The 72,089-nt window shown below is 41.8% G+C and overlaps 1 long non-coding RNA gene across 1 annotated transcript; it reads left to right on the top strand.

Annotated features, from left to right (window-relative positions):
* The first annotated feature begins 17,805 nt into the window (after positions 1-17,805).
* LOC116438633 lies at positions 17,806-51,387 on the top strand. The gene is made up of 7 exons (XR_004237856.1): positions 17,806-17,872; positions 18,033-18,088; positions 34,546-34,590; positions 36,311-36,431; positions 37,199-37,274; positions 37,817-37,887; positions 51,280-51,387. It is a non-coding gene; the product is annotated as an uncharacterized LOC116438633 (long non-coding RNA).
* Positions 51,388-72,089: the final 20,702 nt, after the last annotated feature.

The following is a 72,089-nucleotide window of genomic DNA, read 5'->3' as shown; positions in this document are numbered from 1 at the left end:
ATCTGCAAAAAGGGCTTTCTTGCCACAGAAAAGGAATGACTGTCCCAGAACAAATACAGTTGAAATAACAAAACGATTGCTTGAAAAGCCCCGAGGATAAGGTCTCAATATATATTGCAAATGAAACTATTCCACACAAAAAGTACTGAGCCTACACCAGCTAGGGATTGGTTTGGAGTTCATGTCCTATCCTTGTTTGTAAAGGCAGTATAAACAGAACCAGTTTAAGGTAGAAGAAGGGAAGTAGTAAAAGCAGCTTTTCCCATGGGCCATCAATTTTATGGTACACCTCTGTTCTTTTAATCCATTTTTGCTCCCTGAGAAGACCATACTCCTCTGGCATTTATTTATCTCTCATGGATTCCCTCAGAGCAATGAAGCAGAGTAGAAGGGTGCTGGGTTCAGCACTGAGAAAGAGCCAAGCACCCTCTGATACGTGCACAAGATCCTCAGGGGACCCATATAGCAGAAACAAATGAGACAGAAGCTGGGAATCAGAAGGTAGAAAATGTGAGATGTTAGGCATAGAATAAGCCTTACCCACTCCTCGATCATTCACTTTATTCAACTGAAGGGTTCATGGAATCAGATTAGTTCCTGCGATTACTTTTGTTGTTACAATTGAATTTATCACATACCTAGACCCCTGGCAGCACCAGCATGAGTCAGTCCTCACAGGTGCCTAACAACAAGGAACATGGGTAATTTTTCTTTGATCTATTATATCTTTCTTGTCTGGCTAACTTGTTTTGATGCCATTCCCTAATGGACCATAGCTGGTAAATCAGAAGTCCCTGCCTATAGCAAACCTTTTCTCACCTAAAAGACATGAAAAAACAAAACACTGTGGTTTTATTAGTATTTTCCTTTCTGATTCCAGCACACCTGAGCTATCCAGCCAAGTAGGGGACGTTGAACTTCTCATAACTGAAGTTATGAGCAGGCATGTGCTTTGTTTCTTGGAGAAATTTGGAAGTAGTTCACACCAGAGAGCCAAGTTAGTGGACTGGAGAATTCTGAAAAATGCAGACAGGGCATGCTGTGCCAACAGACTTAGTTACCCACTTTCCTCCATCTTCTTTCTTATAATTTCCAGCTGTTGAGGATGCTGAGTCTGACCGAAATTCTTCTATATCCATGGCTGTCTCTTTTCCTAGAGATAAACAAGTCAATGCTGCACTGATGGGTTTACATCTGCATTCTGCCATGGCTTGTTCCCTACCAAGACATCTGGGGAGTGTAGGAAGGCTGGCACTGCACCAATGCAATACGAACAGAAGTGGTGATTTATTACTTCTCCATATAAGGGTAATCAGAGAAGCTGGCAGATTGACACTGGTCTTTGGGAAAGGCACAGAAGTGGAGCGGGTAGTGGGAGGAAGCCTGCCCTATTATCCAGTCACTCTCCTGAGATCCTGTGACAGAAGAGCACTCATCCACTGTGAGCAGCTCAGCCCAAAACAGAGACCTCATGATAACCACAAGACTACTCTCCACACTCCTCTAAATGCAGAAGTTGTTCCTCCCACAGAGAAGTCCTCTTCTCTGTATTTGTCAGCCATGGACCTTGAAACCTATTCAGGCCTGGAAATTTGCCTCAGCTTTTGCAGCTAACCGGGCAGCTTCACAGACAGACGGTGTGGGTTAGAAGTGGTTGTAGTACGGTTGCTGTACTCTGCACTCTCCCCAGTCCTCCCCCTGCTCTCCCAGGCAATCTCTTATGTTAAACCCACAGGACAAAGTTTTCTGTTTTCTGAGGCCAATGCACAAAGAGGAGAATTCCAGTTTCTCCTCTCAGCCTGAAGAACTGATGTAGCACACGCAGTGCCAGGACTGGAAAAGACCCTAATCCAGCTCTCTGGAGCATCCTTAGCATGTTTCTCAGAGAAGGAAGTGCCAGGCCATGCTAAGAAAGGAGCTCTGGTGAAACTGAAAATCATTGTACCTGAAGACAACCACTGCTGGTTTCTGCCAAGTTTCATTCTGGCAAAAGAGGCTGTAGGTCTTCCCTCATCTTGGTCAGCCCACTGCATTTAGAGAAATGTGTGAACAGATTTAAACTAAGAGTTCCCCCTAGAGGAGTGAAGCAATAATGTACACATCATTCCACGTTCTGCTGAGTCCAGGTTCCATTTTCTTTACAGATACCGGCTGACAGTGGGATAAATCTGCTTATGAATTCCACTGTCCAAACATATGCAATAAAAACAAAACAGTATCAGCTACACAGAAAAAAGCTAGCAGGGCCTTTTGAGGACTATCAATGGCAACAGAGGACAAAACCCTAAAGTTTCAAGTTTAACCCAGCCGCAATTTACACAATTCTGCCACTAGAAAGGAAGAAAACATCATTATTGCAAAAACTGAGAATTTCATAGAGTGATCCTGACCCTGCTGTGCTTAGATGTTGTGCATCCCTCCACTGCAAGGCTCAGCAGCTAAACATGAGCGATAAAATGAAATCAAGGCACAGAAAAGGGATTAGGCTGCGGTCAAAGTCAAAGACAAGGGCAATCACATGTACAGAATTTATTTGTATGGAGTTATTGTGTCCCCAAGTCTTGTTACTCACTATTTATTCATTAATATTGATTTAGAGGAACTTAGTTTTGGAAAATAGTTTGTTTCATATTCATATTGCAGGATGCTTTCTTTCTTAAGCAGTATTCAGCACTATGGAAATGCTGCACACCTTATATATGAGATATAACTTTATTTGCTACTTTTACTTGAGAATCTGATCACAGTAGGAACACCGTGAAGACCAGCTGTGAAGAATTAAGGTTTCTTGTCTTAGCAATATCTGTCCAGAAATCTCAATGGGAAAAGCCATGGGATTAAGTTGTCTGATTTCCAAACCAAACACATGTGAAGGTAGAAGTGACCAGCTAACTTGCACAGAGAAAGAAGACAGCAAATGCCTAGCTGGGAGGAATAGAAATATTCTTGGAAGGATTTTGTATTACAGCAGACTGATTTAGATAGAACCTTTTAGGCTGGGCTCTTCAAAAGAGACCAGAGGAGACAGGGCTACAGCTTCCACTTGGAGTCACCTGAAACTTCTGCTGCAATTAAAACATGTTGTGCCTTGGCCTTCTCCATGGATAGGTTTAAGCATAATGCCTTCAGAAAGATATGTGAAGAATCGTTGAGTCATTTTACACATGAGGATGGAGAGACAATACCAAATTATGGTATATCTGTCAGACATGCATATACACATACATAGAGATATATTTAAATTACCTTCCCACATTTTTAAAAATGCAATTATTTGTAGAGGTAAGTGGTCCAAGGAAGTTAAAAATAGCTAGCGAACAGAAGATGCAGAGGTTTGCATTGTCTAAATGACCTTTCCAACTATTTGTGAAACAACATATACGTGTTTTTTCAAGGCAACTGAAACAATAATAAATATGAGAGCCACAACAGTCTGTCTGCATTCTAGTTGCTTTGTTAAACACAAAGGCCCAAAATGTCAATGTGGATTTAGTGTCTCTCATTCGTTTTGGCTTTGAAAGTTAAGTTGTGATGAATAATCTGCAAGTTAAGATGTTAGAGCAGCGACAGATCCTGCCCCAGCTAGACCAGTTTTGTGACACAGTTTCATGAAACGATTCATTGCAAGAAAGTAGAACATGAAGGATGTGGAAAAAAGAGGATTCAGAAGCAACCTAGGAACCAGCGCAGTGTTTCAGGAGACTGAACATCAGTTTCATAGACTGCCTCTGTGACCCTGGATAAATCACTTGAATAGTCTTTGCCTTCATACCTAGAGATAAAAGATAAGGTTTTAAATACTCATCCCGCCTGACTGCTTTGTGTGCTTCTCAGATTCAAAGTTGAGGCCATGTAAATCCAAACTGTAAAAAACAAAAATCCAGAAATTATAGATATTAGGAAAAGTGCATTGTAAATTATAACATTGAGCAGTGTCCTACAGTTTATGTAGTTCTATGCATCAACACAGTTTTATCTACATTAACCAAGAAACAAGATTGTGATTATCTTTACATCTGCTGCTCCATACAACAGTGTTACTCCTGTATAAGGTATTTCAAAAGTAGTGTCATGGATAGGATGGATGAAGTGCACACTCTCATTACTCCTCTATAATTGGAAAAGCAGTTTGGGTGTTTGCTGCCTCTGTGAAACAGTAGCTAAGAACACTACAAAGCAGGTAGAAGCAGTTACCTGTACTTCACTTTTCCTGCAGGAGGGAAGGAACAGAGCTCTCAGCAGGCAAGAGGAGCAGGGTGCTGAATGCGGTGGCTCTGGCCATGAGAACTTGGTCCCAGGTGTCCCTGCAGGTCCTCCATAGCCAAATGTCCCCCAGAGCAGTTGCCCTTCTCCCTCTTGGGAGGAGGTGGGATGAGGGACCTCTTCCAGCTGTTGGCATTTTCTTGGCCCATGGACCTCTCTGAGATACTGTTCAATGATGAGTGTAGTGAGTCATGGAGTAAATATTCTAGAACCAGTTTAGATGTGCTTTTTCTGCCAATAGCTATGGGGTTTTTTCGTAAGACCTGCCTAATTGTGCTTTATCTAAGCAGTGGTACCTCCCTAACAACTACCTAGCAACACGATGAAGGTCAGACTATGGGCCTCTGACAATGGTCTAACCATTTGAGCAACGCCAGCTCTACAGGCTAGAACACTAAACAACGCTTGCTTTACAGCTCCATAATCTCACTTGTCTAATGATACACATTGGGAAGTTACTTGCATCACAAATAACATTCTCTGGAACACTCTGCAGGTCTTTGTGTGCTGGACTATAACAATAAAGTGCTCCTATTTCACTACAACTTTCGAAGTTTTCATGTACACTTTTAAACTCACAACTTTTTCAACTTCTGACTGCTTAAGACTAGTAGCACTTAACAGGTTTTCCCTTTGTTTCCAACTTTTAACCTTCTTGATACTTTTTTTTTGCATTCTTTCTGTTATTTACAGAGTAATGTTACTGAAACTAATTTTTATCACCAATTGCCTCTTTTCAAGTTGTTCTACAAAGGCTCAGTCTGTAAAATAAAGTATAAATATCTGTCAAAGCTATTAAGTTATTACAGTTTGGCTTAAATTGTGACTGTTCAGGCAGTTTTTTTAACTATTACTCAAGGTTACATCCATTTATTTATTAAGTTGGAACTGCTTGTTTACATTATTATATATTATATTATTATATATGATATTATATGTGTAATATAAATAATATATTATATATCTTTACATAATTATTTTTCTTTATGAGCAGAGTTTTTGTTACATCCTAGGAAATTTTAATTTAATATAAAATTGTTGGTGATTAAAGATGTTGCTTTAGTGTCTTTGAGACTTGGAGATAAGAGAGGATTTGTTACACCAGCCGAAGTCCATGTTTTAGTTGTCCATAGCTTCATTGTTTTGTTTCTTAAACGAGAGCTACCATTAGACTGAATTATTTCATATGTCCTATGTCCGTAAGCTTTTTTTTTTTAGATTTACCATTGTACTTCTAGTAGTGGCATAGGTTACTGGGTAAATTTCCAGCTAGCATGTAGCCGTTCTTACTATGTTTAGGGCATAGTGATGCACCCTAGTGTTACTACACAGAAGTCCAATGTGTTCTGCTTGCTTTGCATCTCCAAATTCTGAGATCACATATCATCCTTCTGTCCTTCCTGTTTGACTTCCTCTTTCATTAATGCACAGATTTCTCTTGCGAAATGGTATCTGCACTCTATCGAAGCAGTGTAACATTCCTAACAACTACCTAGCTATGTGCTGAAGGTCAGCCATGGGCCTGTAATATCAGTCTAACCACTCCACCAGCTCTGTAGCTCCATAAGCCAAGACACTGGGCAAAGGTAATGTAAAATCAGAACCAGCTTTGTAAATGATATGTGGCAAAAGGCCAAAAATCTCTTTCTTACACGTTTTTCTAATGCCGAATTCATCATACTGTTATTGTACACCTGAAGGAATTTACTCTGGTAATGAAAATATACACTGTAATTACAACATCAAGATATTGCTAGCAAACTTTCTATTACTTACTATCACTATTGTCTTGACAGTGTTAAGACAAGTCTGTTTAACTATGTGAAATAAGCAATACCAGTGAGGCCAGAAAATAACCATTGCTTGTTTAGTAAGGCAAATCTGGAAAAATGCAGAATGTTTATCATTTATCTCTATTGCAAGGAAGACTTTAGTTTCTTTTATGCACCTGCTTAGTTGCATGAAAATAAATCTCCAAAATTATTCATAAATTTGTACCTTTGATCTTTTAAATGCAGACTTTGCATGGTCATCAGTATTTTCTGTAACCAAACCTCCATCTCTTTTTTGTTCAGCTTTTGTATTATTGCTAATAAAACCCCAAATGTTCTCTATCTGCAGCAGGAACACTGATTGCACTTGCAGAACTCTACTTTATTAATTACACCCTCGGCTATAACTTTCTCTATCAAAATTAACAAAGACAAAGCAGGAAGTCTGCCCTTGACTGCAGATTTGCTCAGACATTAAAAAAGCCAGTTTGACTTCCTGTGCTTATTCAAGCATTTCCATTCATTACTGGTAATATTACAGCTTTTATACTTTTTGATATCAAAGCATGCCTTTGTGAGGAATTCAGAAGTCTTAAAAATCAAAACTCAATCATGCTTCTGGAGAAAAGCCAGAAATTGGAAAATAGCCACAATAGTTTGAAGAAGCTTTTCAGAAGAAAACAGAGACTTTAGCCTCATAACACGAGAAGAGTTCACTAGAACATTTTCTAGTGGCAATCTTCACCACAAATGTAAGACTCTCTCTGACTCAGCAGGGCAGGGTGGGCACACCATGCCACATACAAAACCAGTAACAGAAAACGGGCAAACAACCGCAAGTCAACCCACCAACCAAAACAATTCTGAGCCCATTATTAACTGGCTCCAACTCTACAGAGAACTGTGAATATCTTGATTCCTTTCCACAGACTGTCAAGAGACAATGTTAGATTGTTGAGTGTTTTGTCCAGATTAGAAAAATTTAATTTGTATGTTTCAATTCTTCTCAAGGGACTTTAAATCACCCGTGTCACATGCATCTGCTTCTTTCTTGCACTTTTGTCTCCAGGGTAGAAAGCACAATTAAAATGACCTAAAAAATCCACTGGGGTCTGGGTTGAAAGCCTGGGAGAAGTCTGCCTTGCCTGACTTCCAACAGCAGGGAGGCTTGGCCACCATCAGGGTCTTGTCTCCACAGACACCGTCATCCATGCTACAAAACACTTGCAACTCAGGTTTGGCCTCCTTATCCTTATCCATATTTGGTCATGTGAACTTTCCACAGGTCTTGGCGATTTGTAATACTTTCCTACAGCACTCTCTGACTGCTCCAGCTACTTCTGAAGTTGTGGCCTGACTTAAGGGACCGTTTGTCCCTTGGTGGCTGTTGTTGTGGTTCTCAGTCCACCCAGAGCAAAATGATCCTTTTGCCTCACCATGAATCCCTGCCTGGGGCTGTGTCCACATGGATAAGAAACAGAACTTCAAAACCAGTGGAAGCCCACAGCCTGCAGAATATCCTTGCTACCTTGTTTGTGATGAACAGGAGTGGATCTTAGGACACTTCCTTACCTGCTGCCATGTCTCTCCTTGCAAACAGCAGGACTCATCTCTGCTGTTGGACAAGGGAGGAGAAAGCAGGGTGTGCTGCCCCTGCCTAGCTGTGCCTGCTGACCCCTCTTTAGCTGCAAGCAGATGTGCTCTGGCAGCACCTGGGAATAGTGGTTCAGAGCACTAGCCAAGCTCAGAGGAAAGGATAAGGGAAGGGGAGGGGAGAGTTTGCTTAGAAATATTTACCCAGAGTCTCACAGGGATATAAGTGCTGGATGATGGAAGAGTGAGACAGGAAGTAGATCCATTGCACATTTACGGTTATTAGCTACCTGCCTTTAGCATGTCATCAATAGACAGATGTGCGTGTGCATGTGTGTAGTTTTTTGAGACCCTTTATCCACATTTCCACACCCCATTTGATATCAAGGTTCTCAGGCCCGAAGAGAATCAGACCTACCACATTTGAAATTCAGACCTGCTATTATAGAGTTGCTGGATTTTGTGGTTAAGAACCTTGCCTATGTTGTTGCTGTGCAGTTGTCTATGGACAGTCCAAAATAAAGCATCCTGCTCCAGAAGGCATCCAGTTTAAATGTTAAGCCCAAGGGACAGAGAGACAAGTCAGAAGATGACACAAAACAAGGAGACAACATTCATTAGTGTGGCAAATATTGCTGTGTTATCCCTGCAGCTCAGCTTGGGAAGCATCTCAGCAAAACGGAGTTTGAGATCAGTGTGGTAGTTATGTACATGTTAATGACTGTAGGCGGGACGAATGTCCTCATCTGACTAGTCTCAGTCTTAATAATCCTTAGAAATCCTGCTACAATGAGTTTTTTAAGGGTCCTGAGAAGCTGCTACAGCTCCTGAGGTACTCCATGAGGTAAAGGTTAGGGCATGAGCAGGCTTTGAGAGGTGTCCAAAAGCAAAGCCAGGCAGCTTATATTTAGCTTTACAAAGAGATGGGAGCCCACAGTGGAAGGTGAAGAGAAAGGTAGACTATTTTCAGTGACAGTAATGTGCATGTTCTTTCAACAATGCTAGCAAAGAGCTCTATTTTCCACAAACCACTGTGCTGTCCATGACTGGGTTTCCCACAGCTTTTCTGACAAGGGCATTATAGCAGAATATCCTCAGCCTTTTACAGAATCACTGGCAAAGCAGCATAATGTGAAGGCAGCCATTATAAAAAGCACCTCTTTTACTTATGTTACCTGTCACCCTAGTTGGAACGCTTTCAGGTGAGAAAAACAGGCAAAAGCTTATAGAAGGAAAACCCTCTGATGTTGAACTGGCGCTATCCCTCTGTCCATGGCTACATTTAGCTCATGCTGTGAGTCTGTATTTCAGCTTCCTCACATCTCACCCTACATCCTGAAGAGTAATTTTTCTCCAGGTGGGCTGTTTACTTAAGGTACAGAGGCAGACTGGATTTTGGCATTACCTTGGTTCTTACGTTATAGACTGTACTTTCAGGGACCAAACCTTCCAGCTTTGTTTCCTCTGTTTGAAATGATGTTTATACTTTGGCCATAAAATACACTTTCAGGAAGGGAAGTGCGTTCATTAAGGAATTTGGAGAATGCCTTTTCATCTGGGAAATAGATTTATTTTTCCAGTTTGCAGCTATGTAATCTGAAATGGCAAGACTTTCAGAAATGGGACAAACTATTCTTCTTTTAGCTATATAGATAATAATGCTATCTCAGGAATTCGGGTTTGACAATCTTGGCTTCAAAAGGAGCCTACAAAAACTAGGTGCTCCAACTCTCGTCTTCTTATCATACCACAAGTTCTCCAGGGTGAAAGAAATATATGTTTGCAGGCCTAATTTAGATAGTGTCTGACCACTGTAGACACTGTTCAGATAAAAGGAAACACAACCAAAAATTTACTTTTTTAATACCTTTTTTGTCTCTTTTCTAGGGTACACACCAACCATCACTACAGGAAGATGTGCTGTGGATTTAAGTCACTGTTTTGTAAAATTCTTAAGAGAAGTTGCATGGTGGAGCAGACTGAAATACCATGGTGCTGCCTGTCCTGCCACTGTTTCCTCTTAGATTGCTTTAACAAGCCTGCCAGGACAACGAAATTTTCTCTTTCTCCCAGAAAAAACCTATTAACTGCATTGGTTGCTGGCTAGGCCAAAGCCCTTCTTGGAGATGAGGTCTCTAGCACAGTGCAGTGCATCTCTGTCTTGATTTGATTCTAATGAAATTCATTATAATGCTAGCCAGAACTCTTTTCCTTTTTCTCTTAAATTGCAACTCTCTGGAATTTGAAAGAACACGTTTTCCTTGTGGTTAATTAAATTTCATCAGATTGGGAGTCCTTTTTTTTCAGTGAGGAAAACCATCAAAATAAAAAACCAAGAAAGTTACACAAAACCACTTTTGATTCCCTATTATTTGTGGAATACAATTAAAGGAAGTCATTCTTTGGTAACTGTGGTACTGGCTGTTACTAAATCCCCTCACCTACTTTTACGTTACATTCTCAGTTCTTTGTGTACAGACTTTTTTGGATTTCAGCTACTGCACTACTGAAAGGAGGTCACAGTTTGAAAATGGGTACTGTTTGGCCTCATGCAGGACACAGGAAAACTTCATCTGGACTACCGAATGTAGATTGTCAAGTTAATAGTCCGTTTGGTAAAAATGGGTATTATTTCCTGTCAGAAAAAAAAAGAATGACACTATCAGATGAGGGTGGAAGACAGTCTGCTCTATTATCTTAATTTATTATCTCTAGTTTGATGAGACTAGAGAGTGTTAATATGTTCCTCATCATCTTGGTTTGAAAATTCACACTGCAAGTTTCCTGCAGGTGGTTCAAGGAATTATCTGCCTCCTCTGTACCTGGCAATTCCAGGAAAACTGTGATGATTCAGTTCACTGGCTTTCGATTCTAAGGAAGATGATAGACATAGTCCTCTTACAAAGACATGACATCTATTTCCAAAGTACTCAAAAACTGACAGGGCAGGAAATGGTTAAAAAATAAAACCACCAGTAACCCAGAACTGAAGTGATTTGGGCCAGGCCAAACACAAGATGGTGAGAGGGATAGAGATAAAAAAGTTTGCACCCACTGGACAAATAAATGTTTTATCCAAGCATCACGGCAAACATTTGGTAAGTGGTACCTTAGTCCTGACCACCTAAGTTTACTCTAAATTAACTTCCCATTGTCCTTGTCAGATTACATTGCTAACTCCCATTAAATTTTTTGCAGGCAAATTTAGATGTATCCTGGCTGTATCTGTGCAGGTCTGGACTCTTCTCAGGATGAAAATTGCATTTGGATAGTTTCTTTCACCAAAGAAAAATGACACTTATTTGAGAGGCATAGCCAGAGAGTTTAGAAAAGTTTATTTTAAAGTGAGAATGATATCAGCTCGAAGTCCGGTATTGTACAAGAAGCCAAAATTTGATTGGTGTTTGTAGCCAAATTCTTAGTTAATACCAGGAGTTTAAGCCATTTTCTGCAAAGTGAGTGATGTTTACCCTAGAGATCCTGCCTTTTGTTCAGTACATCTGCCAAAAGTAGATATTTTCTGGTGTTTCTTATCTATGCTGAAGTCTTTGCTGCACCAAATCAGAGGGCAGATTTCCAGGCAAGAGGAAATGCATGCTCATGTAATATGAGTGCTGATGTAAACAGGCCTTGTGAGTTCACCCAGCAGTTCCTGTATCACTTGTGCATGTTCTAATGAAATGAAAAAATTGCTATTAGAAACATTATATCATGTCATGTCATGTCATGTCATGTCATCCCTGTTCCAGTGGCTAACAGTTTCCCTTTAAGAACTTGTAACATATATAACATGAGCTTTTTCAATTTACAGAGTTTGGAGCAGTTCAGGTGCAGCAGATGTAGAAGACTTCACATAGCAGAAATACTGGAGATGCTAATAAAGTTTAATTGAAACACTTCTTCACTTTTCCTTTTTTCATCTTAGGAATTTGAGTTATTTGAAGTGTTGGTCTTGTACAAAGAAAATGTTGAACGATTGGGAAACAGATTTTCTGTTCTTCCAGGTAATAGGGACTATTCTCAGTTTGTAAAAATCTAACTGGAAAATGAAGGTTATTATCCTTTCAAAGATCAAAAACTCGTAGTGCACAGAGATTCACGTTGACTTCATAGTATGCTTAGCTATAGTTAGAGCATGCCAGTTTCTCACAGTGAAATTACACTCCAGATAGGGGTCCTATATAGGGGTGGCTATTTGTAGTTTCCTCTTCAAACAGACAGGGGATAACGTGTTCACGTGGACTGAAGCCAGAAGTTTTTAGCTGTGAACATCTTACAGGCATCATCTAATACCAAGATTTAAAGCGACAAGTAGTAAGAGTAATGATGACATTATTCTCTGCTTGTAAGGCCAATTATTGCCTCTAATTCATGATGTTCTAGTTACAGATGAGGCAGTTTTCCATTACAATCTTCTTCTCTGTGTCACTTGGAGCTGACATTTCTCACAGTAGCTGTCAGTCCAGTCATAAGAGGATTTTATGATTAATGAGATTCACTTTTTGCTGTTTCCAAGGTGCTTCAAATCCCACATAGTATACTAGAGGGAAAAGTGGGACACTTAAGGCTGACGCGTTCAGCCTAGAACAGTGTCAGCTTTTCTATTGAATCTTAGCTGTACATAGGTGATTTTTTGTCACAATGACCAAAGGTTTTGGTGAAGCAGAAGACCATTAATGTCTTCTCCGATGTGCAGCCATGCCCACACAGTTCTCTGAAAGTAAGTCTTTTGAAATGCAAATGGAAACTGTGTGATCTTTGCCTTGCACTGAAGGGACGGTTGTAGAAATGCATGCTTTTCATATTTTTTGCTTCCTTCAGTTATTTGTAATACTACTTTAATGATGTTAGATTTTATTTTGTCAGATTTCCTTTTGATTTTTGTCAATTTTTCTACCTGTTGTATTTGTGCTATGGTAGCTTTTAGAGTCTACAACTGGTGTTAGGGCCCTGTGGTTCTTCGCATGTATGTAACACTGGGATTTTGATGGTGTGGAACAAAGCAGGATTGTTTAAGCAGAGAGACGACTGACAGGAATACAGTTGAGGTCTACCCTGAGAGATATGGAGAAAGTAAATAAGGAAATTAAAGTTTTTCATACTAAAAGAATTAGGGGATGTCAAATTAGACCAAGGGGTAGCATATTCATAACAAAGGAAAGGACATGGCTCTTCACATAATATGTAGGTGAGCCATGGGCCTCCTTCCTGCAAAAATATTGCAGGTTTAATTTTGCCTGGATTCAGAAGGAGACAGGACAAATTCACGGAAAACAATTCATCCTGTTCCACCTGGAGGGTGGTTAATTCATAGAGAAATGCTTGTGGCTTATGATGTTTCCAGAGCCACAAAACTGTTAACAACTGTGAAAATATTCTGGAGTAGCATAATTGCAGCTCTATCCTGACCTTACATAGATTCTTAAGTATCTGGTTTTGTATGTTGATGGGATTCAGGACCACATGGGCCTTTGGTGTGATCCAGCTTGATTCTTCTTACGTGCTTTATATTGCAGTCTTTGAATTGTTTTTTTCAAGAAGAACAAATGAGCTCTGGGGGAGGATATCCATATAAAAGTGGTTGTTGATCTCAGCATAAGTCTGATGGCATTCAAACAAAGTCAGCTACTCATAGCAGAACTAAAGAAAACCTTAACAAATGTTGACAACTGAAGGTGCTGGAAATGTAATTATTTCCCCACAAGTGTACACAAGGGCAGCTCAGGATAGCTCATTTGAATGGATCCAAAAATATTGAAAATGGAAGGGCAATATTTGGACATGTCTGTTTCATAATGGGAAAAAAAAAATCCCTTGAAAATAAGAGCGAGCTTCCCCTGAGTTGACCCAGTCTTCAGACTGCTTCAAGAAAGCCCTCTGGACTTAGTGAATTACTGAGAAAAAGAAAACATATATGTAATGATGTCTAAGGCTGTCATTGATTTGCAGATTTCTGTCATGAGCAGTTGAGATGGTCAAGCCTTTATACAAGGAAGTTACTTTCTGATGATCTCAAGCTGTCTGCTCTCAGTGGCTGGAGATATTTTAAAGTGGATGAAACCTTGGTATTTTCCACCAGCTGTGAAGAGTGCAGACGCTGTGCATTGAACAGAATAGTTACACTGTGAAGTCCAGAAAATAACCCTGCAACGTCCAGTGTGCTTACATCCCTGTGACAAAGCATAGACCTGTAGGTTTTATACAAAATGTGTGCCAGCAATGAAAAGTGAAGAATGGTTCACAGATGCATTTACAGATAAACTCTATTTTCTCTATATTCCATAAGCTAGAGCCTTTTGCCACTTTGTAATGTTTTCTGACTGTATCAAACACTTCTTCTAACAAGAAACTGAAGGTAACACTATATTGGTAAGTGGATTGGGAGCTGTTTCATTCTGATGGGTCAGGGAACTGCAGAGGTCTGCTCTGGGATTCATTGATAGATAAAGCTTTCTGGAAAGGCTAAACTGGACAGGTACTCCAGCAAAGAGTGAAGCTGAGGTTTAGGGGGCTTGAAGAATGAGAAGCTCAAGAAGTACATGTGATCACTTTCTCCTGCACTTAAAAGCTGGGTGGGACCCAAAGGGAAAACTGTGAATGAGAATTTATTTAAAAGAAGGATTTTACTAAATGCAGGGACTGTATTATCTGTACTCACCTTTGGAGTGAGTACATTAATCCATCTCTATCCAAAAAGCACTTCATGAACTTTTCATTGAGAGCCCATACAGACCACATTGCCAGCAACAACTGCTCACATGCACTGTTGAGTAAGGAAACTTGGAACCATAAATTTTTGCTTAAGGATTTGGGGGAATGAGCTTGCAAAGTCATGTTAGTATGTTACAGGAAAGAGCCAGACTCTGCAATTACCCAAAGAAGAAGGGAAGATTTACAGTAGAATTTCTTTCCCTTAGGCAGGCACATCCCAGCTGCCTTATTCTGATACTTTTTTGACAGGCAGCAGTGCAGAATGATTGTATACTTATAAAAATCTGTTTTCAGGAGGGATAGGGGCAAATTTTCTTAATTATGCTAACTTGTCCAGTAAGATTTTATGCATAACAGCTCTTCCTTGTTGCATGTTTACTTCTTTGCTGCACTTCATTGTTTATCTTAAAAACCCTCAGAAATCTGGCATCCAGATTCTTAAGCCACAAACAAGGATCACAGTCATAGAGACAAGAAACTGGAATTTGTGTTACCCAGTTTTGTGTTCTGTTGTAATATTGCCCAACTGCCAAGGACTCAATTTTGATCTTGCTTTGTTCTGTTGTAAAGCTCACTAGAGGGTAGAGAATGGAAAAGAAAAGGGAAGTGGTTTTCTGAAGAACTTAGCTTACATTTAGGAATCTCAGGGGCATGGTCTGATTTTCAAGGTTATATATATTAAGAAGATATTTTCTTTTCTGTGTGTTGCTTTCCCTAAAAAACCCCTGGTGGTTTTCTGTCACTTTAAAATTTTGTATGCCTGCACTGGTGATCAAAAGGAAAGTCCCACCCCAGTATTCCAGTTCCCACTCTTCTGCTTCTGCTGGCATAAACATTTATGCAACAGAACAGTCAGCCAGGTCTAAGAACATATCAGCTGAAATATATCATTAAAAAAACATACTTAAAATCCGTCAGACTCGAGCTATTGTAAACCTGCATGTATCCTTCACTCAGCACAAGGAAAGTCTACTGAATTGCTGTAGGCTGCAGCATGAGATGTGGCTGCCTCTCTTAGTGGTGATAAGGATTTTCATGGGATTGAGCTCATACACTTCATCTTTGCAGCAGCAGAGAGCACCAATGTCCTCATCCTGCATTTTCGGGGTGAGTCTTCCATCTGTGATAGTAGTGTGTCCTAGTGTTTCCAAGGGGATAGCTGACTTGGTGAATTAAAAGTGCCGTCTCTCTTTATCTTGCCCCAGAGAGATGTGTATTAGTCAGGAAAGCCTGTTCCTTAACGGGGCATGGGTCTAGTAGTTTACTGTTGGGCTGTTGTGTTGTAACCACAGCATTCAGATCTCCAGATTATTGCAAGGAATTGGTATAACTGCTGGAAAGATTTGTCATCTTCCCCTTGTTATTCTAGGAGCAAAACATTCATGCACAGATTGACATAAACTAGGCCAGACTCTGTTCTTGTTCATAGTTATTCCCATGGGACTTGAGTGTTTCCTTGGCAATACATATGCTATACAGAGTAAGACACTTGCATCGGGGTCGTCTTCTATATTTTCAGAGCTGTGCTGGCACCAAAGGACCAGGTTGCATTCTTGAACCCTGTTTTCTGGCTCCTGTCAACCTTTGGCACATTAGAGAGACAAAGAAGAGAAGACTAAGAGGGAGATGATGCTGTCCATGTCAATGCATGCAGACTCAAAGAGCAAAAAAGAGATGACTGACAATCCCAGTGAACTTAGAACTTGAAATACTTTCTGTTTCCTGGAAAATGAAATGGAGCTATTTTGTATTCCTTGTCAAGTTTTAAATCTCTTTTCATAACCACGGGAAAAATGTTTTCTATATAGTGCTATTAATAAAGTGATGGATTTAAAAAAATGAACAGATGGGATTCTTTTTGGGTTTGTTATTCACCAAAAGACACATTTCTGCCCTGCAAAAATAATAGGTGCAGTGTCCATCACTGTCCACAGGGAGGGGAACAAATCCTAGCTCCTAGGATGCACTGGGCTTTTTGAAGAGAGAAGGCAGCTCATCCACACTTGAACAAAGTGAAAAGAATCTGATTCTATTTTACTAAACAGACCAAATGTCCTGGCCAAGACTGCAGGGTAATTTTACATTACATTCAAGAGACGTTTTGTTTAATCACTTCCTCTTACACTCTCCAAATAAAGCACTGCTTTCCACTTTTTTTCTACACAGATCTGATGCTAGCAATTCTGCTCTTCATGACAGATTAGTCTGTGCTTTGGTCAAACCATTTTGGCACAGGATGGAATAAAAACTGACCAACTTGATCTGATGGAAGGTGTCCCTGCCCCTGGCAGGAGGTGTTGGAACTAGATGATCTTTAAGGTCCCTTCAAATCCAAATCACTCTGCGATTCTATGATCCTATCTCCTACAAAGAGTATTTAAGGGTGAAAATGCGGTCACTTAACCTGTTCCATACTTCTTGATGTGAGGGGTGATCCCTTGGCAGGGGCATACCTCCAGAGTACACCAAGACTGTGCTTCCGCATCACGCCGTCTCTTCAAGGAGGATAAACAGTGCAGAGGCACTAACTCACAACCCTGTAATTCTGCAAACAGCAGAGCCATGTGAGAGTGCGACCATGATGACACTGGCATGGCTAGATATCTGCCTGGGTGCTTTTGTACTGTGGTCCACTCATGGGGCTTTAAGGGATTTGAGAAAAACCATAAAAGAAACATGGCCCTCTAATCATGTCCCTTAGCAAGGAAGTCCAGAGCCTTCACTCTTAGTTTAATGTTGATGCCTATTTTTCAGGTGTTTGAATGCAGCCACAGTGCTCAGGATGCTGGTCAGTCTGAACTGAGTCTAGTACAAAGAATCTCCTCCCATGAATATTACTGGACCAACAATGGCAATGGGGAAATCCAATTTAAGCTTATCCACATAAACTAATTATACTGACCTGTCAAGCTCTTATGTCATTCTCTCTATAGTTCTGCAAAACTCCATGAAAAGGCCAATTTAGAGAATGATAAAGACCAGGTTATAACTTAAAAAAGGACCGGCACTTTCTAGTTAAAAGCATTCAAAATTTCGGGAGAATTCAGAACAAAAGTGAGAAAATATTCTGATGTTGACAGCCACTGTAGCAAAATAATGTAACTTGTTTTTACATCTTGAGTGGGAAAAATGTCAGCTGAAAACACTACCTGCAAAATCAGCCTGTTTCATTGAGATAAAAAGGATTCCTAACATATAATGTGTATCCGTGCTGGAAGTTTTGCTAGAATGTGTTTTGCTCAGCTTTCACATGAAAGTGTGACATACCCTTTCTTCATGGTTTTCCCTAACACATGCAGAGAGATCCTTGTTCAGATTTGTTTAGATCATGTTTGTTTTCCTGTGTTTCTTCTAAAGGAGTTTTGGTTCTGAGTGGGAGACACTTTTGAGTCATAATGACGTGTGTGTGACTGATAATGCAACTGATGAAACACTGAAGAGCGGGCAAAACCTAAATAATTTCTGGCTGGTCTGTAGTGCAGAGCTTAAATTGGGGATAGTGCTCTTGACAATGCAAGCATCTGGAGCTCTTTGTAAGTAAACACATGTGATTCAGACATAACCTGGTACTGCCTGAGACTGGAGTGTGGAACTCAATTGCTGCAGGGATGAATAGTGCTGGAAGTAATAATAGGCTATACTTTTCTGAAAGCACAGATGAGAGGAAGAATAATATTGTTATTTTTCACGCAGTTATCAAGTCAGAGATTGAAGACTGCTTGTAGGAAGACATAACTACTTAGCTGCAGGTAAGTAGAGTTTAATCAAGCCATATTCTGTTACACAGAGATTTGTTTCTATCCATGGGTAAGGCACACTGGGGTAGCCCTTCCTGTGAGCAGTAGCAAAAATTCAGGGAGGTGATACAAAAAAGATTTTCTTCTCAGACAAAGCCTATAATTAAGTTTATCAGGCAAAGTTTTCTGCCATATTTTTTCTGTAACTAGTGTTACAGTGAGGTAAAATCTATCAGTAAGAGTTTTCATTTCCAGGTTAAAAATATTCCACGAGATATCTGTGCTCTTGAGAATATCTGAAAATAAACTTGTGAATATCCCCATTTGGCTACCTGCTTAGAGAAACTAATATAATAATAATAATAATAGCAATAATATTAATAGTAATAATCTGAAGGAGTGCAATTCAGAAATCAGTTAAACTGTCCAATAGATTTTCCTGGCCCAGATTTCCAGATAGCCTGGTGTTGCTACATCTTCTTTGTGTAACTTAAAAAAAGAAAAAAAAAAAAAGGAAAAATAAAATGGATCTTTGTTTTCCTTTGAAGGAAAAAAAAAATTGAGAATTGCTACACCATGATGCTCAAGAACTCAGCTAAAATACATGCACGTTTGAAGTTAAATTGCCAAGTTTCAGTCCTGAAAATGCGTATGCACAACTTAGGTTTACATTTGTGGTATGTTCTATGGGCTTCAGTGCTAAAGAAAGATGTAAGAGCTTGCATGACGTTTGACAGGACTGCAAGGAAACAGGGCTGTTTACAGTTTGGCTACTGTGTTTCTGTCTCTGGCAGGACTGCGAAATATTACAGCAGTCTGAATTTAAATACTTTGATTCATTGCTCTACTGCGTAGACAAAATATCTGTAACTCAGAAGCTGAAATTATTCTTGTATAGGAGCTGTCTTTGGATTTTAACAGAAGTGTCAGAAAGAAGCTGCTGTAATGTACAGGAGTAGAATTCCAATTGAACCTTGAAAGAAAAACTTGATTGTCTAAAAATATTAAGCTGTTTGAAATGGTTATGTATTTTTTCTTTCCCACTTATGAGGAACATATAAAGCAGTGGGGTTTGCAAATGCCTGCTTTCAGATTGTGTAGCTGCTGCAGACGTATAGTGCTTTGTGTAACATTGCCCAGCAGACATAGATACTATGTGCAGGTTTTTTTACTCTGGAATGCAATTTGGGATTGTCGAAGCCCTTAGTCAACTGTAGTTTGGGGACAGGAATCAACAACTCCCCATGCACTAATTCATTTTGAACTCATGAGGTTTTGGCTACGGTTGTGTGAGCAGGCTGTGTATTCCTCTCACAAGTGTAGCATGTCCTTCTAGCCCAGTTTCTCACTTGCCAGCCAGAAAGCTTCCACCTTGCAAGTGGTGGCTTATCATGCTAGAGACTAAAATGAAAATTTATAATCAAGGACTAGGCATGGGTTCAGATCTCCCTTCCATGCAAATCCAAAGTGAACCAACTTGGTAAGCAGCTGTTAGTAGCAATTAGTTATTGTTATTAATTATAATTGTAAGAACTATAAATCATCAGACATACCACCACCACCACCAATATGTTGATAGGTTAATTTCACTAAGGTAGGTACGGTGGCACTATCTGAATGTCATTTTCTCCAGGAAAGAGAAGTATTTCACAACAGTGAATGGCAAAAGAAGGACATAGCTTGTGACCTGAATATCTATACAGATCAAGGCATGAGAAATCCTTTGGAGCAGTATAGAGCTGGACAGGAATAGAAATGTGCAGTACAAAAGCAGCTACCAAACAATTCCAAATGTTTCTTATGAGTTTTTTCTAATTTGGTATCAAACCAAGAAAATGTCTCTGAATGAAGGCTTTGTCAAAACTACATAGGTTTTCATGGAGTGGGGAGAAGTGAAGAGTGGAGACATGTTGACTTCAGCAAGGCTTTTGACACTGTTTCCCCTACATGCTCATAGGTATCTCAGGAAGTGTGGGTTAGCTGAGAGGACAGTGAGGTGAATTGAGAACTGGCTGAATGACAGAGTTCAGAGGGCTGTGACCAGTGGCACAGGGGGTAGCTGGAGGCTTGTAGCTGGTGGCATTCCTCAGGGGTCAGTGCTGGGTTCAGTCTTGTTCAACTTACTCATCAATGACCTGGAGGCAGGAACAGAGTGTACCCTCAGTGAGTTCCCTGACAACACAAAGCCGGGAGGAGTGACCAACACCCCAGAGGGCTGTGCTGCCATTCGGTGAGACCTGGACAGGCTGGAGAGTTGGGCAGAGAAGAAACACCTGAAATTCAACAGAGGCAAGCGCAGGGTCCTGCACCTGGGGAGGAATAACCCCAGGCACCAGCACAGGCTGGGGGCTGACCTGCTGGAAAGCAGCTCTGGGGAGAAGGACCTGGGGGTCCTGGTGGACAACAAGCTGTCTGTGAGCCAGCAGGCCAAGAAGGGGGCCAAGAAGGCCGATGGGATCCTGGTGTACATGGGGAAGAGCATTGCTAGGAGGCTGAGTGAGGGGATCCTGACCCTCTACTCAGCCCTGGTGAGGCACATCTGGAGTGCTGTGTCCAGGTCTGGGCTCTTCAGTAGAAGACACACGTGAGTTCCTGGAGCACGGCCAGTGGAGGGCAAAAAAGATGATGAGGTGACTGGAGCATCTCTCTAAAGAGGAAAGGCTGAGGGAGCTGGGCCTGTTCAGCCTCAAGAGGAGACGGCTGAGAAGAGACCTTATCAATGCATGCAAGTATCTGAAGAGGATGGAGCCAGGCTCTTTCCACTGGTGCCAACTGACAGAACAAGGGACAATGAACACAAACTTCCACACAAAGTTCCACCTTTATGAGGGAGAACGTCTTCACTTTGAAGGTGACAGAGCACTGGAAGAAGTTGTCCAGAGAGGTTTGGAGTCTCCTCCTCTAGACATGTTCAAGACTTGTCTGGACATGATCCTGTGGAACCCATTCTAGATGAGCTCCAGAGGTCCCCAACCCTAGTGAATCTATGACCTAAAGATATTTATGGAATATAAGGAAAACTGGTAAAATCTAATCTAATCTGAAGACTATAAAGACTTTGTGATCCAATCTCCAATCAAAAATCACGCATGAAATCTACATAAGATCAAAGAAAAATTAGATAAATTAGATGTGTTCATGGGTATGACTAGCATGAAGGCAATTAAGATTGTGTTGTGCAAAATGGTGATAGGTATCTTGTTTTCTTTTAAGCAGTGGACCTCTGGAATCTGCACTGGCAAGAAGTACTGGCCTTGCTTTTTCATCCTCAGCAGTAACCCAAAGATAGTACAAACCCAGTTTTGCCTTACGGATCTTTACTACCACATGAAAGGTTGCCCAAATGTAGCACGCAGATTTATGCTCATGCAAATTTGCTTCTTAGTGTTAGGTACTTTCTTGTCTCCCTTTCCACAGCTCAGGGACACTGCAGAAAAAGGGACAGGGACACGAGTCCTGCCAGCTGCAGGGAGTGAGTTGAACATGCAGCTGCTGCTGCGTGTTTAGGTGTGTTGGAGAAGAAAGGGAAGGGGAGGCATTTCAGACCTATATAAAGGGTACCAGAAGATCTCAGGGCTGCTTCTGAGATCCTCCCAGTTGGACTGGGCCAGCAGCTCTACCTCACCTGGTTGTGTTCAACTTATCCCAAGAAAAATAAGTGAGGAAAAACAAAATGGCCACCTTGACCTATTTGTCTAATCTTCCTTTCCAGATAGAAACAGGGCACAATTCCTCTGACCAACTTAGCTTTTCTGCAATATGACATTCCAGACTAGCAGGAGACTGTATTTCCTTGGGTGATCCCACATCTTTCTATAGTTCTCTTGCAATTGGGCTGAAATGAAATGCATCCTCCCATCTATCATTCTGCTTTCCAGAATAAGAAGGAAATCTCTACAATTTGTCCAGGGATAAGAACTTGCATAGCAATTGCCTAAACTGTCGTTGGTCTGTCTGAACTCCATGTTGTAGAATTACTGACTGAATTTGCCAGCTATTGCAGTGTATCACCTTTTCATTTTTCCTGCTGTCCTCAACCTCTTTTTTTTTTGGTGACACAGATGATCGTCAATTTAGTTGCCCGAATGGGACTATGGGTAAGAATGCTTAGTTTAGAGTAATACACTCATGTGCTTACCAAGCAGAATTAGCACCAGCAGGGGCCAGGTGGACAGTAAGCTGGACATGAGCCTGCTGTGTGCCCTTGCAACAAGGAGACCTAACTGTGCCTAGGCTGCCTCAAAAGAGAATAGCTAGCATATTAAGGGAAGCATCTTTTCCACAATCTTCTCGTTCTAAAGAAGAAAACATTCATCCCTATCTTATGCTTGAGTTGTTTATCAATGTATCACAGGAAAACTTTATTCCCCTGTTAGACAGAGCTAATTGAAAAGAAGCTGTTCTGAAACCTGAAGCCCTGAAATCATGTTTTGGCTGAACCATGTGCTTTTTACTTCATGATTGAAATGGCTCATGACTGCAGTCATATATTGATACGTTACCTCAAACTGCAAAAGGCAAAGAAAATATATGTTGGCTGACTCAGTTCAACAACATCTCAGCTGAGAAGATAAAACTGTGCAGGTGTTAATATCAGTAGGTAACCAAAACTGATTTAATGTTAGGTTTGTAATCGTATTAATTATTCTTGTTTATTTAGTAAACAAAGTTCAGCTAATTGACAGCCTCTGCAAGCACAATAAGAACTGGTACAGATATAGCAAGATCAAACTTACTCAGTTAAATGACTTCAGTTTTTCATGTAGACACTGAGCCTAAGATCCTTATTTTAGGGCTTCATATATCTTTTAAGGAAACATTATGATACCATTCTCTTCTTCTATAAGATTTAAGGTGACTATCATAAAAAAAAAAAAAACAACTACTGCCCTAATGCTGACTTGAGCTGACTATGCTTGATTGTTTTTTTAGGGAAGAATGTTTAGCCTTGAGGAAAATGTGAGCAGTACTTTTACTTTTTAGAATTTTTGTACTGGAGGATAAATTCAGTGAAACAGATGAAGATCAGACTGAATTGCTGGTATTAATATTATTTTTAGCCGAAATTTTCATGTCTGACTGTGACTAGAGATGTTGCTTCAGCTAAAAGTGCAAGAAACCTCACAGTAAACAATGACCAAATATGAAAAGAAATTTCTGTCTCCAACTTAGAATGTCAGTTTATATTCCAAGGCAGATGTGGTTTTATTCTTCTCATAAGTAGTCTTTGTCGTCTCTCATGTAATTACATGTGGTTGTTCGTGGATTTTTTTAAAATTATATGTAGAAATATTTCAGATTTTTTATGGTATTTAATCTGTCTTTCTGGTCAGCCTCAGGGAGATGTTTCAGCAGCTAATTCCACAGGTTAACAAAGTGCAGTATGGGGAGACACTTCTTTTCCTATCACTTTTAGACCAGTTGCCTTTCTATCCTCTTCAAAGCATTCCAGCTCCTTTCTGTTGAAAGAGAGCAAACAGGAGAATATCATAACTTGTCTTCTTTCAGCCAGAAATCTACTGCTTACTGCTACCCTCTCCCTTCTCTTGTCAGCTTTTGCTTGCAATTAGCCCTTTGACTCAGAGTAGTTCTTTCTGTACTGACAGCATATGAAATAGTGTGTGAGAGACTGGTTCAGTGCCAAAATATGACTGCATTTCCTGGCAGTTTTGCTGTTGTATTAAATTAAGGAATTATGACCACTGAAATCTGCAATATTAATTTTGGTCTTCAATCCAGTGATTTTCATTCCTTTACCTGTGCAAGGGCTTTCCCTTGCGTGGTTTGACTGGCTTGTTTTTGTTTTTCTGGTTGTTTCTAAGCTCAGATGGTCTCTTACATATATATTTCATACTGACAGGGGCACAGATTCCAGAAGTATCTCTACTTATCTCAGGTTATCTGGTGCTATCCTGTACCTGGGAAAGTAATGTGCATCCAGAAGAAATGTCGGGAGCACTTCCCAAAAGCTCACAGATAAATTCTTCTGAAGGCAGCTGTGTTCCTAAGTGCTAAAGTCTATCATGGTGCAGCTGTAGATGACAATGGTGCAACAGGCACTAGGCCATGATTAGTGACGGGGTAAGCATGCCCTCTGAAAACTTGATATAATTTGGTTTATTTTAACCCCCTCTTGTGCACGCCAGAAATGCACACAGTTCCTTTTCAACTGTCCAGGTAGCATATAATTTGTTGAACAGCAGCAGTACAGCTTTGTCGGAATCCCAGGCCCTCTGCTTATCAACTGTATCTCTTTTTCCATTAACAAGCTTCACAGATCCTTGCTGGACTTGTTATACTTGGATATCAAGGCACATCATTCCTTCATGGCTAGGCAGGACCCCTCCTGGATCATGAGCAGGGCATGCTACCAGCACGCCAGCTACCAAATCCTTATGGCACAGCTGGTGAACTTCGTCCAGTCCATCCTGCCAGCCTCCAGAAAAGCTGCCAGAATGAGAATGGTGTTGCTGATGCCATTAGAGGAGCAGTCCTGGCTTCATCTGTTCACCATGTCTTTGCTTAACTTCCCCTTTTCAGGTGTCTGTGTTCAAATGGTAATCATGGACCATCAGGTTCTTTTCCAGGTGGGAAGGAATGGTGAATTTGGGTCCCCACAGAATACAAACAGACACTGTGCTCCTTCTGAGAGAGGTCAGTACCTTCGCACTTTAAGAAATGGTTGTCCAGTCTCCTGGAGAGAATAAGGAAAGTTGCTGTATTACCATATTTGCCTTGTCCAAAGGGGTGATGGTTATGTATTTCCTAGGGCTTGCTGAGATGCATAGGAAGTGGGCTGATGATGCTAAGCTGCTGCCAGAAAATGGCTGTAGTTAGATCTTTCTCCTATACACTATAGGGAAGACAAGCTGCCACCTTCAGGGACTGCAAAAATGATGTCTAACCAGTCCCATGCTTCACACAGATGTTCTTTGTTTTATAGGTATTGAATGGAACCTGAAATTTGTCAGAGGAACTGTAATTAGTTTTAAAATTGATAAAACAAGCCCTGTAAGCCCCTGGAGAACATGATTTACAAAAACGCAGCCATCTCTCTGTGACTGAACACTTAGAACAACATATTACAATGGAGGCTCGTGCTCCAGGTTCAGATGTCCAAAGATATTTAAATATATAGTTCCCATTCAGATTAATGAGATCCTGGGTAAAACAGTGTAATACTTATGTGCTTTATTATCGAACATTGTCAAATCTTTATGACAAAACCATATGGAGTGGTTATTGGATTCAGGTCCAATTCCAGTAAGGTACCTTACCTGAAAAAGCAAGTGATTTCAAAGAGAACTGGGAATTCATCTTATTGCTGAACTCCTGCCAGCTGCTGAGTTACGTAAGTAGAAACTGTGCCACAAACCCTTTTGTTCTAAACACAAATATCCTTAGGCCCTGTTGTTTATATTTTTGAACTCTTTCTTTTGGAAAGACAAATGCTCACATACATGCACACAGCCCTGAGGAGACAAACACAAGAATTGCACAAAGGAAAATAACACCAATCTCCAGTTAAGTGTCTTTAACATTTGCAAATCTCTTTTTAATGATACTGGACTAAAAGTTTGAGCACGCTTTTATATTAATTGGAGAAATGTTGCTCGGATAAAAGCCCCTCTTTCTGTCAGTAAATAGACCATTGTTTCCTTGAAAGTGTTTGAGTCAGTGTCAAAAACTGTAAATAGAATTAAATGCCGCCTCTAATTAAAAAACATAATTTTTTTTTTTTTTTTGGTCTTCATTGCATAATGAAGAAACTTGTGTAAAATACCAACAGGAGAAGCTGAGTTTCCCAAGACTAAGATTCAGAACTGGACTGTGAATTACTTTCTTCATAAAGAAAAGTGATCCAGTGTCTTGGATAAGGCAAAAAAGGAAGGAGTATGCCCAGTGGAAGCAAGTTCAGGTGACATGGGAAGAAGATAGATATGCTGCTCACTGCTGTAGGGAGAAAATTTGTGCGGCCAAAACACAACCAGAGGGTGGTTGGGCATTGGAACAGGCTACCCAGGGAAGCAGTCACAGTGCCAAGCCCGACAGAGTTCAAGAAGCGTTTGGACAGTACTCTTGGGCACATGATGTGAATCTTGGGGATGGTGCTCTGCAGAGCCAGGAGTTGATGATCCTTGAGGGCCCCTTCCAACTCAGCCTATTCTGTGATTCTGTGATGAAATATTTTAAAAGAGGAGAGTCCTTTACAAAAATATTTTTGTGTTTGTTTAGACTCATTCTGTTTCTATCCTCTTGTTGTCTCCTCTGTTCTCACCATCTGAAATCGTAGCTCCAGCATGGAAACCATAAGGAGATGGTAGAACTTTCCTCCTGAGCTATGGCATCTTCAACAAGGATTCACATACTTCTCACTTGCTTCCCTTCCCCCTTTCTACTCCAGCAAGATAGAGAAGAGAATTGGAGGTAAAAAGGTGAAGGTAACAGGTTTAAGTAAGAACAATTTACTGGAAACAGCAATGAGACGAGAAAGCAAAAAATAACAGCAATAAAAGTAATAAAAAGAGCCTACAAAAGAGAAGGTGATTCACATGCAAAAATGCCTACCAGGGATCCCGAGACAATGAAACAAAGAAGGCTTCCCTCAGCCTACCAAGTTTGTTCAACTGAAACCCACACACTTCTTCTCAGAAGTCCAGAGAGTCCCTTTCCTCTGCCCCAGCAATGACCCGAGGAGGTGTAGAATAACCTCCAACTCCTGGCCAAAATTAGGACAATGGGGGAGCAGGCTATACCCACAGCTGAAGAGCATGGCTTTGTACTTGAGCCAAGCTCACCTAACAATGAGCTCCTGCTGGAAGAGGTGCTAGTAATTCACTGCAGCTCAGCTCCTTGGTCTGTCAAACCAAGTGATCATCTGCCTGCTGAGCTAGAGAATGAAGCAGAAATCTTCATTTCTCTTAAATCACAGGCTTGATTTCCCACATATTGGCTAATGTAAGTGACTCCCATATAGGTGTACAGACCTAACTGTGGTGTCCATTTAAAGCTGATGCCATCAAGAGAGATTGACCAATATTACAGCTGGTGAGGGGGGTCAGCGGCTCTGACCCAGGAAGAGATGACCGGTCCGGGGAGATGGTCCCGAAAGGAATCGCCTTCCCGAGGCCCGGTGTCTTCCCTCAGCTGCTGGCAGGAGGGCCCTTGCAGAGGCTGTCAGCTCTTTAGTGATATCAGCTCGTGATTCCAGCTCAGCTCTGCAGGGCAGCCTCCAGGCCAGACCAGAGAGAGAGACGAGAGGCTCGTGTGGTTGGTTCCGCACGAAGGGAGCTTTATTGTGGGTCCCCTCCAGCAAAGGGGAAAGCCAGGGACGAGAACCCTCTCCCTCCAGGGCCCCAGAGAGCTTGCTTTTATAGGGATACAGTGGATGGGTGAGGACCAATGGGTTACAGAGGATCTGAGATGGGTAAAGACCAATGGGCTACGAAGGATCTGCATAGGGTCTCCCAAAGGATTGTGGGTCTGTCTTTTCTCACCGTGACCACAGAAGTGGTTGCCTTTCCAGGGAGTCCTGCTGGGCGAGTGAAAAATCTCTTATCTCAGCAGAGATCCCTCCAGGGCAGGGGCTGGGCATACCCCACAGAGCAACTCTAAAAATTCTGTACACCAGGAATAATTTGTGTGATAACAGCAGCAGGACTCCTTTCACAACCTGGGTCTCATCAGGGAAATGTAAAGCACAGGAGAAAAATCATTGTTCTTAATGTTATATTGAAGTTGGTAGTATATCAGTACGTATGATAATCCTAGGCACACTTAGTGTGTTTCCCCTAGCTTGTTTTTTTTGCATGTCTGTGGGTATTATTCCCTACTGAAGAGGGCTCTCATATCTGTTCTGTCTGCTTGCAGATGTACCTTCAGTGTGCTAGGCCACAGGGAATGGCAACTGTAAGCCTTGAGGTCTGTATCCTCCCTTCCAGCCATGCATGATCACTTCTTGAATAATAAGGTAGCAGCTGCAAATGAAAAAAGGATAAGTATTGTAGCAGGTAATATCTTCCCTACTGTGATTTGTCACCTCTTGCCTATCATGGTTCAATATGATGTAGTCCTTAAAATGCAGAGCAAAGCCTCAGAAGTAGGGGTGGTCAGAATCTTGACAACTCAGTTCAAACCTTTCACAACTTCTTTGACTGTTAAAAAAATGAGTGGAGAATAGCAGGATAATACTTTCCTCTCAATTAGCTGTGTAATAATCTGAAATGCAACTCATTTGGAAGAAAAGAATTTGTGCATTAAAGTGTAACTTTGAAATTTGATGGTTAAACTTGCATTTCCCTCTTCGAAAGTTTTGTTTCTGTATTTTGATGTTTTTGCATTGCATCTACTCATGTTAGCCCCTTGTATCCTCTCATGTCAGAGCAGCTCACTTGCTTCTGGATGAATTACCTGATGATCTTTTAGGAAATGCCTGTAGGTTGAGAAAATAGAGTTATTCCTTGCCTGACAAGCCTTACTGTGGTCTGTGTATTTCAACAAGGTGATACTAACAAGACCCAGTGACAGAAACCTTCATCCAACTTATTAAACCAAGTTATTACATATAAGGGGCCAAGAAGGAAAAGAAGTCACCAGAATCAAACTTGATATTTAAACTTTTTAATGAGGCAAACCAGAATGACATTGTTCTTGAGGCAGTTCCATCTTGCCATCTTAAGATCCTCACCTGATCAGTTAAATTACAAGTTGCTAATGATCACCACGGTATACTCAGAGAGGTTGACAATAATGCTGTTTTGAAGATATCCCAGTCTTAACAGATGGTACTTGTGTAAAGTGGGATGCTGGATTTACCCTTAATTTCCTTGCAGCACTTACTTACTGTGGTGTGCTGGTTTTAACAACCAGCAGGGAACTAAACTCCAAACATTCCCCTCTCTTTTACCTCACCCATTCCAATAACGGAGGAACAATGAGGAGAAAATACAAATTGGAATAAAAACTTACTAAATTCATGATAGCCAGTGCAGTATTAATGGAAAAAAAGTATATAAAAGAGAGAGGGACCCACAAAAAGTTATTCACCACTCGTAACAAAAAAAAAAAAAAAGACTTCCCAAAAGCAGCATTGCCCACGTGGTCTGCAGAAAAAGGCAATATGGCGAGAAGAGCTCACATGGCTTAACATCCTTCCTCGACCCCAAGTCTGAAAAAACCCCAAAACAAACCATGAAGAAACGGAACAAAGCAACTCCCTTGGGAGCCAGATTATCTGTGTTGTGCTGCCTGCTATTTTTCTGGACCGGTGTGCTCGGCTGTGTTCAGCCATGTTCACCCAGCTTGACTCAGTCCTGGGAGCACACACTTTGATGGGCTTGAAGGAATGGAGGGAGGAGTGGTGCCAAAGAGGGAGCTGGGGCTGCCAGCTGATCCCAGCACCTTCTCTCTGGAGAGAGCCAGGCAAGATGGTGAATTTCTGGCACTTGGCTCTTCCTGATGAAACCTTGTCCCCACCGACGATATAGGTGGTATGGAATTAAACAGCTCTAAAAGCTCCACCGCCTTTTCTCTGTAACCAGCACATACAGTTGCAGTTTTTGTATCAATATCAGCTCTGGCTTCCATTACTGGAAGCCTCTGTTCCATAGAGCTGCCATGGTATATTCATCAAGGAGTGCAAGTTTCTTCTAGCATTCCCACTCGCTTCAATGGCAGCTCAGCAGGGCCAGCAGGCCTCTCAAAACAGCAAATATGCAAGATGGGAACTCCTGATTACCACAAAAAGCAAAATAAACAAAAAATATCCACTCTGGCTGACTCTAATGTCACATTCTTAGGAAAACAGATTTTGCTGTTGAAAAAAGTCCCAGGATATTTTAAACTGGTTTTATTCAGAAGGCAAATACAATGAATAACATGCAAGCATATTCACTTAGGCCATGATTCATGAATTGCCCAAATGAAAGCTGTGATAATATTCATCAAGAACTGTGAATAGATAAGGACATGACAAACTGTTTTGCTTTATTTTTGTCCTGGCTATATTTGTACAAAACTAGCTTCATTAAGAAACCTTTCAGACAAAGCTTTTCTTAAATAAACTGTCCTTTTGTCTCCTTCCATCAAGACAAATATTTTCTCCTTGTTCTTAAGGCAAACTTTCCCTCTCACTGAGACTCTTGCAATGTGACAAGCCTGCATAATCCACTGTATGAGAAGATCTCCAATATTATTTGCATGATGCTGAGCAGCAGAAAATGACATTTCAGGCAGAGGAGTTTGAAAAATTCTGAAGAGTAGATTTTATTTTCAACCAGAGGAGGCTTGCAATGAGCCAAAACCAGACAAGACCACTAACATTAAGGTGAATAGTGGTGGTGATGGTAATGACAAGGGTAAGGCATGAAAGGAATGAACAATTATGATAATTTTGTTTGTTTCTCAAAAGATGAGATAATGTGGATGACAGAATACAAACATGCTTCTGCAAGTAGTTATTCCCCTATTTTCAAATAACATATTATTTATCATATGTGCATATTTATAAAAAAGGTCTGAGGATTTGAAGTACTAATTTGAATTCTGTATTCTTATGTGTTTGCAATAACACATGAATTAAAAAACCACATAGATTAAAAAAATAAAACCTTTCTCTGTAGATGTCCTAGCTTTTCATTCTAATAGTGCTTACCAGAACAGGTAATGACACTTAGTTGCTGCTGTAGCTGATGGTAGACGCTACTGAAAACAGGCCACGATGCAAAATAGCATCTTGTGTCTTGACAGAGTCATGTACATAATGTCTTTAGGTATTCAGGAAAAAAAAAAACCAAAACCCCCAAACAGTTCTGTCTTTTACACAGCAGACCTTAAGAAGGGAAACACTTTGATAAAAATCTATCCATGTTTTTAAGGACTTTAACCATGATCTAGATGGTTGAAAGCTCCTACTTGACCTCAAGCTTCCTCTGACAACTTGACCAGGACACTTACTGTCACTTCAATTTCCTTTGAAAACAGAGATAATCTCTTGTCTTCATATTTTTATATTGCAGGCTGGGGGATAAATAGATTGAGAGCAACCCTGTGAGAAGGACTTTGGAGGTGCTGGTGGGTGAGAGGCTGGACATGACCCAGCCATGGGCACTCACAGCCCAGAGAGCCAAACATGTCCTGGGCTGCATCCAAAGCAGCGTGGGCAGCAGGGGAGGGAGGGGATTCTGCCCCTCTGCTCTGCTCTGCCCTGGTGAGACCCCACCTGGAACACTGCATCCAGCTCTGGGGTCCCAGCACAGGAAGGACAGGGACCTGCTGGAGCAAGTCCAGAGGAGGCCACCAGGACGAATGACCAGAATGCTGGAGCACCTCTTCTCTCCCACAATGACAGGCTGAGAGTGGTGGGGCTGTTCAGCCTGCTGAACAGAAGGCTCCAGGGGCACTTTAGAGCAGCCTTCCAGTACCTGAAGTGGGCTGACAGGAAAACAGGAGAAGGATTTTTTACAAGGGAGAATGGTTTTAAACTGAAAGAGTGTAGGTTTAGATTAGATATTAGGAAAAAATCCTTTACTGTGGGGGAGGTGAGGCACTGTAACAGGTTGCCCAGGAATCTGTGGATGCCCCATCTCTGGCAGTGTTCAAGGCCAGGGGTTTTGAGAAACCTGGTGTAGTGGAAGATGTCCCTACTTGTGGCAGTGGAGTTGAAACTAGGTGATCTTTAAGCTCTCTTCCAACTCAAATAATTTTATGGTTCTATGATTCTATAATATTTGGGTGACAAAGCTGCTGACACGAGAAGCAAACTCCATGTTCTCAAATGAAGAGTCCCATATGAATGTGTTTTCTAGGGAGGTCCACCAGGTCATATAACAGCTTATCCCCAGGGTACAGCTGAATAACAGAAGTTTTCAGTAAAAGTCAAGTGGAGTCTGTTGTCAAAATACACGGCAGCAGTAATCATTATTAAGCATTGTTGAAAACTAACATTGGGAAGGTAAGTAGCCCATGTATGGAGATCTGATGTTGAGGAAAGAATGCCTGCTCTGCCACAGAGATCTAGCAATGCCGTTGCAAATCATTTAGCCGTCCTAAAATGAACTGACACCACTAGTAGGTAAGCATCCTGATACAAAGCCCAGGCTTCATACCTAAGCTTGTCTTTTAAACCTAAGCTCCAAATCTAAGCTTGACTTTTGCCCATCATCATGGTGGAGGGATTCTCTTTCACACAGACAGTACTGAGGCAGTGACCACTCCACATTGCTTATTTGAAAAGTGGCAACAATTTTCCAGGTACTTTGAAGAGCATGTTGCAGCACTGGATTTGATAGTAAAGGTTATGAATGGAACAGACTTGCTGCCAGGGCACTGTGAGAAATGCAAGAGGTGGTATTAGCATCACCTCAGGCGAAGCAGGTCAGATTACTTTCCTTATCTATCATTTTTCATTCTGTGACAAAATTGGTATCATGATAGCAGCAGAAAGATAATATTTTTTTACACAGTTTAATAACTATTGTATCTTTTCCTTGCAGTATACACAATGCCCATTTATCCTACACCATTGCCATCCCATCAGAAGCCACTTTGACCCCATCAGCTTAGGCTGCAAGCACAAAACCCATTGCTGCTGCCCAAGAAAGCCCCAGCCCAGTGCATTGAAGCACAGCTACCATACCTACAGGGGCAGCACCAAGAACTTTCAAAAGTCTGGCAACAGCTGCCAGCTGCCAAAAGTAAACAACAGGCAATTTTCATTTATGCAGGTCCACTGAAATGGGTCTTTTCTTGTGGCTCTACAGGTCTCTGGACAGCTTGTGTGCTACAGATATTTTGCCAGACCCATTCCTGCACTTTGACTCACTGAAACAAGACAGTGTTTATTTCTATCAGGAATGGTAGTGGCCAAATTCTTACCACAGCTGGACATGGTAGGGTGGTCTCGTTGTTTATCTCTGCATCTTTACCCTTCATGGTTCAGTTCAGTCTGGAGAAAGTGTAATGAATATCAATGGAAGTAATGGCATTCTTTTGCCAGAGGTCATCATCATGCAAGTCAGGACAGAATATATCCTCTGAGATTTTCAACTAGAGTAGCTTGTGCTCATTTGACTTATAAATTTGGCTCTGCAAGAAGAGCATGGATAGATTTCAGGCTGTCTTATTTAACAGAAACCCACTGACAACTTTGAAGGCTGTGCAGGTTTTGTTCTTTTCCAGTGTAAGACCAGACCTATATTCTACAGATAAAGGTTGAGCTGCAAAACTCCCATCCCTGTGAAGTCCGAGATTTTTGTCTACAGAGGGTAGTACTTCAGACAAAATGTCACAGCATAATTTTATCTATCTCTGTGCTATCAGCCTTGAAATAAACTCTGTTACCATATAGGTTTATTTCAGGAAATATAATAATGCAAATGTTGAAAAAGTCCTAGTGTGCTTGAAAGCTTATGTATTTTTCCAACTTTATCAGTTGCTCTAGTAACAGATATTATCATTCTTTTCCCCCCACAAACCATGCCTTGTTTTTTTCCTTACTTTCTTTGCCACTGAAAATGTACAAAGAGCAGGAGATGGTTTGATGGGACATTAGGTAGCTAAAATGCTCCCTTCATATAAATACATTTTTTAGCTAGGCCAAATGCATTCCACAGATGAAGTACGCCATTTAACATTTCTTGCTCTTGCTGTCTCTTAGTTGATTCTCTTTCTGCTCAGCAAGTCTTAGTCTTGTTCAAGTATGTACACTAACTGGTTTTTTCTAAACAAATGTATCTATTATCACCACAATACTCAGGGCATTTGAGTTCCAAGTAGAACACAGATTTATTGCATAGCTTTGGTAGGTACTGCAACATAATTCTGTTTGTACCAAATTTTTGTGGCTACTCTTGAGTGGACTAAATTATCATATTCTCTGTCAGAACCAAGAGTTGGCTGAGGAGACTTAATTTGTGGCAGAAACAGTCAGAAAAAGTAAAAAAATCCATCTGTGTAAAAAAATCTATTTGTAAAACCAAGCCATAAATTCTCTTCAAGGGCCTCAATGCTGTTTTCAGCTGCACCTACACAAATGGTGTAGGCAGATACATCTTTGCTATGTCTGCCCTTGCTAATGGCAAGACGCAAACCAGCTCTTTTCCAGGAACTGAATAGTCTCATTCAGCGTATGTACAGCTCTGAGCTAATGCATTTAAATGGTTCTGGCCTGCTGCCAGCAGTAGGCACACAAGTCAAGCAGACGTGACCGTCTGTACCTGTCTGTGCCTCCAAAAGCAGAGTCCTTGTCATTGTTTCCAGTATTCATGGTATTGAATACTTGCTAAAACCATCAAAATATTCTCTTTGCTCTTGATGTACCCAGCTGCATGTCAATTAATCCAGCAAAGGAAAGCACAACAACCCCTGCAGCAACCAACTATTTATTTCCCATGTCTTACTCTCCAATTTTTTCTGCTTTTACTCAGCTGCATCAGCTTAATTCACTGATTATTCTTTTTTGTTTTATCTAGGTTTACCCTCAGCTGTTTCCTCTATCATATGCAGGATGCTAAAGGGTAAGTTTATTTCAATTTTGCTCACCCTCAGACAACTGTCCTTTCAGTGGACATTGCTGCAGGTGAAATTGAGCTTGAGTTGAGAGGCCGTTGTATTCAATGCCATGGTTCAGACACTTATGTTACCCTCTTGTTCAGTAATGTCCACTGGGTTTCTCTGTCTAGCAGAATTTGTTTTAAAATTTGCTTCAAGATTTTTGCCAGATTACATTTTTCATTCAGTTTTCCCCCCAAACCATAATTTCATTCAGTGGCATGAGACTTGTCTTGCATGGCTCATGCCCTACTGTCTGTATGTCAGGAAGTCCCTGCAACACTTGACATAGGGAGCTCTGAAGAAATGCAGTTGAGTCATATTAGAAGGGACATCTGGTTCTAGGAGATCATAAAACAAGACAAAACCTGGACTTTTTGAATCAGTGACACTGTTCTGGGTATTCACAGTCTTCTTTCATTCACAACCAAAGGCTGGCTTCATCATCTTTTTTTCTAAACAAATGGTGAAATACACCTTTTTTTGTAGATGTTGCTAATACACATTATGTTAGATCACAAATGTTGTTCTTGCTGTAAGACTTTTGTACCCTATGTAAGCAGGATGCAGGGGACAAATGTGAATAAGAATTGAAGTCTTGTGGCCTGGTCATGGAAGAAGCAGGTGCGATAAATGAAAAACTTCTTCTCTTTCCAAATGGATACTTAGGTCTTGGAAAATGATCAGAAAGGATTCATAATCATTACCTTTAAAAATCACATCAGATGGTAATTTTTTCCTTCAAGTCTGATGTCCCTATTTCAGGGCCATTTTCCATTTCAAGAACCAAGTGTTCACTGATTGCAGGAGAGGGCAGGCACTGATGGTGTATCTGACATGGCCACAGGACACACTCTCTGACTGGTCTGTGCCAAGCAGCTCTATACATCCAGCAGGATGAAGCAGAGAGATTCTTGAGGAAACATGCACCACTGCCAGGGCAGAAGGAATTCAATTTCCCCCTTGGAGCCTTGTACCTTTCATTTTTATAGTCCAATGCCTCTGAAAGTCCAAAAATAAGTGACTGTGTATCTTACCTTGTACTCTCACATGATGCAGGTTTAAAAGTTATTTATGTAGAGTGTAAAGGTCTTCTAAGAACCATGAAGAGCCCTGCTTCTGTACCATACAAGTGTTTCCTCTGAATGACGCATTGGCTAAGGAGATCTACTCCAAGACGAGGAACCTGTTAATAATAAAGCAAAAGGGAATAAAGAGAGCAGGGATGGGGAGAGGACACCAAGAAATAACAGAGGCCCAATTTTTCCACCCCAGTCAAACCATTCTCACCTGCAAGCAAGGTTGGAGAAGCTCTCCTCAGCCTGTCTGAAAGCGGCAGAACAAGGCTTTGGTGCATCTGCCCCGGGATAGTGTGTAAAAAGGTAGTGATACATATGTCGAATGCAACCATACTGGCAACTCTGTTAGTGGGAGCTCCTTGGGAGCTCCTTATTGGGTTGTTTCATATGTCTAAAGTTGTTTCATAGGTCTAGGTTGTAGCAAGCAATGGTCATAGTACGCTCCCTGATTACACAAGGGCTTTACACTTCTGCAGCTTTTCATAACACATTTGAACATCACTCAAGCATTTCTAAACCACGTGCATGAGATCAATAAAAAAATATGTAACAATTGTGTAACTTGAGCTTCTCTCCTGAGTATTTCTTCTCATCTAACATTTTTCAGAGCGCTTGGTCAGTCTTACAGCAGTCTGTCTGGTTATCACACCTGCTCATTGTGGGGGAGTTCTTTCATGCTCATAGATGTACAAGTCAAAATTCAAAGAGACTGGATCAAGTGCTGGCAGGTAAGTGATAAGAAGTAAGAAAAATGAAAACAAAAAGGGGTGGGAACTCCAGGTTTTGGGCTATCACTGATCTCTTTGGTCATGTTCTGGAAAGGAGGAATATACTTCCGATATGTAATTATCTTTCTCCACCAACTTCCAGAGAGAGAAAGAGCCACTAGGGGATATTGTAGACGGATTATGGAGGTTCATCATGCTTCTGTTTTTCAGGAGCTCAGTCCTGTAATGTCATCAACATACACCGCTTTTGCAAGTTAAGATTTATTAAAAATACGTGCCTTGTTGGAGCTCTTCTGTGACCAGTAATGTCCAACAAATTTGGGGAAAGAAATGAGGAGTCTGGGATGTTCTTACCGTTTATTGCTCTGAAGGCTTCCCTCAGAGAGGAGCTAAATGATAGCAAGGTCCCGTACACCAGTTCCTTATGGAGAGAGCAGAAAGGATCAAATTCGGCAGAAGAGGAGAACAGCAAAGGATAAAGCTTTTCAGAAGGAATGTCGTGGTAGCAAGGTACACAGAGCTTAAAAAGTATTAAAGAGTGGGTGTAAAAATGAATGTATCATGCAGTTAGTGCTCCTGCAAGTGTGGTATAAAGCCAGACAGCCTATTACAGCAGCTCTAAAGACACAGACAGTACCACTTTGCACAAGTCAGTGCACTAATTTGCTCCTTACTGTCTTCTACTGGATATTCTGTGTTCCACTTCAGCACTGCTCCTTGACTCTATTAATCGTATCCATACTGGTTCTCTCCCTCTTGCCTTTTAGGTTCTGTGTCCTTGTCTGAAGAGCCACACTGCTCCCCTCAAAGACTCATCACCCAAGGAAACATGCAGTACCTAAGGTAAGGCAGTGACTCATCTAACCCCTGCTGGTGCTGGCCTGCTTTGTAAAAGCACTTGTGCTCCTATTATGTGGCATAACACAGAGAGGAGATGCTCCTGCAGAAATCCCCCAGACAGGCCAGCACTCCTGGTCCGAGTCACAGCCTAGGATTTCAGGAGTCATCTCATCCTCCCCATTGTGCAAGACCAGCACTGCACACTTAGTTCACTGCCCCTGGGACCACACTATAATTTTGACTTATTAATTAGAGCTATAGACTCTTTTCAAACTTTATGTCAATACTGCATGTGGCATCTTGGAGGGCAGTGAGGGCCTGAAACCCAGAAACAATATTATTTCTTTTATAAAATCAACAAAAACCCCCAAAAATATCAGAGCTGGTGCCATGAAGATTGATGTGAATCCACAGGAATTAATCCTCCGGCTGTACTCTTTGCCTAAATATGAAAGGTTAAGCCAGCTGCTTCCAGTGGGTCAGAAAGGAGATTTCTTCTAGAACAATATACCAGGGACTTCTGTATTTTTTTTTTTTTTTTTTAGTGCCTTCCAGCAAAGATCATCTGCTAGGACCATCTGGATGTCATGAGTTCAATGAATTTCCTCTGTTAAAGGTAAACTTGGCTGTTTGTAGAGTGGCAGATGCCTTTTCTATTTGTGGCTGACATTGCTTGCTTTTTCCTGTTGACCATAATCTGTGATAAAAATTTTGTTTGGCTTTACCTCGCCTTTCCCATTCTGCCCTTTTTCAGGGAGATTTAAAAAAGCATCATTTGTAGAAGCATTTAGGAAAGGATCGCCCAAGAAGAGCCTTTACTCTCACCCGCTCATTGGTATTATGGAGCACACCCAGCCCCAAAGACAGAATAAAGAAATGATAATATAGTTTTTCTTTAATAATTGGTGCCCTCCTTTCAATGAGACCTCCTGTTTGTGGCACTCTATTGACTGACTTTCATGGCACCTGAACAGCTAACAACTCTCATTGCCCTACAGTACTCCCAAGGGATAGGAAGGGGCATGGAGGGATGTCTGCAGGTTGTTCTTAATAAAAAGTTTGAATGTATCCTCTGCTATCTATGCTGCAGAGGGTTCCCAGAGATTTAGTGATGTTTGAAGCAGCCATTGGAGAAAAACTTGGGCCATATTTGAAAAGCCCACAACCAATGTCTCATTTGCATAGCACATTTACTTTTCTCCTGTGAGGAAGCTGGGATTTGACAGCCATCAGGAGCACAAGATCTGGGTCATTCTGTGTTTGTTAGAATTTAAGCAGTGTGGATGGCACAGGCAACTTTTTTGAGCTCTGTCATTTATCTGGTGTCAGTGGGCCTCTGTAGACTGCTGCTCTCATGGGGATGGGCATGGACTGAGAGAGCTGTGCTAGCAGAAACGTAACTGTGGCTACTTCACAGAGTGTCAGTTTTAGTGTAAGTATGTACAAGAAGCCAATGCAGTTGGCCTTATACTGATGAAAAATACAAGTGTTCATGCAGTGGTATGCATTTTAGCAGCACTACAGCCTAAATGATCCAAGTCAAAGTTTTCCCCACAGAAGTCTGTGACAGGCCAGGGAACTAAAAAGGGCCAATACCCCCACTGCCTGGTGTCCAAAGATGTAACAAGTCTCTGCTGCAAGAAGCACCTGGAGATGCTCAGCATTCCAGACTGAGTCCTTGGCACGTCCTGTACCACTCTGAGACACAATCTATCATTGCTTCAAGTTAAATTCATGGGAGCTATGACCTGAGCCATGTGCGCTACTTTGACTGTAGGAGCAGGAATCCCATTATTTATTCCACCACAAAGGCATTTTTAAAGTATAAATACACAGGTTTTAACACAGACCACAAAACTGGTGTAAGGTGGTCTTTTAGATACTTTTGATCCTGTAGAAGTTTGTCTCCTTGGACTACATGAGATCCTTGAGCTTTGAGCAGAGAGGTCTGCAGAACCATGAGGACAAATTGCCCTGAGTCACCAACTCAAAAAATTAAGCAGGAAGGGAGACAGAGAGGGAGGGCAGGCCCTGCATTTCCTTGTCTGTAAACAAAGACTGTGGAAGCAGGGAAAAAAACCCCACAAAACAAAACAAGAAAAGCCAAAGTCAGATTTAGAATACTTGAAACAAAACCTGATGGTTTTGTCTCAGTCTACTGACCTCGCCGCATATACCCTTTCATCTTCCACTAGTCTTCAGGAGCATTCTGACCTAAGTTCTGTTAGGCATTTAGCTTCCAGCTTAGAAACATGATGGAAGAAGCATACCACAGGAAAGTAGTTTTGCTTCTGTGCTTTTTTCATGCCTACTTTCAAGCTCTGGTTATAGTGTTCTGTAATAATGTGTTGTCATGAAAACAGCAGTCTGCCTCAGTCTCTCTGGTATGCTCCTGGTTGTTCTTTCAGCTATATAACAGCATGTTTCATCTTAAGTTGTTTTGAATGACTGGGGAGGTAAGCTGTTCTAGGATGCTGTATATTTCAATAGTAGGCTATTGCATACAATGCAGAAGTGTTATCTAAATGCTAGCCTTTCTGCTATGTGTGCAAGACAGATACTGGTTTACTATTGGAAAAGCTGCAAAAGGACTCTGTCTCCCTACAACATCTATATTCTGTCCTTCTGTGCTGGGAGCAGAAATGCCTAGGAAATGACTCTTGCCCTAGCACAGTCCTATACCAGGTTTTGGCCCTATCACACACAACCGACCTGTGACTGTGTGGGAAATGTAGGATCTTTTGTGTACGATGCATAAGAAAGCCATGCAACTGCACTGCTGTGCCATTCACGGCAGGGCTCTGTCTGTCCCCAGGTGTTTGGCATGCTGCAAAGGAGGTGTGTGTTTGTGAGGGCCTTGGGTGAAGGAAACTCTCCTTCTTGAATTCCAGGCAGGCAGGCTGAGGTATTAATCTCTGCAAGACTGAGGCAGCTGTGGACATGTGTGTAGCTGTAGCATGGCTAATTTGGGAGTTCAGAAATAAAATAATTTAGCAGCTGTTAGAGAATAAACTTTTTTAGGAAGGTTACTGAAATACGAACTGGAAAACCTCCAGTGCTCCTCCTTGTGTAGCTTTAAGTCCAAGTATGTCTCTTCCATGCTAGAATGCAGCTGCATGGGCTCAAGGTTTGATCAGGAGCACATAATGAGCTCTTTAGGAGGAGTGTCTGGCCATCTCCTTTGGATATCTTTGGCAACGCTAACAAGTGCCAGCATCTCTACTTAGTTTGCTCATGTCTTTCTGAAAAATGGATGCCATTGGAAAGTTTTGCTTGCTATTTATTATTTACTATTATTTACTATTAATTTTTATTATTAATTATTAATATTTATTATTATTTACTACTTGTTTACTGTTTTTTATTGTCTCACTGATAATAAAACAAAGTTAAAAACTTAGCAAATCTATTATGAAATCTAAATCTCTTTACTGATTATACAAGGGTCATCCCCCATAATTCTATTTCCAAAAATATTTTGCTTTTCTAACAAAACTTTCATCCCAGAGAGTTCATGATGAAAACCAAATGCTGAACCTTGTTTCATCTCATTATGTTTAGTTTCCATCTTCCTTGGGTTTTCCTTAATTCAGAAAAAAGTGAACAAAAATATAGTAGATGCCATTTCTATTCCAGGGAAATAAAATAAGAAGAACCTTTTGTTCTGACAAGAAAGGTATCACAAAAACTGTATTTCGTGGCACACCTGAGGACAGGGTGCCATCCAAAGGGACCTGGACAGGCCTGAGAAATTTGCCTGTTCATTTGAGTCTCATGATTTTTAACAAGACCAAGTGCAAGGTGCTGCACCTGGCCTATGGCAACCTCCGGTATCAGCACAGGCTGGGGGATGAACAGATGGAGAGCAGCCCTGTGAGAAGGTCCTGGGGGTGCTGGTGGATGAGAGGCTGGACATGACCCAGCCATGGGCACTCACAGCCCAGAGAGCCAAACGTGTCCTGGGCTGCATCCAAAGCAGCGTGGGCAGCAGGGGAGGGAGGGGATTCTGCTCCTCTGCTCTGCTCTGGTGAGACCCCACCTGGAACACTGCGTCCAGCTCTGGGGTCCCTGCACAGGAAGGACAGGGACCTGTAGGAGTGGGTGCAGAGGAGAGTCACAGAGATGATCAAAGGGTTGCAGCACCTGTCCTAAGAGTAAAGGCTGAGAGAATTTGAATTATTCAGAGAAGGGAAGGTTCCAGGGTGACCTTATTGTTGCCCACCAGCACATGAAGGGGGCCTACAAAAGAGATGGAGAGGGAGTTTTTACAAGAGTATGTAGTGACAGAGCAAGGGGGAATGGGTCTACACTGAAATAGAGTAGGTTTAGATTACAGCTTAGGAAGAAATTCTTTGCTCTGAGGTTGTTGAGGCACTGGAAGAGGTTGCTCAGAGAAGCTGTGGATGCCCCATCTCTGGCAGTGTTCCAGGCCAGGCTGAATGGAGCTCTGAACAACTTGTTCTAGTGGGAACTGGCAGGGAGGTTGGAACTAGATGGTTCCTTCCAAATAAAACAAAACACTCTATGATTCCATGATTTTCTTATGAAACAGCAGTTGCAATTATTCCTTTATCAAATGTGAGTTGCTCTTTTTATTATAGTTGCTTTTTTTTTAGCTGTGCCAGCTCCAAGAATCTGGATTTGTAAGAAAAAGTGAGAAGGTAAAGAAATGTTCTTCTTTATTTGTTTCATAATCTTAAGTCAGTTTTTAGGCTCTATTTATGATACTCTTTCCACAGACAGGCTTTGAATCAGATGCACAGAAGTAAAAATGCTGCATGTATATTGTATCTTTTGATACAAATGTTGGTTTAGTGTGATATAGTGGACAATATCCACTGCCAAGGGATATCTTACGTTTCACACATCAAATTAGAAAGCAAAGTGAAATAAGGAAAGTACTTTTCTAAATTTTGCTCAATGCTCTGATTTTTAATTTGATTTTCCATGGTCAAATAGGATCTTATTTAATTCTCTCAGTATAGCTTCATTTACTTGAGTTGATAGGCAGTCATAGAGATGGACATCAGAATTAGCACACCTCTAAAAGGAACAGAGTAGTTGTCAGCGAAATCAGCTATTTTTTCAGGCTGCCTGCAGACAGATAAATGTCTTGACACTGCTACCAGTGTCATACAAACGCATTACCTAGAGCAAGAAATTGCATTCATACCATGATGTTTAATCATGTCATAAAACAGAGGGCCTCTGTGCAGTATTCCTCCTTAGCATGAGGAGAAGAAACTGCTCTCTTGTAGGCTGTCCTGGGGTCCAGAGACACGTCTTGCTACACCAAGGTTACCATCTTGGAGTAATCAACACACTTGCTGAAAAACAAGGCCAGAGACAAACACCAGGAAAAGGCTAGCACAGGCTGCATATTTTTTCTGACCTGCAGTACAAATCCCAAAATAGGTTACTTGTAATAAATTCTCTGTGATGTGCACTTTGAGGGATATAATCCAGGTCTTTAGTGGTAAAAAGAAGTGCCTTTTGTTACCTGACCTCCCAGATTTGAGGCAGTATGATGCGTAAGCAGGTCTTGTCTAGAATGCCAAATTTCAAAACTAGCATATTTTTACCAAAAATGTTTCCTGATGAGTTTCCTGTTGTTCACCACATACTTCTATTGGAAATATTTTTTAGTTCTGAGGTGGAGTTCCTCACTCAGTGTCAAAGCAAGTGTCTGAGGTGTTCAACACTTAGTTTGGGAGGGTGGATTTCAGAGCTCTGCTTATTCTAATGCAGTCCAAGGATACTGTCATGGTTACACTGGCCCAGCACCAGGCAACCACAAGAGTTGCTTGCTCACCTTCCCCTGGACAAAGCCAAGTCCATGAAGATTGAATGATGTCATTTACCAAAATATCTGAGCTTAAAAGGCAGGTTTCCCAAATCTCTTTGGGACCATGCGGCTCCCATTGCTATGAGAATGTGTGGGGCGTATTTCCCTTGTACTGAACAGGTCTGCTGTGTGGAAATGACTTTATTGTTCCCAGACTGGGTGGAGTGAGCTTCTATTGCTCTCAAGTGTGAGGTGAGAAACTTCAGCTGCAGTCTGGTCAAAACACATCTGGCTCCATTCATTGTGCTCTCAGTGATCCAGTGTGTCTATGGGCACTGCCTGGTAACCTATGAAGATTTCTTTTGGGTACTCAGAAGCAGTCTGGTGGCAGCAGTAGATGTTCTGGCTTTACAGGCTATAGCTTGACATCTCTTTTGTCTCAGGAGTTGACTTATTTGGCACACACCACTCTGTAGACATGCACCCTGATGTTTTGCTCCCCAGCTCTAGGCTTCCTGGCCCCAGCATTCCCACACTTCCTTGCAGCCCTTGCCCACCTCTGTGGACTCACAGGAGCTTGATTCCCCTCCAAGATCATACTCTCCATATGGAAACAAAAGCATCCTGAAGGAAGTCACTCCGAGTATGTCAAACATGTTGTCTACCTGATTGGTCTTCAGTCTAGCTGGTGCTCAAGCAAAACTTCAGACAACGAACAAGCTTTGGTATCTTTAATGAAGAAGCAACTAATCATGATAGGAGTGTGCTATGCTCCAAAAAGAGATCTGATGAGCAGAAGAAGCCTGAAGTATGGCCAGATCCAATTACAGTGCCTGTTGTGGGAGCAATACAAGAGGTCACAGACATACTGTTTTGGACAAATCCTATGAGCTAACCAACTCAATGAGAAAACTGCTACTGAGAAGCAGGTGGAGGGCTCACTCACCCTTGCTGAAGAAAGGCCCAAGATAGTGGCAATCAGAATTGCAAACCAGAATAATGAAATTGGTCTTGCAGGAGAACAGGCGGCCCAAAGCTTCAGGAGAATCTGGTGCTTCAGCAAGTGACCAAGGCAGCACTAGCCCAGCGCTGGAGCACCATCTGGTGACGAAAAACCAGAAAAGTTTTCTGCAGATCCCATATTGTCTGCTAAGAAAATAGGATGTCTCTGTGACTGCAGTGCTGCTCAGGTGTCTGAGCACTGACCCCTCTGACACAGAACATCCATGTCCTCTGGCTGTCTAGCAGGAGATGTGACAAACAATCACAGAGGAAAGCATCCCAGACTGAGTTTGCTGCAAAATTAGCGTGTGTTTTTAAACAGCAGTCAATGAGAAAATAGTCCAAAGAGGTAAATTAACATAGTAAGATATTCTGCGATTCTAAATATCACTAGTATTTGCCAAGGAAAAAGTGTGCACAAGAAAGAGAATCTGCCCAAATGGTATGTAGGTCCCATAACACGGACTTCTTTGTTAGGTTTTGACATGAGTGAATTGCCCTTTGTGTAATATTTCCTTCCACTTCTCAATGCATTTCCACTTCTAGGCTTGTAAAGCACTGGCAAGAACTTCCTTTAAGGGAAAAACTTAGCTGGAATCATAGGGTATGGAGCTAGGATGTGCTCAAGCCTTTGTTTTTCCATATCACCAAAAGAAAAAAAAAATCTAAAAGGGAAGAATATCATTCAGGTATCAATAGGTAAACCTATTCATTAAGCTGTTCAAAAGGCTTCTGCTCATTCTTTTGCCTTCCATTCAGCTTGTGAACATCACTCCTCAGAAGAGGCCTTTTGAACACAGCATTTCTGTATGCATGAGCTGGTCAGACCAAACTCCATGGCAGGTCAGTATCTGCCGCACTGGAGGTGGTTTGCACCAGTCACAGAGAAGTGTGGTTAGATGGAGGCTGGTAGCTAGAAATTATCCTTCTTTCCTTGACTAAGATCCAGGCCATGTGTTCCAGCTGCCACAGTGAGGCGCAACTTCCCTCTGCCCACAGCTGTCCCACTGTCTTTGGTCTCTCACAAAGAAAATTCCCTGCTGTTCACCTGTCCCTTCTGTATCTAATATCTCTTTCAGACAGGATACCATGTGGGTGCTGTCAGTGGCTAAAAGTTTGAAGGCACAACTCCTTGATCCCCTGCTACCAGAGAAAGAAGCCATGCCTGCAAAGAAAGCGCACATAAGAACTACTGGCTTGTGTCTGTGACCAAGTCTCCAAGCTCCATCCATCCATGGCTGGGAAGTTAGCTGTCCAAATGATCTGCTGGGGTGCAAAAGTAGCTACTTAGAGAGCAGAATGCCTACAACAACCCATAGCTCTCAACACAGATAATGGCATGCAGTGTTGGAGAAAAGAACATGTGCGTTTTTTAGTGAGAAACCTTTTGTCTGGTGTCAAGTTGACTGTTGCATTGCAAGGCAGCTCTTACCCAAGCCTTGAGCCCAGATTGGATTCCTTGGGTGAAAGAGCAAAGCTGTATTCTGCCTAGTGGCAAACAAGGCTGTTCGTTGTGCACGGATATACCAGTGATCTGGCTGGTCTGTACCATAACTACCAACACCAACAATCCAAAACACAGGCAGCTTAAATTTCTCTGATGTTTCCCCTGATGCTCATTCTGTTAATATTCCTTTAGTGCAAAACCTCTTAATTTGGGTTTCTTATTTCAGGTTTTCAGCCAGAAAGGATTTCTGCAAAGCACTAATATCTCTTTCATTAACTAGCGTTGACAGGAGGGTCAGAGCCACATTAGGTGGTCCCACTGAAGCACAGGCAAACAGAGGCTGATGGGTCCAATCCTGTATTTGAGGGATTTTTCTCGTTACAGCCAAAGGTGTCATTTCTTGCCACATGTCGCTGTGGATTTGGCAGTAGAAGGTGGCAGGATGCAGGATGGAGAGTACACCCCACACAGAGAACCAGTGACATGTAGGTCAGCAGGTGCTTGATTTCTAATTTTCTGTATCACGTTGCATGAGCATAAGCTTCAGTGTAAGTGCAGCAGGAGGAGCATGCTCCAAGTCTGCAAGAGCTGATAAGCAGAGCTGTCACCGTTAAAACTACACCCCCACATGTCACATGCAATTCAACACCACACTGGAGGATTTAGGACTCTGATCAGCAGTTTGTTCCAGAGATGGACAACCAAACTGCCTTGCCTTGCAAGTCCTACTGGAAATTTGTCATGTTTATGTCACATTTTGACCCTGTTTAGTCCTTTGCCGGAAGGTAAAGGACTCGGTGTGACCTTCAGAGCCCAAGTGGAGAGATGGGAAGAGAAGCATTGACTGTTTAATTGCATAGAAAGGAGGAAGAGCCTTAAAATTAAGAGCATTCTATATCAGTAGGAGGAAACTGCTTTATACTGTGATGAGCCAGAGCTCTGTAAGCTGTTTCTCTGCAGAAAGGAACAGATTGGACCATGAGTCACTCTGAAAGTAGCATGATCCTTTTATAACTCAGAGCAACAGGTCTTCCACATATGAGTTATGACGTTACTGAAGGTATGTGATACAGAAAGTGCTTCATTTCCCTTCTGCCATTCACCCATTTCCCTGGGAGCCAGGTAGCACAATAAACTAATGCAGCAGATAAACACCACTTGGTTTCTTGGTTTACTTAGAGACTAAATGACGCTCATATTCCAAAACTGACTGGCAAGGTACAGGAAAGGAAACAAACCCAAATTCCTTTCTTACATGACTGTTGATGATTGCCTGCTGTTATGGCTCCCTTTCCCCCAGTCATGGCGTCTGGTGAGCTGGAAAAAAGGTTGCATATGCAGAGCAGGGATTCCAACAAACTCTTTACTGGACACTGAAACTGTGCTGATAAATATCATACCAGATTATTTTACATTAAAAAGCATTAATTCTGGGGAGGTTTTCATCATGCACCAGGCAAAACTGAAGTTCCTATGTCCATTCCTTTACTCACAGATTTGATATGTAATTTTTTTGACACTATGAGTTAACGGATTGAATTAGTGTGAGCAAAAGTTAACTTATCTTACATAAAGACAAATCAAAAGTCTGAGCTGGATTCAAAGGCTCTTCACCAAATAGCAAGAGTCAACTGTATCTGGAAGTGGATGAAACAGAGGAAGAACTCTAACCTGAGAAATCCCTAGGATGGATAGACTTGCCAGACTCCATAGGAAAGCAAGAGTTAGGAATAGCCACCTGGTAGTTTTAAGACCTGTTTCCCTCTGAATTGTTTTTTTTTCTGGTTGAAATGACAGTTAGCTCTAAGGGAACTGGCTATTAAGGGAAGGAGAACTACAGACACTGCCAGTCCTCTGAAAGCACTCCAGCCCAGGGCCTGATCTGAGAGTTGGTGCACTGTATGGCTTCATTGCTGGAGGGACAAGAACCTTGGCCTGGAACAGAGCAAGAAGAGCAAGTAGCCAGTTGGGAAACTAGACACATCTTTTACTTTGCCCTCTTTCAGTTTCCCAGCTCTCCCCAGTCCTTTGACTCAGACTCAGCCAGGGATGCCACACAGGAAGATCCAAAATGCTCATCTGTTGTGGTGGAAGTACTGACTGTCTTTCCAGCTCTGGAAGTCCTTGTGTTTAAGAGCACAGCAGGGAAAACTATTCATCCACTTTGAAAGTAAAATCTTTTGAGAGAAGCTGGAGAACCTAAATATAACCAATGAAAAAAAGAAAAAAAGAATTCTGCTTTTATATTCACTATTTCTGGTCTCAGAACTACAAAGAAGCTGGTCAGATTATGCTCTCCCCCTCTCCAGAATCAAAAGAAACAGATGTTGCAGTGGGCAGGGTTCAGAAATCTGTGGGTCTCCTTTACTTTGGGCAGGAGGCAATTCACATTGAAACAAGCTCTCACTTCTCCCAAAGAATGCATGCATTGTTTTCTAAACTGCCTCGTCATGAGAATGTCATTCGATTATATGTATGTCAAATGGACACTAAAACTTACCTGAAGTTTTGAAAGCCACAGCCAAATCCCCCCATGCCCACAGGCCAAACACATATTTTGTGCAATTTTTTGTCTTTTTTTCCTTTCCAAAGACCAAGAGGAAGCAAGATGAGTTCGATGAGTTTGATTGATTATGTCTCAATCTCAGAAATTCAGACTTAACCCTTTGTTGTAAATATCTGTTTATCAAAAGAGGAAGGGATGATTCCCAACACTTTTCCAAATACATGGAGTGATCATGATGCGTCTGAAGAGGTAAATGCAAGACTTTTAGTGACATCTTCCAGAGACGGGAGAAAGCCTTCATCACAACCCAGTCATCTCCCATGTGCCTTTGATGAACTCCTCAGAACACATGGAATATTCTTTTCTGACAAATACAGATTCATAGCATGACTTACTGTTAAGGTGCATGGTGGAGGCCACAGTATTTGTAGTGGCAAGGTTCAGTGCAATACGTGTCCTTGTGACAGAAGAACAACTTTCCTTCAGTCTCCCATCCTTCCCCATCTGTTCTCTGAAGGTTTAGATCTTTGTGATCAACCAATCTGCCTTCCCAGAAAGGCAGGCTATATGTATTCCCCATTCTTTCTTCCTGAGCTGGTGTGTTTCAGCCTGCCTGAATGGCAGCGCTTAAGATTTGTCATAAAGTTTAGTTTAACACTTCAATGTACATAATTTAATGTTAGATTTTGCTTAGCTTCACTATGGGACCTCCTTTTACCTCTGTCTACTAGATGCAAAAGCCATGCGCTGTTTGATTTCTTTCTACTGGTAGTTTTGCTCTTTCAAGTCCTTTGGAACATACCTAACAGCACAGGGAATTGTCCTTGTTCCAGTGGAAGACGAGTTGCTCCTTACAATTACATTTTTAGGGGTATCAACTAGGTCTTTATCCATTTGGTGGCTAACATGACAGGTTAAATCTAGCTTTGATGGAGAACACCATCCAGCACAATGTCAAAAAACACACCAGATATCTACAGTATGGATGCCCATTATCTTCCATCTCTCAAACTCCCTTTAATTTTTTTAAAGTGCTAAACCACTATTAACCCAAATTAAATTTAAATAAGCCTCTTCAAGGTCTAGCACAAATTTCTAGCAAGACTATGTTGTTTTAAGACTTATTTCTTCAGGTGGTAGTTTTCTGGGGGGGGGAATGGAAAGGAAAATGAAGGTGCAGCATTGCTTGATGCAGAACATACTTTCCCACAAACTGTAATGGGAAAGGGCTTGGCAAGGGGAAAAGGGTTATATTTAGAGCAATACTAGAGAATATTGGCAGCAGAAGCCTTGTCTAGGATATGTTCATCCTCATACTGAACATGTCAAAGGCACTTGAGAAAACGAGCTGCCAGAGCACAACCAGAAAAAGCTGATAGCAAAGCAATCTAAAATCAGTCCTTGCTTTTACCTGGTTCTTCCAGTTTCTCTCCTTTGCTGACAGCTCTGCTGCCTGTGAGAAAGCTGTTCAGCATTCATCCTTAAGCTCTCTCTAGACTTAAAAACTCTCTATGAAAACAGAGTACAAAAGAGAACAACTGCTCATTGAACTGTGGTGGTTTGTCATAAGCATAACAAACATACTACACCACTTGCATGACTTCATGGGAAAAACCATTGCCCAAAGGCATAAAGAGTTTGGAACAGTCCCCTAACAAATATTGCAGGATTTGGTCTTTTGAGACTGGACAGAGATAGAAATACTTGCTTTTAAAAAAAGGCATCTGAGACACAAGCCTGAGATACAGGCCAAGTAGGTTTTACGCACAAGGGCCTCAAGAGGCTACAAAGATGTAGGCGGAAGAAAAAAGTGAGCAGAGTGCAGAGTAACTTCGTCTTAGCACTGCCTGGCAGAGCAGCACGAAAACTTGAAACACTGAAGTACTGGCAGGCAGGAGGGAACCTGCAAGAATTTCCATGCCTCAGCCTAAAATTCATTTAACTTTACCTCCACAGGTTTGAGGCAACTTCTGAGCATTAGCATTTATCTCACCAAAGATAAAATAGGAACATGAGGGAAGTATGCAGCAGTCTTTAGCCTGGAAGGAGAATGCCCCAGAGGAATGTCTGCATTTTGCATGAAGACTGCTATTTGGATGATCTTGTGAGATTACATAAAATGGGGCTTTTGAATTATTTTACTACAAGAGAAGGATGGGTAAGGAGTGTCGTGGGAGTAGAGTCATTAAGCAACAAATGAGAGGGAAAAGCCTTTTCGTTGTCAATGTTAATAGCAACATGCATTTCTTCCTTGCTGGAGATGCCTTTGATCATATACATGACTATTACCGAGCAGCCAATAACTGATGGGAGTGCAATAGTTTTTGTGTCTACCACAAGTGCTGGGAGGAATTCCTGCTGTCTGGTACTACAGTCTTTATGGTGCAGTATTATCATGCTTTATCTGTTTCTGTGCCCTTGGAGATAAAAAACAAACCTGATGTTGATGTTTCTAATTAAAAAAAAAAAAAAAGGAAAAAAGAGCCTTTTTGCCTCTTTCTTGGCTACTACTGTGTATTTTTAGTTGTGGAAGACTTCTCAAACCTACTCACATCCGGAAAACTTATTTTTCACTCTTCACTAAGTCTGATGTCAAGTGGTGTTACTGGGGTATGTGATCAGCTCGGGTTGCAGAATTGTCTGAAACTAAACAACAAAATGCTTTTCCTCAGTTGTTGGATACCAGTGGAATCCAAACCAGTCTGCAGATAAACAGGGCTGTTCGATCAGCTCATTTGACTATCAGTTACAGGATTACGGAGGTTGGAAGTTTAAGTTACCCACAGTCAGCATTGCCCAGTTTACTCATTTGGTTAAGCAAGTGCTGTGGCACAAAGTTGGAGGCAAAGATTTTGTCCTTCCTTCCTCTTTGATTGTTGTCTAATACATATATTAACATAACCTGCTGGGCCAAAGTAGAGTGAACCGTGGCCAGAATTATGTTTAATCTTGTTTTGCTATGGTTTCTTTAGCAAGTAGTGTCATATTTTTGCATTTCCTAAGATCATGAGATGGTTGATTTGCAACCAGAAGAGCTACTATATATGTACATATAACTTGAAATGCCATAATTTAAATTTCAACTAAAGCATATTCTTAAAAAATAAGCATTACTAATGCAGTTTCCTAGATCAGAAGAGTCAAGAAGCCATATATAGGTATGTAATATCTGAATATGCTACAACATAGTGTACTTGCAGCTTTAATACAGTCTTTTCAGACATACATGATGCAAGACGTTATAATCTCTCTTCTGTTTCTGTCATAGCTGCTTGAAGTGCTGAGATGGACGTCCTAGTGTGGAATGATGCATGAAACCTGCTGTTGAGATCTTGGATCACAGTATGGTTTTGAGTAACCTCTCTGAGCAGCCCATCCTAAGGTAAGGGGACAGGGAAATTGCTTGCATTGCTCCCTTGCATTGTGGAGCAGATGAAGTGGCTTGCCATGCTGTGATTCTCCCGAGAACAAGCAGTCTCTAGGTGACCACATCTTTAATCTTGCAGTTGAAAGGCAAGCACTATTACTGAACAATTTTTTTGTCTGGTTACTTTAACAAATTGCATTTTACAAAATTCTTAATTTACAACTGGATAAATGATTTCTCTTACTTTCCTCTCAGTTTTATTCAGGAAATAGCCATAATGGCTGGTAAAGCTCTGTGATGACTGCAGTTCAGTTACTCACCAGATGGAAAGAGCCCTGAGCATTCAAGGCGAATATTTGGCTAAGACTGGCCAGAAATCTGAATTCATGCTTGATTATCTAGATTCAAGCAAACTACTCATGTTTGGCCAGCCTCTTTGGTAGCCCCGAGAAGCCGCAATTGACTATTCTCACCCATTAAGTCAGGTCCCAAACGCTATTAGCAAGTCCATAGCAGCTGTGAAAATTATAAATATGTTGGCGTTAGGAACTGGCAGCTCTGTTTAGCTCTGTCACAGGCAGACTGCCTTTTCAATGCGCCATTAGGGAGCTGGGAAATTGGAGCTAACGGATGGACTTTCTGCCGTTTTCCTCTTTTCTAACATCCAGTGGCCACTGGATGGCACTGAGGTTACTCTCCTGCTCACAAACACATTCTAAGAAGCCTCACCCTTTGATTTTAGGAGTTCTAAAAAATTGTCCGGGACACTGAATTTAGGTTATTTGTTTGGACACGTGTAAGACTGGTTGCCTCAGCTCTTGTAGATTCTTCTCCCCTCACTTACTGCCCCCGCTTTGGGACCGCTTACAGCTAACAATAAATGCTCACTGTAAATCTCCACAGGGGTGTGTATGGAGCCTCAAACTTGTTGGAAGTGCATGCTGTCCTATCACACTGGCGGGTGAAGAAGATAAGGAGCCTTAATTGTTGTATTAATCTGTAAGCTATGTCACTGGTACTGGTTACAGAGTAATTTCAAAGGATCTGCCAAAGCATACAATTGTCTTAGGTACTGGCAGCATCAGACAAAGTTCACTGATTATCCAGCCATCTCAATGCCCATGGCTTCTGAAGATTTCCCATTCTGAAAGCACACAAACTATAGCACAATGTTTTCAGAAACCAAAATACCCAGCATCTTAAGGTATTTTTAGATATCTGACCTTAAAGCTTCTTATCTGTCTCTGAAGATGTACTCCAGTGAGGCATTCAGATTTGTTTGTAGTGAAAATGCCACTAATCACTTTTTATTATGCTGGCTGAAGGCTTGAGCCACAAATACAGAATTAGCAGGTTTTATGTGTGCTTGATGCACTCAGTGCAGCCAGTGTGGTGGTACACGCGAACTGGGCATGGATGTGAATCTCAATAGCTGCAGCAGAAATAATTTTTTTACAGGTTCCATCTCAAGCTCTGTAGTGCTGACCCAGCAGGATTTTGGGTACATTTGTCCTCCTAGCCCCTCTTTAGCTGCTAGGTGCTGATGCTTTGAACAAGCTAATACCCCTTCTTTTATGCTCTAGGTTGTGTTTGATTTTGTAACCTAAGCAGCTTTTCAGGGAGATGGCTCTTCAGACTGCTAATGCCAGTTTGATTTGCTTTTGTGGGGCAAGCCAGAGCTGGCCAGTAGTCCAAGTCCTCTTAGTGCAAGGACACAAGCAAGGAGTGGGCCCTGAGATATGGGCCCAGGAGGAAGCACAAGGGAGAATAGCGAGCGAAACCCCTCTTTCATGCTTATCATACTGGCAGGGTAGTGGTCTGGGTGCAACTGCACAGCACCTGGCCGCAATGCCAGCGTGCCTCTGACAACAGCTAGCCAACAGAGTGGTCTGCAGGGGATGGCCCCTCTTTGCTTAGCTCTGCAGCTCTGCTAAGTGAAAGATGAGGTTGGGGTACTCAGTCTGAAAGGCCAGGAACAGAAATATAAATTTGATTAAGGTAACTGGACGCCAAGTGCTTGATTCTTTTAAACTATTTTCAGAATTCTGGATTAAAAGGACTGTTCTTGCCTGCTCTGTTCCCTCAGACTTTCAGCAGATTAAAGGCAGGTCAGAATCACTTTGTGAGAAACCAGTTTGCAATGCACCGGCTTTCAGAAAGGAATTTCAGACTATATATACACAACTAATATTAGAAAAGTCTGAACACATAGGGCACCATTTTCTGGTGTCTGTTTAGATGTGTCTTTCTACACAGCAGATACACATCTAGGCACCAAACTACATGAAAGCTCACAATGTCTGTTTCACTACCATTTAGTTGCATCCAAAACCAGACATTAGGGAATTCAAGAAATCTTAAGCTGTGTGCTCTTAATTCATGACTTCAGAGATGCTACAAGCTTGTTCTTATTAAAACTAGACACTAATACAGACAGCAAATTTGAGAGAAGTGGCTAATTTTTTTTTTGAAAGAGACTTGGTACTTGTGTGTGAAAACAAAATACTGAGATTTTTAACAGGCACACATGGCCAAAACATCATCAAGCATTGATTTGATTTAGAGAAATAGATGGCAGTGGAACATCGAGTTTTTTAAAATATCCGTTCTTCTGAGAATACCATAACCTAATTTTAAATAAACTCTGCTAGTTGTTTTTGATTTTGCAAGGACCGCATCATTCTGCAATCAGTCTGAACTCTAGCTTGCTGGTATCCAATGCCTTTGAGAGTACTGTGTTCTGTGTGACATTCAAAGTACCTGAACACAGTCTATCCCAGTAGCTACTGAAGCTATGTTTGATGTGGTATATAGCTACACAGCACAAAGCCACGGGATTTGGATGCCCAGAGCAATCTTAACATCATTCTTCTTCTAGCTAGTATGTTTTTCCACTTGATTTTCTCTTCATTTTTTGACCGTGTCCTTTCAGTGGACACTTACAATCGAAACAGGATTTTGTCCAAAGGGCTTGTACTTACATACTTTTGATTCCCGAGAAACTGTTGTGGCTCTTTGTCAAGTTAATGAAAATAAAGATTGTACACTCTTTATGATTTTTGAGCAGCAGGGGGAACAGTTCAGTTCTATGGAGCTGTTGACTCACATGGCTGTCTTTTTACAAAGCCAACTATATACAAAAGGGGAGACTTTTTATGAATCAAGTGTTACTTAGCTATGGTGTGGTCCTCTTCAATTCTTGCTTTGAAAGATCTGTTCCACTGCCAGAAATATGCTCTCTCTATGGAAAAGAATCCTTCCAGTTTCTATCCCCTCAAATTTGAAGAATGTTAAATTGACCATTTCTGGGCTATGCAAATGTATTTTAAAGTTCTCATATCTGCAGAAGTAAACTAAACATGGTCTAAATTTCTCTAAGTAATAAACACGCTGTTTCTAATCAGCAGCAGCTCTAAAAGGTGTGAGTGTGGGTGTGTGTGTTTCTGCGGGTGGTGGTATATTAGCTGTTGTGACCTGCAGTAGATACTGGTTAAGTTCTGTCTGCACAGCATCATGTAAACTGAAGCAACTGATGTCTGCATGGGAAAGGTTAGTGCTTTGTTCTGAGCAGCTGAGCTGACATGTTCTCACATCTCCCAGGTTCTTCTTTGCTTCCATATCTAGTGTTGCATGTGCACTGAGACACCTCATGCTCTGACCTTGCAAACTGATATTTTTAAAAATAGACTTCTGAGGTGTAGATGGAAAAACGCTTAAAGCACTCCTATAAGCAAAATCCAGGATGGAGCCAAACTTTCCCAAACACTTCCGTATTGTGGCAGAACCTGCACAAATAAGCCAGTTCATCCAAATAAGCTGAACTGGGAAGACGCAGACAAGCAGCAGCCCTCTACGCATAGCACTTGGGACACCAGAACAGAAAGGCTGCACTGCAAAGTTGCAGTAAAAGGGGATGGAGTGTACAGGGGCAGTGCCATACTGCTGTGTTTAGGTGAGCGGTACGACCTGGTGGCTGGGCACTGTCACACAAGCAGAGAAGGTGCGGTACAGCTAAGAGAGTCCAGGCTCCTGAGGCGTGTGCAAAAATGTCACAGAACTTAAGTAGCATGAATGATAACCAAATTTAATCTCCATCCTGAAGAAAGGAGCTGATGAACAGAAGAGGCAAAGAACTAAATGCATGTTAGCATCTAACACAAAGATGTCAAGGAGATCCTCATAGAAGCAAGAGGAGTCACCATCATTAACATGACCCCCTTCAATTTTGTAAAAGAAGTGTGGCAGCTGGAGGCAGGTGACTCTTGCTCTCTACTCCACTCTTGTGACACCACCTAGAGTACTATTTACTACTCTGTGGGCCCCAGCATGAAAAGGATGCAGAATTTTTAGAGTAAATCCAGAGTAGGCCACAAAGATGATCAGATGGATGGAGCACCTTTCCTATGAGGAAAGGCTGAGAGTGCTGGGATTGTTCACCTGGAGAAGAGAAGGCCTTGGGGTGATGCTATAGAAGCCTTTCAGTGCCTGAAGGGAGCCTACAAGAAGTATGGAGAGGGAGCATGAAGTGATAGTGATGCCTTTTCCTGGTCTTAAAATCAAGACTCAAACACAGTTAGAAGGGAAAAAGGGATTTTACCTTGGTATTTATTTTAAGGATCCTTAGGTGCACATATCCAGGTCAAATGCACCGAAATGCACACCGCAGTGCCCCCCCACCCCAAAAGATCAGGTACAACATTATAGGTCTTACTAATTAGCATACCTATCAAAAATTCCCCAATGAGGGGCTTGAATGCACCGCCCTCCCCAAGGAACCTTCCCTTGGATGGTTCTATCTTAGTTTACAGAATGTGTTCTGGAGAGGACCTTGGGGTCTGGGGCACACTAGCCCTTACTTACGAAGCTTCTAAAATGTTTAGTCTCCTAGCTGGATAAACAAGTCCAAGAATGCAGGCAAAAAGCACTAAGAATACAGAAGTTGTAAAAAGGTATAACAGGGGTATAAAAGAAAAGGCAAAAAATCATCATGGCATCAATAGGAAAGGGGGAAATGGCTTGAAACTGAAAGAGAGTAGGTTTAAATTAGATATTAGGAGAAATTCTTTACTGTGAGGGTAGTGAAGCACCAGAACAGGTTGCTCAGGGAAGCTGTGGATGCTTCATCCCTGGCAGTGTTTAAGGCCAGGCTAGATGTGGCCCCGAGCAACCTGGCTAGTGGAAGGTGTTCCCTGACCATGGCGGGTGAGTTTAAACTGGATGACCTTTAAGATCTATCTCTCCTTTCCACCTGCGGCTGCTGTGCTAAGGTGTGGCCGTGTGCTTCGCCAGGGACTCTTAGGGCTGTTGCACAAGCCCCACGGCAGCTGCTGCCATGTGTCATGGCTATAAAGCTTTTCAGCTGCTGCCATGTGTCATGGCTCCCAGAACTGTCAGTGACACACAGGCACTTTGTATCTCTTGAGCCCCTGCTGGGCACACCCTCCCAGGACAGGGCCAGGGCAGCTCCTTGAGAGGCACTGTCCCTCCCATGTCCTCTCTCCTGTGTATAGGTGTTGAATTAAGAGTACAGACATTTGGCAGAAGATAAACTCTGGCATCCAGTTGGTCCTGAGAGATCAGAGGGACTGGGTGCATCTAGGCTTCATTTCTGATTGTAAACGGTTAGGCACTGTAAGTCTGATCATGTTCAGTGAGATCCCAGGTGCAGAGATAGCGTGAGTTACACCAGAAATCTGGCCAAAGTGGTGATCCTAGATTCACGAATGGTGCAGGTCATGAATTCAATTCTGTAAGTCTGGTCAAGCTCAGTAAGAACTTTGATGAACACAGATGTGTTCCTGCTCTGCCCAAAGCTGATCTATGACAGAGGCCTCTTCCTGGGAGAGTGAGGGAAAGCAGGCAGCCACACATGGCCTGGCTTTGTCACTTCTGTCCTCTTTAGAGGAACAGCCTATTAAAGATTTTTGGCTTGTGAAGAGCAGATCCTGCAGAGGGAAATTGGTAGCAGATCCTTTGGGTAAATTTGTAAGCGAATGGTTTTTGAGACCAAGGTCATGTTTAGAAGACACCATCAGTATCTCTTACTCTCTAGTGACTATAGATGGGCTGGAAGAATACTGAATATGTTTCCATTAAGTTTCCCCTGATTCAGCTACGGAGTGTTTTGTCAGGATTTCTGTTTCTAGATAATTCTGCAATAGAAAGCAATCAATAGTAGCTCATTTTTCGTTATTCTTCCCCCACATAATGCTTTTGTTTTGCACTTTTGCTCATTTGATCAGGTCCAGAGACAATTGCTGACTGTCACTGTTCCTCTTATCATTGACACTACTGTCAAGAGTTGGACTGAGTTTGCATAACTGTTTCTGTAAACCATGATTTTCAAAGGAGGTGCTACATGGAGTACATCCAAGAGCCAACACTTATTCTTAAAACAAAAGGTATTTTCAAAGCCAAAGCTGTGGTGTAAGACAGCCTAATCTGACCCATTCACAGGACCAAGTTCAACTTCCTTCACCAAAATATTTCTGTTTCTTCTTCTTCATTAGGTTAACCCCAAGTAAAATTCTAAATTGCCTCTAAAACTGTTATTTGGTTGCTTGTAGCTCTACATCCACAGGAGGGGGCACTTGAATAAAATTTTGAGCAGTGCCGAATATCCCTCTTTTCATTCCTTCCTTGGTCTGAAAATTTAGTTCTCTGCTTCAGTAGGAAATAAGGCATTTTACAAGGAAGCCTTTCTTTTCATGCTTAATATCCATGCACAGGCATCTAAAGGGTTGAACTGGACTAAAGAGGAAACTGCTAGTGGTTCAGCAGACTGAAAGATCCAGAGTTCTTAGTCTGGTGCAGAAAAATTGTATTGTAGTTTCATATCATCTTTGTTTAAAAAGGGATTTGTTTCCCATACCTGCCTGGAGTACATGGAGGTATGCTTCCTGAGAGGAGCAATAAACGAAAGAAAACATATTTCCACATGCATTACCAGTAGTCTGCACTTCAGCTATGCTGATGTGTCAGACCTTTCTGAGGGACTAGAGCTTAGCTGAGCATTAGAAAAGTAGATGTGTAGCTCTACTTGACCATGTTTCTTGTTCTTTGCCCTCTCTAATGTCTTTCTGGCCTTTCATGATTGACAAGGTGTAGCACTTGGGAAGAACTGATTTCTAGGTCCTGTGGACTTAAAGATTTTGAAAGCTGAAACTATGAAAGAAGCGGGCATGAGTTTAAGTGCCAGCAGGAGTGAGACTTGTTTCTACCAGAAGAGTCAATAACAGGTTTTTATATGTATTTCCCCTCCTCCTTCCACTCTTGCTTTTGTTCAGTTTAAATCTACTCTGGATAAGGACACTGTGCTGCTCAGGACTGGAGACAGAGCTGTCTTCACTGGAGCATCAGGCTCATACACAGAACTGCAGTGAAGATGTCTCAGCAGAGATCCACTACTACCACAGCAGGATTCCTGCTCATAGATTCAAAGCTTCTCCTGAGCCAGAACAGATTCCTTTAATCTGGGAGAGGACAATGAAGAGGTGACCACAGATTTCAGTACTCAGATTGTACCACTGAGGAGAGGGAAAATTAGAGAGGTCTGATATAACTAGCAAAACTCCTTGTTTTTCCCTTTCCTATTTTCCAGAGTTGGCAGATGTGACTCTCACTGTCTTCAGGGGCCATACAACAGTCAGAAACCATAGTTTGAAGACAACTCCTATAACAAGAGTTCTTAGATATGGCAGGGTCCTAGAAGAAGAAAGAAAAGAGAGGAAGTGTTGAGGGTCCACTATTAAATTTATCAAATTTACCCTATTCTTGTGAATGATACATCCGTAATAAATTAATTATTTTGCTGCTGCCCATGTTATGAACTCCATGTAGGAGAACAGACATGTGGCTGGATTGCTTGTGTGTTACTTCCCTCCTCCCCTCTTGCTTTTGTCTTCTCTTATGATACCATGGGTTGCATTTTAAAGCCTCACAGCACTGGCCTAACTTCACTCTCTGACAGCTGCAATCAAGTTCTGGTTTGCCTGACTGCTAACAGTTCTACCAGTGAAATTCTGGCTGACTGCAGTAAGAACAGAATTGGAGCAGTTCAGCCTCCTCTAAAAATACCACTTCAAGAGGTTGCTGTAGGAAAACACCATGATTCTGCATCTCAAAGTGTGAACACTTATTAGGGCCAACATCAATGGATGTGAAACCTGAGGCAGGGAAGGAGACACCTTTTGTTGCTCGTGTGGGTTATGGGGGAGAAAGCAGGACCTAATTTTCCTGGTCCCAGGCAGATTAGCTGAGGCTAAGCCTCATTGTTTAAAGTTATGCCAAATGCCATTCTGTTGATGTCTTTGATTTCTCACAAGACATTTCATCCTGCTTCAAAGCCCTTGACTATTTGAGAACTATTCAAGGTCAGCTACCACCCCACCTAATATTGCTGCTTTTCAGAGAAGGCATCTGCAGAACTGTGGCTACTTAGTGTATCTGTAACAAAGCTAGGACAACTTTCTTTGATTCTTTTCTTTCTTGAGAGAGACAGCTGCTTGGCTCCATTGACAGCAATGCAATTTTAAATTCCTGAGATTCCAATTAAAAACTAGATCTGTTTCCAAAACGCTATTAAGGATATACCAGGGGATAAAGGATTTGAATTTATTGTAATGAATACAAAGCTTATCTCCTTATTTGTGGTCACAGACAAGCCTTTCTGTCTTGCAGGGTAAAAGAGTACTCATCCAACAAAATGGAGACTGCAACTAGTGCTTTTTCCTTTGTGAGCTGTCTAGATTTCAGAAGCTGGCAGTGGTGAGATAAGCATACTATTAGGAGTGGTGATCTAATAAAACAGCTGGCAGTCTTTCTGTGTCAAATCTGCCTTGTGCCCAACTCACTTGTTTTCTGTGAGACACTTAGGACTTGATGTTCCCAAATGTGTGCCATCTCTCTCCATATCAGACAGCCAAATATGCAAAATTGCTACTTGCTATTTTGATTCAATATTACTTGAGAAGTACGCCTGGTAGTACTTCTTGTCTTATGAGTATTCACTACTGGGATCTGCCAAAAAAAGGAGATGATGCTGTGAGCTGTAACGATTCAGAAATAGGCTCTGCCTCAGCTCTGCCTAAGTTTGCTCTGCCAAAGCCTTCAGTGTCAGTTCGACTCCTTGTCTCTTGATGGTGATTACAACGGACTTCTGGTGAGCTCAGAAAAATTAAGCCAAATTCTCAGAAAAATTAAGCCAAATAGGATGGTTTGAGAGCAACCATCCTATCTCTCCTTCTTCTGAGTTGTGTGTGGGTATAGACCTGAATCCAGTCTTCACCAAGAGACTGGATAACATCTGTCTCTATGGGTGCCAGCAAAATGTCACCCTGTAACTGCAGCTGATGCACCACTAATTGCCAAAAGCAGATACAGAGCAATTGTAGGTGTCAAAGCTACTAAGATGCTTGCAGATCTCAGTGCACAGCTGGGCTCAAAGAGGATGGAACATGATTTTAATGTCGAATTCAGAGGAAGGCTCTTATGTAAAGTGAGTAATAGGCCTCTGCTACTGCTCAGCATTGTGCACGGTGTTCAAGCCAATCAGGGCCAGGTTCTGGACATAAGGAAATGTAGTTTGATTGAGTTATAATCACTGACACAGGGTACTTTTAACCTGTTTAAAACCTAATCTTCAAAAACTGCTAGACGTATTCAGGGGTGAAAAGTTCACAGACCATAAGGAAAGAAGACACTTTCTCTGGTTGAAGAGGTCAGAGCCCATGACAACCAGAAGCTGACATACAGTGGGAGAAAAGCTGCTTGCTGTGACATTAGTCTTTCCCTTCATGCTGTTCTCAGAAAGTAGCCTCATTTACACAGGCCTTTGCTATAGATGCCAGTTTTCACTGCTCTCAGTGCAGGTGCTTCTGAACAAGGCAACTAAGGGCCAGGGTTTCAGACACATTTGCCTTAGTTCATACACCTTTGTACCATTGATTAGCTTTTCATCTTCACCTTGGGGGCAAACACAATGTTATATGGGGAAGCTTAGTCTGAAATACATTTTTCTTCTGAGTAACCTGCAGCATCTCTACAGTTCTGACACTGTCATGTTCCCAAATGCAAAGAACAGAGAGATTTAAAACCCAGAAACAAAACACTTCAGCAGCTTTCTCTATTTCACACCCTCACTTCCCACCACTGTTTTGTTGGATTCTTCCTTAAGCTAGAAGTGATGGCATTGAAGACAATGAGGAAGATCTTGGACACAAATTGAATGCCTTATAGTGGATGGAGGAAAACAGAACCCAGCAATTCTGCAATGAAAATTGACCAGACTAATTTTTCTCCTTAGCACAGATAGTGTGTTGTTTCCCCAGAAGAAAATAGAAATTAATACTTAATGAAATACCCTTTCCTGCCACTTGGTTCCTCAATGGCAGTCAGGCTTAGATCTCCCACCATCCTTTTTCCAGAAGGCAGCCTACAACACAAAGGTTCAGAAAAAAGTCTTTTTCTTTCTTTCTTTCTTTTTTTTTTTTTCCATTACAGAGATCTGAGCTGTTTGAGAAAAAAAAAAAAACACCAAACCAAAACCAAACCCACAAAAAAAGAAAACTTAAAAGGAAACTCAATAGTGCTCGTGCTCCTACCATTTGGTTCTACTGTCAAGGACAGAATAAAACTGTCACTGGCTGCAATAGATAAATGATTTGTTCAGACATGACTTCCCTGTGTAAATTGGCAGATGACACCAAACTGGGTGGCAGTGCTGATCTGCTGGAGGACAGGAAGGCTCTGCAGAGGAATCTGGACAGGCTGGATTGATGGGCAAAGGCCAACAGTAAGAGGTTCAACATGACTAAATGCCAGATCCTACACTCCACAACAGCCCCCTGCAGTGCTACAGGCTGGGGGAAGAGTGGCTGAAAGCTGCCTGGGGAAAAAGGATGTGGGGGTGCTGGTTGGCAGTGTCTGAACATGAACCAGCAGCATGTCCAGGTGGCCAAGAAGGCCAATGGTATCCTGGCCTGTATCAGCAATAGAAAATAGAAAAAAACCTTATTTTTTAAATTCTCAGCAGAAAGTCCTTGCTGCAACTGCCAGCCCTTACATAAAAATGCCAAACCAAAGCAAACCAATCAAGCAAACAAGAAAACCCCAAAAGAATTATTTATTTTGGGGAAAGGAAGTTAGGGGCAGGAGAGCAAAGAGATTGCGGACAGCTGCCATACCTATTTCCATGTGCAAGAGAATGTGAGGAATTGAAAGATAAAATGGTTTTATTTCAAAATGCCTCTACAAAAATAAAATGTTAATTCCTTCATTACTAAAAATATTACCACCAGTAGACAGGGCTGGTACTGTCTATTTCCATGGAGACCACTGCAGTATTTTAGAGCTCTGATTTTGTGGGCAGAGGAATATGCTGTTAAATTAAATAATACTTGAGAAGATAGACATAAATCCTCACTACATATTTTGGGAACTCACATAACCTTAAGGCAATGTAACTACAATAACATCATAATAACATCCTCTGACCTCCACTAACTACTTCTTTCTGGTGGTGTCAGTGACACAAATGTCCAGAAATGGTGTGAGTGCTCTGATGGTCTCACCCAGTGCCCTCCCCATTCTGCAATAAGGTCTCGTTCATCTGACACTGCTGTGAAAGGGAAAAACCTGATGCTGTCAGCTCTGGGTAGGTTTGTTCCTTTACTACCCATGGTAGAAAGAGCAGAGTGCAGCACTGTGTTAACCTCGCACAGACAATAGTCAAAGTAAAGCAGAAAGAAGGCAGAGGCAAGCCATTTTCTGGTTTCCATGTTCATTTCTAGGCTGTGAAATCACTATAGCGAGCAAGACGTGCATGTAATGCCACTGTGCCACTGCCTGGTTATTCCTAATGAGCCATATGATCCTTCTCTTCCTCTCTTCCTCCCTTCCTCCCTCCCTCCCTCCCTCCCTCCCTCCCTCCCTTCCTTCCTGGAATCCTTCCTGGAACCCTTCCTTCCTTCTCTTCAGTACTGTCAGCCAGCTTTGATGTGGAGCTCTTTCCTTAGGGATGTGCCTACAGAGATGGACATGATCTTGCGTAGACGATAAATGATCCTGAAGGACTGAGGACAACTTTAAGCCCTGGGAATGCTTGGATAACAGGCCTTTCTTACCAAGGGGATGAAAAGCTCTGCCTAAAAACCAAGGTTAATGGAGTTCAGGAAGATAAGCCCTCCTTGAAGGAAGTCAGCATTTTGCATGACTGAACCCTGTAAAGTTCATTACTCTTGCAAGCCTCAGCATGAGCTGTAATCCATTTTGCTTGGCAAGGAGGAGTTTAGTCTGTCAGTATCAGCCCTTTGTTCCTGTGTAAGAAAAGATTTGCACAAAAACCCATTGGCCCAAATTTGCAACCTGAAAGAGCATGTGGGAAGAAGACTGTTTGCTCAGCTGTGGCATCTGGTGCGAAGTTAGCTTTCAAATACCAAAAAACCGGTGTAGTGAAGCATAGCCATGGAGTTTCTCACAGGTGGATGGATGCATAGTATAACTTTGGTATGAGTGCACCAAGGACACAAAATCTGCTTGCATTTTCTTGTGCAATTTCATCTTGTGTTACTGTTTCCAGAATCTAAAAGCCCAGCTGCTGTTAACTGGGGTCCTTCATTGTTGAATGTCTTGTAGATCTCCTGATAGTACCAGTGAAGTATAAATATTTTGTACCTACCTTCTAGCACTAATACCTTGCTTAATCAAAATATTGGCAAGTTTTGTACCTATCACAGTAGAACTGGGCAACTATTTAGCCCGGGCCTGAGAACATTTTAGAAGGTGTATCAAAAAAGCCATGTCTTTTCTTGTAAACTCTAGCTTTATCATCATCTCTAATCACACATTCCATTAATATAATTAGGAAATCTACAATGTCTTGAGTAAAATCAATGCTAAAAAAAGGGAAATTCTGTAATTCTCATATTCTTTCCTTGGTGGCTCTATCATGCAGACTTTTTTTCTGCTCTCTGAGCAGAAACTCATAAACTCTTGATTGGGAACAGCATAAAAAAAAAGAATGTCATTCTTGGATTTCAGTCCACTTCCTAAAGTAGCTTCTAAAAGCCAGAAAGTCAGCAACTGAGATGTGCATTTCAGAGACCAGTAGATCTCTTGGCTTGAAACGTAATTAAAGCAGAAATATTTTCACTGCAGTTAGTATAGTTCCCTGCATCTAACCACCAAATCTTTGTTCATGTGTTGAAACTAGACCAGCTGAAACATAAACTGACTTAGCTTAATCAGAGCAAAACCCTTGTGTACATGGACTCTCTCAATCAGTTTCTTACCAAATTAAGATAACTCAAGAAGTGCCTCAGAGTGGTTGCTTCCACTTTCTGGGAAGCATCTCTTTTAGTAATTTGGAAAGGGATTTAAGAAGTATTGCTCTTTGTACACAGAACCCCACCACTCCATTCTGCTGGGCCTCGTGTCATGCTCAAGCTGGTGATGTGTACTGTTTTGATAGATGGATGAAGGGAAAGCATAATTTTCCTTACCTTCAGCTTTCCCTGTGTCTGTGTCTGTTTACCATGCAGGTGTAGACAAGACACTTCTCCATAACTCCATTGCTCCTCCATTACTGCTTATAGTCCATTCTCCTTTCCAAGCCTACCTGCACCATGTAAATGTTCTTGAAAACTCTCAGAGCTGCCTCCTTCCTCCTGCAAGACCAGTGCAGCTGACTGTCTTATTTCAAGAACAGAAAGGTGAGCTGTGTGACACAGAGCAAGATTTCTCCATTCCCAAAGCCCCTCACACTTATGACCAGAAGATATGACTGCCATTTACACAGTGCTTGTGGTGAGGGAGGCTTCAGGGCTGGGACACGAACTATATCCATTTAAAAGTAGGATGGTTTCCTATGATCCCCATCACATCATGGGTATAGATATACTGGCAAGAGGTAAGATGTGATGAGGGAGTTACCTAATGCTTTTGACAGACTTTTTCAGTCTAAGGCACCAGGAATATTACTGCTATTAATGATGAATGAAGCAGACAAACAAGATCTTATTCTAGCAGTAATTTGAATATGGGAGTACTGAGGCATGTGTCCTGTGATTGCCAATTACCTGTTTTGCAGTTATCGCAGCAGTGCCTGAACAGTGCTACAACCAGAGCTGTCAGCACCTTTGAGCACTCATTTCTTGCTGACACACAGAGGTCTGTAATGGATGCATAATGTGCTCATTTAGTGACAAACATTTAAGTAAATCAGTGACATTAACTAGTGAAACCAAGCAGTTTTGAGCTCTACGCAATTTACAGTCCTGACCAGATGCTGTCTACAATCTATGCTCTGCAGAAAGGTCTGTAGGAAGGCACCAGGTAATCTTATAGGCACCTACGGCTAAGAAGTCCTGTGTGGGTGTGTGAATTCACACAGCTTTTAAGGGAATGTAGTTTACACCAGTGGAGTTTGTAGTTAGTCTGAGCTGACTGTTTCCAGTGAAACTTGACTGCCTATACCTCACTGGTTGACTGTCAGGTACTAACCTTGTTCCTCTGAGATGGCTTCTTAATTCAGATCTCACCAGGTCCCTTCAAAAAGTTTCTCAATCCTGTGCAGTAAAGTGAAGAGAAGCATATGAAACAGCAGTCTTCTCAGCTGCTCTGTCTCAGGAACTAATGACGCTCTGTAGACTCAGGGTAAATTGTTCAGCTGAAAGTGAGTAAGAAACACAAAAAATTAGTATCTTCTACAAGCACTGGCACTGCTCTTCCACATGAGGGAACTACAAAAAACAGCCACTTTCCACAGTGCGTTTCTGCAAACTCTGGGATGAAATGAGCCTGATCCTGACAGAGCATCTGTATTTGGGAAGCCTTTAAATCCTAGATTGAGAACACTGAAATTTCTTTATATGTTGGCACCAGCCTCTTGCTTTTGGTGTAACAAGACCATGCCAGAGACTGCACTTTTAGGGTGGTAGCCTGATTGCCACTGCTTTATATTCATACCTTGCCTGGAAACCACTGCATCAGTGCCTGAAGTACATACCTGAACATGAGAGACATGCATGGGGGAGAGCTCCTGATTCCTTTTGCAAACTATTGCTAATTTCAAAACACCACTGTAACAGTAGTTCAATTCACCCAGTCAACGCATTAAAAATATTGGCATCAGCTGGAGTTGTGTTCTTTGATATCTTCACTGAGCTAGAACTGCTTAACTACTTGGCTGATACCCATGTGGATGTGTCAGAGTATAATAGGCCCCCACATGAACAGTGACAGTGTAGTCAGAGGTAAAGGACAATTTACACTGTCCAGTTTTTCTAATTAAAGCCATGATTTCATTCTTGAGGACACCTGCAAATAGTAGAAAGACACCCGCTGAAGTGTGTCTACACACTGAAGTGTGAAGTCCCATGATAAAAATCAGGCCATAGTGATGAAGATTTTGGAGGTCCTACAAAGTAGAGCTCACCAAGTAGGGCAGCTAGGAGATGGCACGTGCTGAAAAAAGAGCAAGAAGTTGCATAAATTAGTATGAAAATCTAGGGAAAGACCTTCTGTGGGAAAATCTTGTGTGTCAGTCAAGTAATTTTGTTTTTGTTTAGGGTATATATGAGCAATTAAAAAGACTAAACCAAAATTTCCACAGCTAATCAAAATTAGGAAAGAAAAAAAGCTGTTAAGAACTTGTTATTAGTTTGCTAAAAGATGCAAATCAGGTATCAAGGCAGGTTTAAAACTTGATTAACCCTATTTTTCTGCAGTCCAGGGAACTGAACATAATAAATAGGGTGGTGGTCTTTATCTGCATAGCCAGGACTGGAATACTGAGACCTGTTAATCATCTGGGATATTTCACTTGAAAACATACATGGACATACAAAGAAATAGTCTCAATATCAGGGCTGAGATTTGACTCAGCATCATCTGTTGACTCTGTAAATTCCCCTTTCTCTGTCAGATGCATATATCACCAGTTTTCTCTGCTCTGTACCCAGTATACTCACTATGTATAGAGCTGGTCTCTACTAGTCCTTGCACTTGCAAGGCAACCTGAAGACCTGCAGGGCAGACCATAAATAACTAGTAGAGGACAAGATGTACAAAAGAACTCAAATAAAAGGATTTTTATTCCGCTGAAAGACCTGTGCAACCATGAATTTTCTCTTTCTTGAAAAAAGCAGAAAGATTACAAAAGTTGCCATTTTTTATGCACAGAAACTTCTTCCTGTTTCTCAGGCTCAGCTTGGTATGTGTGCACAGTTGGGCTTCCATTACACCTCTGCATGCGAAGGCTGTAGTTTTCTCATGCCTGAGCAAGGGCAAAGACATGAGTGCTGTGCTATCTGTTGTGCAAACTGAAAAGGGAAGTTAAATTTCTGAATAGGATATGGAGGACAGGCTTGCTTACATGTTCGTTTGAGGCAATTACAGACCCCAAGCCTCACATCTCCTCTTTGTAAGCTTTGGGATGTTAACCTTCCAGCTACAAATTCACAAACAGTCTACAGGAGCAGACTCAAAGGAATTTGAAACCTTCTAGAGACAGAATTGTGCCGTACTAGCTCACTAATAGGAACTGTGTTTCACTCTGCAGTGGAAAAAGGACTTTCTGGCTTGCAAGTGCAAACTAACGGCACTACCAGGAACAGAAGTCAAGAGAATCAGAATCACACAATCACAAAATCACAGAATATTCTGAGTTAGAAGGGACCCTCAAGAGCCATTGAGTCCAGCTCCTGGCTCTGCACAGCATCATTCCCAAGAGTCGCACCATGTGCCTGAGAGCATTGTCCAAATGCTCCTTGAACTCTGTCAGGCTGGTGCTGTGACCACTTCCCTGGGGAGCCTGTTCCAGTGCCCAACTGCCCACTGGGGGAAGAACCTTTTCCTGATACCCAACCTAAACCTCCCCTGACACAACTTCAGGCCATTCCCATGGGTATTGTCACAGAGAAGAGATCAATGCCTGGCCCTCCTCTTCACCTCAAAAGGAACTTGTAAACTGAAATGTGGTCTCCTCTCAGTCTCCTCTTCCCCAGGCTGAACAGAACAAGTGACCTCAGCTGCTCCTCACACAGCTTCTCCTCTGGGCCCTTCACCACCTTTGTTGCCCTCCTTTGGATGCTCTCCAAGAGCTTTATGTCCTTCTTATATTGCATTCAAGGTGAGGCTGTGCCAGTGCAGAGCAGAGTGGGACAATCCCCTCCCTTGACCAGCTGGCAATGCTTTGCCTAATGCCAACAGCTTGGGGAATTTACAAGTCTATCAGGGCTGGGGGCAAACCAGTCTTGTTCAGTTGTCTCAGCCAGTGTCTTCCACTTTACTCACTTGCTTTGTCGTATTCTTGTTTATAAGCTGTACTTGGGTTAGGGTTTAAGTGGCTCAGTTGCTGCTTTGGTGTCTAGGTTATGCACCTGTGAGGACCAGCCTGCCTGCCAGAGCTACTTACAGCCACCCTTACTCCTGCTTTCCCTCAAAAACTGGATGCTGTGTGAGCTGAAGGCCAAAGCACGCCACCGCACAGATTACCACTCGGCATAATAATGTCTAAACCACACTTTTCTTGTTGGAGGGTGAAAAGCTGCCCATCCATGAAACACATCCATCTCTGGATGTTTTTCTCTCTTGGTCACTCGGGTCATGACGGCATGTTGGTGGAGCTGGAGTATAATCCTGCTGTCTTCTGGGGCTCCACCTCCACAGATTTGCTGTGTGCCAGGTTAAGCCAGTGTCGCTGCGTTATGTCTGGGATGCAGTGTACAAAGCTGGGTCCCCGCCTGGTTACCAGCTAATAAGTGTCCCTCTGTTTCCTGCCTCTGCATCTTTTCTTCAGGTCTGTCCCTTTTCGCCAAGCCTGGTACATGCTGATTGGCTAAGTGGGAGCAAAGGAAAACAAGCTGTCACTCACATTTGTCCTCACTACCCTGCCTCCTTCAGTGCCAGAGAGAAGATAAATTGACTCTCAATCCCCTAAGGCCGGTCTACAATACCTTACAGCATCTAATGGATTTTAACACCTCTGGGAAGGCAGTCTTTAAACCAAATGTCCATACAATAACTAACTTAATTTTGCATTTAGTAGTGGGGATAGTGAAAAATGTCTGAACTAGAGAGGCAGTAAATTACCTCTTTGAGGAGTAGTTTGAATTTCTTGTTGCCAGGAGCACTACAAATGACACATTCCATGGATTTATTTGCTGTGTTCCTGAGCAAAGCATTAGAAGGTCCGAATTGCAAACTACATGGAAAATGGACTAGCAACTCTTCACTCTGTTTGTCCTGAGGATTCTTCTGGCTTGCTGGGAGTACTTTTTCTCTTATGAACACAAACCAGCTTGCAGGGTCTGGGCAAAATTAGGTATTCTAGTTTTGGGTAATAATTTGTTAAGAATCACAGTGACAGGAGCACTGAAAGACCACCAACAGGGAATCCTTGCTGACTGGAGAGGGTGTCTGTCCTCTGTTGTAGCTCTTGAGCTCATAAAATTCCACTGGTTCAATTCTCTGAACTGGTCTTGAGCATTCGCAGTTTCTCAGGAACTGGTTACTACAATAGTAGGATACAGTTGAACAGATTTTTAAAAAAAATTTGCATACCCTGAGTAACACAACTAGGGGAGTTGAAAGGAGGGCTTGGGAAAGTGGGAAAATTCCTGGATTAGGCTGATCAATCTATGGAAAAAAGAGTTTGTTAAAAGTCTATGGTCGGAAGGAATAGCTATTGAAGAAAGAGCTTGTTAAATGTCTATTGTAGGAATGAATGCTTATAAGTCATTAGGTTCTCTGTTGAAAATACTTTCTAAAAACACAACAAAACCAACTCTGCTCCTACTGACAGTGCATGCACACCATGTCTCCTTGTTTGTTGACTTTAAAGATCTGATGCCAGGGTCTTTTGTCTACCATATTTACAAACTGAATCCATACCTTTGATCTTTGTGGAAAAAAAAGTTTCTGAGCAAGCTCAGTCTTGCAGAAAAGTTTCTTACTGCTTGATATGGGATGGACTGTGTTTCTTCCAACTGACAAGTAAAACCCAACATAGTCCTGCTAACAGCAGGAAAACCTTGGTATTAACCATATAATGATGGTCAGGTCTTTGCCTCCTGTTTAGATGAGAAATTCCATAACCCTTATTGCAAAGGTAGAGACAGAAAACTTTATTGCTGTGCTGGGGTTTGAACATCTAGCTATGATTCAAAAATTAGAAAAATCTTACTCAAATGCTCCAGCCTTGGAAGAAACATTTTGCACCTTGAGAACCATTTAGGTGAACATAGTGATTAAAGGGAAGTAGACACGTCGGGAAAGGTCCAAAGCATCATAGCAAACCAACTGCAGATTTAGGAGCAAAACTTTGCTCTTGACCTGCAGCCCATATATTATCTCTTGAACTTTGTGTTTTTCTGTGAACTAACTTGAGTAGAAAATACACTTTTTAGTGACTGGAGGCAACCTTTAGATATTCTAAAGTAGGAAATAAGTGACTTGATATTATTAATAAGAAAGATGATAAGTTCAATAGCTAATAACAAAGGAAGCCAGTCAGGTACTGGGTAAACATGAAGTTACTTGTATTGGGTTGGTATTTCCACAAATTCTCCTCTGAATGCTGCCCGGAGGCTGCTTCAAGGGGCAGAATGGAAGAATTCAGGATAAGTTAGCTTTTAATTTTTTTGTCGATAGGTTCTCTTTGCATTTCAATTTTATGAAACCCAAGGTTTCCTTCTTTCCATGAAACAGACTGCTGGATATACTGATACTCTGTTAGAGACCGTGGAGCAGCAAAGATAAAAAAGAATAAATGGTGGAAACCACAACTGCTCATGGGATTTGTTTTTTAATTCAATGTTTTCACTATATTTTAGGCACTTAACTTCTGTTTCCTGAAACTCAATTCAACAATGTGAAGCTTGAGCACTGAAGTATACGGTATTACTGTACACTTAGCCCCACATCTAATAGTGAATGCTTAGTAGTAGAAGCTGGTTTCAATGTGTATGGAGCCACAAAATTGCTGTCATTATTAGCAGAAGTGGTTCCTTCAGCGTGTCATCCATCTTGGGAAAGGAAGATATTTTCAGTACTTCCTTCTTTGATCTACTGAAATTGTTCAGACTTTCAGATTGTCAGTCCAATCACAGCTCTTCATTTCCACATGCCCCAGTTTTTCTAGGAAGCTTTGAATTATTTACACAATAGGATTGTCTGCACTGGGAATAAAAGATTTGCAGCAGGCAAACCTGAAATCTAAATGAAAAGGCATCTGGTTGCTCGGCATGGGGACTTACTCTCACAACCCAGAGGCTAAGAGTAAACAAGAAAAAGAACAGGTGTTTAAGAAATGGTTAAAGTCCCGCTATGTTGTAACCTCTAGACTCTGCCTAGGAGGCTGCTGCTCCCTGAGAGCTCAGCGAGGGTTTCCTAGGGCCGTGTGATCAGTCGCATCCCAGAGTCCACTTCAGACAGCCCTGCGATCTGGCTCCGGCAGCCAGCAGCGTTACAACGCAGCGGATGGTAAAGAAGGTAGAGAAGGGTCTCTCATGAGGGTTTGAGATGGCTTTAATCACATCCTGTCCCTGTGATATTCAGAGGTAGAGAGACCACAGGGTCTGGGTGCAGGGTGGTTTTGTCAGGGGCCCAAGGGCGGGCCCTGGGCAGGGTTGGCGTACAGGAGCAAATAGGGAGAAAACGAGGGAGTGGCCAGGACTAGGGCAGGGAACAGGGGGAACATGTGAAATACGAAA

This window comes from Corvus moneduloides, chromosome Z (genome assembly GCF_009650955.1).
Source record: "Corvus moneduloides isolate bCorMon1 chromosome Z, bCorMon1.pri, whole genome shotgun sequence".
Lineage (NCBI taxonomy): Eukaryota > Metazoa > Chordata > Aves > Passeriformes > Corvidae > Corvus > Corvus moneduloides.
The sequence above is the reverse complement of the archived record's forward strand: the minus strand, read 5'-3'. Positions and strand labels throughout refer to the sequence as shown.